Source organism: Numenius arquata, chromosome 12 (genome assembly GCF_964106895.1).
Source record: "Numenius arquata chromosome 12, bNumArq3.hap1.1, whole genome shotgun sequence".
Lineage (NCBI taxonomy): Eukaryota > Metazoa > Chordata > Aves > Charadriiformes > Scolopacidae > Numenius > Numenius arquata.
Window position 1 is genome coordinate 15,814,317 of NC_133587.1, and position 69,154 is coordinate 15,883,470.

Below are 69,154 nucleotides of genomic sequence, written 5' to 3' on the forward strand. Positions count from 1 at the left end.
AGCCGAGCTTTCAAACTTACTGCTGGGCTGATGGGAGAGATGGGGGTTTAATTTGGTTACAGAGGTTATAAACATCCACCAGAAGTGAAAATAGCTCTATCTCTTGGCCCCTAAAGGAGGATTTGTCCCTGGTCTCTGAGGGTGCCCTATCCCATGTCTGCTCCCAACCCATGGCCTCCACAGGAGTGACAGGGTTTGCTGGAGGAACCTTCTGTTCTCTCCGAGCAGGAAGTAGCCCCGCCGGGTCTGAAGGGCCAGTGATGTCAAATACTTAAAAAAAAAATATGAAAATAGTTCACGAGGTCACCTTTCTGCTCCTTTACCGGTCTGACAGGAGTCCCCGGACCCGCAGCGGGGGGTTCTGGGAGCTGTCCCCGGCCCGGCCGGTTTAGGGGTGTGTCAGCGGGGCATGGTCTCACCCAGGGCCACCCTCCCCGCCCCGTTACGGTTACGTGAGGGGTCGGAGCTGTAGGGGTCCGCACGGGATGAGCGGCGGGTCCCGAGAGCACCAGCCGGGGCAGGCCCTGAGGCGATGGGGGCGATGCCCCGTCCCCGCCCTGGGACAAGCGCTTCCGGGTCAGGGCGTGCACCGCACCGCCCTTCCTGCCCGCTGATTGGCCGAGCGGGCGGCGCATGCGCGCGGGTCCGTGACGGGGCGGAGAGACGGCGGCTCGAGATGGTGGGTGAGGCGGCGCCGGGGCCGGGGCTGGGGCCGGGGCCGGGGCCGGGGCCAGGCCTGTGTCGATGGGGAGCGGGCTGTGCCGCCCTTCGCCCGGCCCTCGGTGGGGTCTGCGGCCCTGGGAACGCCCGTGTGGGCGCTGCCGCCAGTGCCCGGCCCTCAGCAGGCGCTGGACGAGGCGGAGGGGAGCGGCCCGAGGGCTGAGGGGCCGCCGGCTTTCCCGTCTCTGGGGTCCTGCCGGTGTTTCACACGCCAGCGGCCCGCTCCGGAGACCCCTGCTTGGTGACGGAGGGGTTTCACCGGGAGGGCCGAGGCCGGCAGCGCGGGTCGGGGGCTTTTGCCCCGAATCGCGGCCCTGGGAAGCGTCTCGTTGCCACAAACCCTCCGTTAGTTCTGTCCGGTGCTGGAACAGGCCGGGTGACGGCGGCCGAAGGAGGAGAGCGTTTGTGTTTCTTGCTGCTGCCGGGTTACAATTCCTGCAGCTGAAAGCAGTCAGGGGAAAAGCAGCTCTAAGACAAATGGCTGTTTAGCGTTCTGTGGAACCTGGAGTCTGTTTATTTCCTTGTTAGTGGATTGGAGCTTGCTCCCTGTTCAAGTGTATTCTTGGCTAGCGCACATTCGTGACATTAGGGATCTAAATATGTGGAAAAAAATCTAAAGAAATAAATACTGACCTAAGTTGTACATGGAAAATTGAAATGGTCTAATAAGACATGCTTGTGAGGCAAACCTAGGAGTTGAACCTTTCTAGATGAAACCAGGAAGATAAAGGGATATATATATATTGTATATACAGCAAAGGTTACACAGAGCAAACTGGTGATGAGGAGTATTTATTCTTTTCAGAGTGCATCTGTCCTTCCCCATATACTGTCTCTTGTAGTTATGCAGCCCTGTATTTAGATAGTTTCTGTTTGCTTCATGAATTAAATACATAACTTTTTCTCAGTAATATTTTTGCTGGTCTGGTGAGTCGAACTGGCTCAGGGAGCTGTTGGACAAGCACCAGAGTGTGTGTGCAGCTCTGTGTGTGTGTGTGTGTGAGGGAGTAAGAACAGGAGGGACAAGAACTTCCCATGTCAACAGTAGTGAGCTGTTAGAGCAGATCACCCTGCCCTGTGAGTTAGAGTGTCTGTTTGTTGTTAGAAGAAATTAAAAATTGGTATTGTTCTGTATAGATGCTTCTTTGCGTCCAAATGGGCTTGTTGAGGTCCAGTGAAGAAAGTGTTTAACGACTCAGGGCTGAAATACTGCTAGTACAAAGTCAGGAAATCATTTCAGACTTAAGTGTGCCACCATATTTCTGCCAGCATTTGTACACTCTGTAGTTTGTTCTTCGTTTCACTTCCAGTGTCTTCCATTTGAAAACAGTCCAGCGTTCAGAAATAATCAAGAGCTTTGTTGAGAAGATTGAATTTTTCTATTCTGGATAAGGCAGAAAAACTCGGCTTCATAAAGACAAACTGAGGTGGTACCATCTCTTCGTGTTACTGCAAGCTGCTTACGCTGGCAGCACTCAGCAGAAAGTCTGCTGGTAGTTCCAAGGCTGAGGCCATGGTGTTTGGTCAGGACAAGCCCTTTTCCCCAGGAACAGGGCTTACAGCGTGGCTGTGCTCATTTGCTGTGGGGTGGAAATGGAGAGGGGGTTATTCACGATGCCCAAGACCATGCACGTTGCCTTGGCCACATGCCCCGTACGGGTCTCACCTTTCCTGAGTTCAGGCGATTCACGTCTTCCCTCCTAGATCGTTTCTGTGGGACTCTGAAGTGCAGGGTCTGGAAGATGCTGCGTGTCTCTGTTTCCTTTAATGGGAATAAGAAATGCCAAATATTTACCCAGTTGTGGAAAACAGCTCAGGTGCTGTTTTATGACCCTGTTAGAACAAACCCGTAGTTAAATTTTGATTAATGTCTTGTAGCAATGGAAGTTGTGCAGAAGGGTTGGAAAGCTCTTCTGAAGTTGATTTGATGGTGATTTTTACAGAGAAGCCAAAGGGGCTACTGCCTTGACCTTTAGTTTTCTTCTTTTTTTTTGCTTTTGCAAGCTGTAAATGATACGGTTTCTGTGGTTATAATCGCGGAGCTATCCCAGCATGAATCGTGATTATAAATAAATAACATTTATTCATTCTTTTTCCCTTTGCTTTTCTTATTTGTAATTCATTTGATAAAAGGGACGGGAGTCTTGCATCCAGAATATATCTTTTTTTTTTTTTTTTCATAAATTCCATGTATATTTTTCATACGTGATTTTTTCTTGACACCTAAATTGTAGCAGTCTGACTAAGCAGTCTTCTCTTGCAAGCCTACAGCGAGGAGCTGATGCGGGAGGGTTGGGAGAGGGAAAGATGAGAGGGGAGTAGTCCAAATTTCCACAACTTGTAATCACAGATAAGCGAAGAGTGAAGACAGATGGAAAACAACTGAAAAAATCGTGCAGAAAAGGTAGTACCAAGTAATACAGAGACTTTGCTGTATGGAACAGTGTAGGCAGTATCTGTTTGAATCATCTTTGTGCAGCTTTGTTTTCATACACGCTATTACAAAGCTTTGGGGGGAGGCAAATAGCAGCTGTAATCTTGTATTGACCTCTGCTTTCTCTGTTTGCAGGCTGAGGTGGAAGAAACACTGAAGCGTATTCAGAGCCAAAAAGGAGTGCAAGGAATCATTGTCGTTAATTCTGAAGGTGCTGTGTCAGTCTTGGTTTTTATGAGATATAACTTGTTCTAAACACGTGCTTTAAGGATCCCTAATTGTACTACTTGCATTTAGATTAGAGTCTGTCTTTAGCAAAGGCTTTTCTGTACCCAAAGCAGTTAGACAATTAGGCTACAAGAGAAAATTGGACTCCCTTTTCTGCAAGCTCGCTTTATTATTTTAGGAAATAAATTAAATAAAATAAATTACAAAAGCTTAGAAATATTTGAGTTTTGCCAGTGTTTGAGACTGTGTTCTGTCAAAGCCTGTATCAGTAGCACTAAAAGCTCTCGTGACATCTCAAACCTTGCTGCTGTGTGTGTCTGGGACGCTGCTGTCTTGGCAGACTCACGAAGCTTCTCAGCTGTCTCCTGCTTGTGGGCTCCTGAGACCCATAAGCTCCTTGTCCCTCTCTGGAGTTATTGGAGGGTCCAACAGAGCAGACTTGTTCAGAGCCCTCTGAACACATTGTGAGCAGCCCAACTTCTTAAAATTGTGTGATTATCAATTTGAATTGAACATTTCCTAGAAATAATCCTTAGAGAAGATGACAGATAGTGGCTGTATATGAATATATTGAAGAGGAGATCATTGCGTACTTGTGTGCAGTGTGTGTTCCTGCTCGCTGCTTATTCATGATAGTGAGTGATGGATTGTGCTCTCCAGACTGATGCTTTGCTCGTTTGAACACAGACCTGCAGCAGTTTTTCTGCCATGCCAGTATTTGGTAGCTGGCTGTTCTGACACGCGAGCTGAATTTCGGCTGGCTTTTTGTGGGAAAACATACCCAATGGGTGGCAGAAGTATGAGGGTGGGAAAGCTGTGGCCAAAGAGTGTCTGTGTGTCTGCCCTTTGGGCTGGTGCACAGGAGTTGAACCGGGGACCTCGCAGGACTCCATCAGCTCTTATGGCTAAACGTTGGAGCCTTGGCTTTGTCGCTGCGTGATGCAGCAGCTGATGTCCTCCCTCCCACCGATCCCAGCCTGGTTTACCTGGGTGTCATTTCACTGGGATGTTCAGGAGCCTTTCTGAAAGGAGAAGCTGCCCCCGGGCAGGAGAATGAAACCGAAACATTGGTATTTCCTCTCTTTCCCCCAGATATTTATTTTCTTTATTAATTATTTCTATTTATAAATCTCATAAATAAACAAACAAATGAAAAATGAAAGTAAAGCACTGATGGTGCTAGAGGTAAACAGTTCTTCTCGCCTACACCTGTGGTTCCGGGTCTGAGCCTCTCCACATCTTATTTCTGTTCGTGCTCTTCTTTTAAGTCTTTAAAAAGAATGCTACTAATCCCTGGTGCAGCAACAGCATCTGCTGGGGTTAGGTAACCAGCCCAGCGGGATCTGGTGATGCCCAAGGCGGAGTTAGTTGTGGAGTTTTGTCACTGTCCCTTGTTCCCTGCAGGTATCCCCATCAAGAGTACTATGGACAACTCCACCACCATTCAGTACGCGGGCCTCATGCACAGCTTCATCATGAAGGCCAGGAGCACCGTGCGAGACATTGATCCCCAGAACGACCTCACCTTCCTGCGGATCCGCTCCAAGAAAAACGAAATCATGGTTGCACCAGGTAAAAGTGAGCGGGTGGAAAGCAGCCATCGGGGAATCCAGCAGAATTCTTGTCTCGTGGGATTGACTCTCTGAGAGAAAAGTTCTGCCAGACACTTTTATTCGTATTGTATAATCTCATCTTTTCCAAGAAGCTGTTTTGCTTTCTTCAGAGTTGAAAGCTTTTTTCTTTGACCCAAGTTTGCTTTTTCATGTTTGAATGTGGGAAATCACTTTCCTCATTTCACGTTGATCAAAGTGGAAAGTGTTAAATAACGTTTGAGGCGTGTTGCAGCCTCTCACGCTCTGTGTTTCTCGGTACAAAACCACAAGAGTTGGAAGGGAGCATGTTTTGAGAGCAATTTCAGTTCAGCCCTGTAGATGAAGTGATAAAGCAAAACAGCCTAATAGATTTTCCAGTTCAGAGAAAAGTAATAGAACATATTGTAGCTGTAATCATGAGAGGCAGAATATAACAGCAGCGACCTTCTTTTCAGGAAACGTTTTCTCAGTCTCATTAAATTACGAAACGGGAAGCGAGGAGATGAGAACAGTTCATTAACATGGCAGGAACTCAGCTTTGCCTGGGCTCCGTGGGGGAATTCTGGTGCAGAGGAAGGGTTGCCGTTGGTGTGCTCTGCTCCGCAGGGCTGGTCAAGGCAGATGGGCTCGGGGGCTTGTGCCCAGGCAGCCTCTGCTTTCCAACTGAAGAATGAAAGGAGAGGAATAAGCATCACTCCAGAAAAAAGGAACTACAGCTGCTGCAGCCCAGCAGTCTGCCTGGGAGACAGGGAAATCCCTGCCCTGCACCGCCTGTTTGGATTCCATCATCGCACGTGCCATTTGCTGTTGTTTCTTGGGCAGAAGTGGAGTTAAATTCAGTTGGCTTGGGAGCATGCGGTTTCTAAAGCTGAGACCAAGAAACCGCGTGCAGTTCTGGGCTTGCCAGTTCAAGAAGGACAGGGGACAGCAAAGGGCTACAAAGATGATGAGGGGCCTGGAGCTTCTCTCTGATGAGGAAAAGCTGAGGGACTTGGGTCTTTTTAGTCTAGAGAAGAGAAGGCTGAGGGGGGATCGGATCAGTGCCTATAAATACTTAAAGGGTGGCTGTCAGGAGGATGGGGCCGGTCTTTTTTCAGGGGCGCCCAGTGACAGGACAAGAGGGAACGGGCACAAACTTGAACGTAGGAAGTTCCATCTAAACATGAGGAGGAACTTCTTTCCTGTGAGGGTGGCAGAGCCCTGGAAGAGGCTGCCCACAGAGGTGGTGGAGTCTCCTTCTCTGGAGACATTCAAAACCCACCTGGACACGTTCCTGTGGGACCTGCTCTGAGTGACCCTGCTCTGGCAGGGGGTTGGACTGGATGACCTCCAGAGGTCCCCTCTGGCCCCATAGCATTCTGTGATTCTGTGACTTTTTTTCTCACTGAGACTCATCAAAATAAGCCATCTGACGCGTCAAGCCCGTTTTGCTCATTGAGAACAAACGTCAGGCCTCTGTAGTTCCCACTGCGTATCGGTGAGATAGGAAACAATGTTGTAATTTACTGTTGCTGTGATCAAATACCAGCAATGAAAGAATAACTTATTTTTTGTATTTTTTTTTTCTCTCCAGATAAAGACTACTTCCTGATTGTCATCCAGAATCCAACTGAATGATTATGCTGACATGGTCTGGTTTTTCCCCTTTGCCCAACTGTTGTTTTTTTAATTTAATGGTAAAGAATAGAGCATTATTGTTAACTCTGCGGCGCCACTTCAATAATGTCTGGAAAAACAAAAGCAAGTGGTTTTGTTGTTTACAAACACAAAAAGTGGCTTTTTTTTTTTTTTGTATCACAAGTCATTTTGAGGAGAAGTTGGTGAATTAGAATCAGGCAGTAAAAAACGCAACAGATTTCTTTTAATAGTTAAGAAGATAATATAATAGAACTCTAATAATGTTCTAAAAAAAATTATTATTTGTATGTTTCCATGCTTCTGTCACCACTATTTGAGTTAAGCTTTTACACTATTACTTTGGAATGACTGTAAATATGAGACTTGCCTGTCCTCTGCTTCTGTCTTATCCCGTGGGTTTTACTTTGAAAAAGTCTGGCCGTATCGAATTAAAAAGTGTCATCAGTGACTGGGTTTGTGTCACGTGTTTTCCTTCTGAAGATTTTAATTATTCTCATACTTGATTGAGGTTTTCTTCAAAAAATAGACCCTCCCTAGGACTATTTCTACTCATTTCTTGCTTTCTCTAAAGAACGATTTAGTTGAAATGCACGTGCTATGGACTTGTAATTGCCTCGTACGATGGAGTATTTTCCTGTCGCTTCCTTTTTTTTGAGACATGTGGTGGCCAAGGAAGGCCATGGAAATGGCCGGTTGGACACTCTCTCTCTGTCACAGTTCAGTAGCCAATTTGATCCTTTAGTCATTTCCTTTAGTAATTTTTTACTGATGGCCACTAAGGACAAAAAAAGGTCCATCTGCTTCCTCCAAAATAATGAAGGGGTTATTTTTGTAGCCGTGAAAGAGCCTTGTAATTGCATAGGGAGCTCGAGAATTTGTGCAGAATGTCTGCATAGAAGATACTGCCACGTGTGTGACAGACGTGGCTTGGCCTGGTCCCGAAGGGTCTTAGCAATGTGTGGAACGTCCCAGCCCAGAGTTAGAAGTGATGCCTGTTGTTCTGTGCTGCATTTTCTTTGCGTTCTCGAGTATCTGGATTCAGGTGACTGCTACGGCAGGGAACAGTGCACCTGGAGCTGCCTCCTTCCTTCCCCAGGCTCGTTTGTCCCCTGGAGAAGGGGGGGTGGCAGGTACTGGATCTCCCTGCGTGTGCTTCAGCCTCCTCCCGCGCCTGGCCTCAAGCTGCTCGTGACAGAAGTGTGGCACCAGCCTGAAAAGGAATGTCTCCCCCAGTGCACCCAAGCAAAGAGGCACAGCCCACGAGCATGAAACGCGCTGTGCAATTAAAGAAAGAACCTTGATTGAGCAACTGCAGTTTTATTGGGGGATGCTGTGTCTTGTGCTGGTGAGGGGTCACTCCAACTAGTGTATCTGTTCGCAGAGGTGTTTAGCCCTGATTTTCCAAAATTACAAGCAGTAGTAGGAACATGTGATACTGTCCAGTTCTACACCGAGGAACAGAGTAAGAATTCATGGGTGATCCCAGCAGTTACGGTGCTGTTCCAGAGTCTGTAGTAAAATTGTCGGTGTTGATTTGGAGACTTCTGGATTTCAGAGCATGAAGCGATGCGGGGGATATGTGGTGACCCGTGTGTTCAGCCTTTGTCTTCTGTGCCTTTTCAGATTTGGGCATTAATTTACAGACTGTGTCTAATTTTTTAGGTAGAATTTATGGCCGTGAAGGTGAGAAATACTCATTGAGATCTGTGGTTGGTCCTGCAGCGTCTGGGTGAGGGTGCTTGACAGCATTGTGGGCATCTCGGCTGTCACCGTCACTCTCTGTTGGCTGTCACTCCATCAGGAACCATTTCTCCCAGCAGCGTGTGTCTGACCATGCTAAACCAGTGTGGCCCTGGGGTCACAATTTGTACCAAGAGGTGACTGATGTAAGCATGTTGTTCTCAGCCAGAGAAGTGTTTCCTTGGAGGTGGTGACCTCCTTGTGGCTTCCTGTAGTAGGCGGCAGTGTTACTCTTTTGTACAGTGTCCTGCATTCTTTTGGACACTTCCTTAAGGATAGTTGTCCTGCCAGTGGGTTTGTGTCATATCCAAGTTCAGGACAGAGAGTGGTGAGGTGGGGTGGGTTTTATTTTAAACAAGCTGGAATAAGTAACCGTATTGTAAAGCAAAGATCATGCCCATTTCCTGCATTGTGTTGAGACCAAAAACCTGCAGTGAAAGGATTGAGTTGCTGCAATATGCTGAGTGTTTGGGGGCTTGGAGGGGGTTTGCGGGTTGGTTTGGTTTGGTTTTTTTTTTAGCAGTCGAATATGGAATTTACTCAGGAATTTGAATAGAGGGCTCTTGAAGAAACTGGTTTTGGAGCCTGGAGGAGCTTGTCACATCCATCTGGTCAGGGCAGGGCCTTGCTTATGCCGTGTTAGTGCTGCCTTTACACCAGCAGCTTTACAACGTTCAAAGTTAATTCAAATTTTTTTTAAAAAAAGGGGAAGGGGTGGATGAAACTGAAGAACACCCACTTCCATTTAGATACTTACTATGGAGAAAAAGTGTCTTATTTGGATCAGGAGTCACAGAGATCTGAGTGGAAGCAATTCCTCTGCGTGCAAATTAGGGGAGGATTTCAGTTTTCCTGAGCTATCTTAAAGAGGGTTAAGATGAAATTCTACTTCTTGTGCTGTGTTTGCTGAGTCTGGGCCTAGTGATTCGTACAGTAAAATTATTGTCACATTAAGGAAAAATAGAAAAACAGACGTTATGGCTCCTGGCAGGGGAATGGAGGTGATAACGTGTTGACACTGCGAAAGCTAGGCTTTTAGAAACATCTTCCATGGATCTTAGAGCAGCTCTTTCCAGCTGTTCCAGCTTGTGTTTGCTCCAGCAGCTCTTCCTCTGCCTAAGATGGTTGAGCTCTGATGGCGCAGGGCTTCACCTACAGGGCGCTTATATTTGATCTTAACACTTTTATTATGTATAGCTACATCTGGAGGGGGTGACAGCCCGGCACGGACAGTTACACCCTACAGGCTGGCCTTGGGCAAGTGGAGCAGCTCCTGGAAGCAGTGGGATGGGGTGAGCAGGTCCTGGAGCTCTGACAAACGCCGCCGTGTCAGCAGGAGCCTGAGCATCAACAGGATTTCTGTTGACAAAAATACACTCCCTTCACCAGCAGGGCAGGATTCCTCCGGGGACATTTCCCTCTGGCACCAGGGTGTCTCAAGCATCCAGCAGTTCTTGTTGTTCACCCCAGAGGAACGCTGGGTGGCGTCAGGACAGCTTGCAGGGTTGATACAGCTGGTTCCTTCCATCTTCTTTAAACCTTTGACTGATCGGGGTTTTTTTGGATCTGAAGTCCACCTCCTTAAATAAGGAGTTTTGCCGATGACGTCAGGAAGAACGGGCAGGAGAGGTATCGGTGTGCGCAAGACTTTTCAGGAGATCTGAGAGGAAGAGGTGTATAAATCATTCTCTGCTGTATTAAAAGTAAAACTTCTTTGATCCGTGTCCCATTTTTGTAAATACATTAACGTGCTGAGAGGCTCCAGAGCTGCCGTGAACCAGCGTCTTCTCTCCCACTCCGGGTCTGTGAATAATCTTCCATGGAATTATGGCCCCAGTCCTGCACCGAGGTCTGCATGGATGGAATCGGGGATCAAATCACTAAATTAGAAAGAGTTCCTCCTGCCTTTTATCAAAAAGGAGTTAATGCTTTATAACAATAGTAATAAAAAATCCTTTGCTTGAGGATGCAGTCACTAAAGTTGGTGGGTTTGCCGTGTCTAATGCCACATTACTGCTTTTTTTTAGGTATTTTCTGATTGAAAGGACCTATATTGGGACATCTCTACATGTATCTTAATTATAAAAGTGAATCTGAAGAGTTTACCCTTCCTTACCAGTGTGTGTTTAATTAACTACAGCTACCACTGGATCAAGGAATATCCGTGATGTAAACCATGAAAGTAATTGTTTCCTTTCTTGGGTAAAGTACAAGAATTTGTTTGATTGTAGTTATGTGTATTTTTCTTCTAATCGGTGACACTTTTAATAATTGGAGCATTTTTTTTTTAAACGGGTGCATCTTTCACGTCTCTTTTTACCGAGGTTGTACTTAATCCTTTGACATGGTGTGTTCCCTCCTCTTTGGTGCCAGCTCCCCGGACACGATGCAGCGCTGCCCCGGTGGGATGCAGCCTCCCTTGCGGCATTCCTTGAGGAGGAATATTAAAGATGGCTCTTCGTGAAACCTTGACGTTCTGTTTGCGGTTTGGTTTTTTTTGATTCATTGACGGTAGCTCCAGAAATAGCCTGCCCTATTTGTAGTCACGCTGCAGTCTTTAAAATATTCAGCCTAGACGTGGCTGCTCCCAACGCAGCGGGGAAAACAAGAGACTCATTAGTGGAGGAATGATGGGGGTAGCGTTGGGAATGGCAAATACCCGATAATCTGGGCGAGATGAGTTCCTGTGTGGGTCTGTCACCTGTAGGAGCTCTCGGAGACGCTGTGGTGTGGGGGGCCTGGGCAGGTGTCTCCCCCCCAGTGATATCGGGGAGGGGTTTGAGCTGGGAGCTCCAGGAAAAGCCACTGAGGCACTGACACCCCCTGAGAACCCCAGCCCAAGGGCACTTCTGTCCTCAGACAGGGTCCTCTGCGAGCAGCGCTGGGAAGAAGCTTCGTTAGTGTGTGTGGGAATCATAGAATCATGGAATGGTTAGAGTTGGAAGGGACCTTAAAGATCGAGTTCCAACTCCCCTGCCATGGGCGGGGACACCTCCCACTAGAGCAGGTTGCTCAAAGGCCCCTCCAGCCTGGTCTTAAACACTTCCAGGGATGGGGCATCCACAACTTCCCTGGGCAACCTGTTCCAGTGCTTCACCACCCTCACAGTAAAGAACTTCCTCCTAATATCTAATCTATCTCCCCTCTTCCAATTTAAAACCATTACCCCTTGTCCTGTCACTACATTTCCTGACAAAGAGCCCCTCTCCAGCTCTCCTGTAGCTCCCTTCAGATATTGGAAGGCTGCTATGAGGTCTCCCCAGAGCCTTCTCTTCTCCACGGTGTGGAGAAGAGTGGTGAAGAGTGGGAAGAATGGTGGCCTTCCAGTGCCTAAAGGGGCTACAGGAGAGAGGGAGAGGGATGTTCATCAGGGAGGGAGCCATAGGAGGAGGGGGAAGGGTTTGACACTGAAAGAGGGGAGATTGAGCTGAGATCTGGGGAAGAAATTCTTTGCTGTGAGGGTGGTGAGAGCCTGGCCCAGGTTGCCCAGAGAAGCTGTGGCTGCCCTATCCCTGGAGGGGTTCAAAGCCAGGTTGGAGGGGGCTTGGAGCAACCTGGTGTGGTGGAAGGTGTCCCTGCCCAGGGCAGGGGGGGGACAAAGTGGTCTCCAAGGTCCGTCCTCCCCCGGACCGCTCCAGGACAAGGACCGGACCCGACAAACACCGCTCCCCCTTGCCCCGCCGCTGAGTGGGCGGAGCCCCCCCCAAGCCCCGCCCCCTCCGGGCGTGCTGCGCTGACGTCACTGCCCCGCTCCGCCGCAGCCCCAGCGCAGGCCGCGCCGCCAGACGGAGCCGCCGCCGGCACCAGCGACCCGGCCCGGCCGCCCCCGCCCGCCCGCCATGCCCTCGGACCGGCCCTTCAAGCAGCGCCGCACTTTCGGTGAGTCGCGCGGGGCGGGTGGGGGGGTCCCCGCTCCCCCGTCCCTCCCTCCGCTCCCCGCCGTGCTGACCTCCGGGGCGCCGTTCCCCCCGCGGCGGGGGGCTCGGGCGGGCTCCGCCGTGTGAGGGCGGGCGGCGGGCAGGGCCGGGCGACGGACGGACGGGGGACCGAGAGGCGGCGGTGCCGCAGCCGCCGCGCGGTGATGTCATCCCGGCCGGCAGCGCGGCGGGGCGCCCACCCGCGCCGGGGGCCGGCAGCCCCGGGGGGCCGGTGCGGGGCTCGGGCCGGGCGGAGGGGTGGCAGCCCCGGGGGGCTCCGGCCGAGCCCCACACCGGGGGGGCCGCGCTGGAGCCGGAAGGCGGGTTTGGAGCCCCCCCCCCGGCCCCGGCTGCGCGGGGGCGGTCTGTATATTTGTACTTTATATGGGGCGGGGTGGTTGTCCCTCGGGGGGGAAGGGGGGTGCCCTCTCAGGGAGCCCATGGGTTTTATCCAGCCCCGAATAACAAATCTGTCGGAGCGAGGGGGGCAGGTAGGGCAGGTGTCACCCCCCCGTGTCACCCCCCCGTGTCACCCCCTGTTTGTCCTTCCCAAAGAGCTGGGGTGACCACAGCGAGGGGCTCTGAGCGCAGGGCGAGGCTGGTAGCCAAGAGGCCAATGGCCGTGTTTCACTCCCGCCCAGGGATTGTTCCAGTCTTTACGCTTCTGACTGTCGGAGCACGGTGACATCGTCAGGAACTGCCTTCCCCACTCCCCGTCTCGTTAGTGGTAGAGGGGTTGTGGCTCCAAGAATTTGATGCAGCCCCCCTGATGGTTCCCTACACCCAGACCTTTGTCAAATGTAGGTGGTGGGAAAGCTGAAGTGACTCAAAGCTCAAGGAGGTCACCAGGGGAGGTACCACATTTGGTTGCCAGACCCGATCATGAAATCGGATGAACCATCAACTGCTGTCCCCTCTTGCCCTTTGCCAGCTGGCACTGGGAGAGGCGCCTCTTTCTGGCGGGTCACATCCCGAGGAGGACATCGGTTGAGCTTGACCGCCTGAATAATGCTGAAATCGGTGTATTCGTGCCAAACGAGGCCTGGGTTTGTGTCAGATACTGCCCAAAGGCAGGTGAGGGCCTGTTTCCTACTGGAGTTTGAAAATTGGAGCTTTTTTCCTCCTGAACTGCTGATCCAGCCCCTCGCTGCTCTCTTGGAAACTGTAAATATTTAGTAATTTATTGGCGCAACCCTTCCGGCCTTGAATGCCTATCCAGCCTGCTCCTGCCATGGCCACCGAGCCGAGGCACCGTGCACAAACAAGAACAACCTGAGGTGTGGGTGCCCTGGGATACTTTCTCGGCACCATCACTGCCTTCTCCGAAGCCACCTATTAAAAGCAGCGAACTCCCAAATCACACCCTTGGTAGCCACCTCCTGTTAAACTGGTGAGAATCGGCTTCTTAGGGTCGGGAGGAGCCTGGTTTGCCTTTGCAGATGGCTCAGCCTTTGCGCGAGCCAGAAGGAAAACAAAATCCCAAGCTCCAAGTAGTTGGGAGAAAGCGGGATGGGATTAAAATAGCCCGGGAGGGACGGAGAAGGGAGGGGGGAGCGGGGGGTTTTGGTGCTCCCTGTTTCTGTGTACTTTCTTCTGCCCTTTTGCTCTCTCTGCTGACTGGTCTGCGGAGCCTGGCTGGGAGGAGGAGGAGGAGGAGGCCTGGCAGCCCACGCAGCTGCTTTGTGTCAGGGCTGGGATCGCTGGGTTGGAGAAAGTAAATACAGCTTGTTTTCCTCTTTGGATCATTACACAAGGGGAGCGGGAAGCAATTGTTTACAAGGCAGTTGGAGAGGGCTGATGGAAAACATCGCCCGTGACACTGTGCCCTAGGAATGGCGGCGTTTTTAAGGGCTTCGAAACTTTATGGAAGTGGAACGGTTCCAAAAACAGGGAGAAAAGGCAGAGTCAGGACTATGCCTGTTTACAAAAGGTACCCTGGCTCTGGTGTCACGGCCAGGGGAAGAGTCTGCTTTTCTCCACGCATGTTTTCCCCCTTCTTGTATTATTGAGATTTGTTTTCCCATGACTTCCTTCTGCTTGTTCATCTGCTGGTGTCTGGGGTTCTATCCTGAACAAAATTTCAGGATTTCTCTCCGTTATTGTTGGGGACTTGAGAAAGGGACTGGCTGGGAAACGCTGGGGCTTTGAGCCCAGGTGTGTTGAGGGCAGTGAGTGGTGACTTCTCCCTGGATCCAATGTGCCATTCCTGGTGAGAGGGTGATGCTCCGTGACCTGGGCTGGTCCTTGGCACGTCTCTGGCCGAGCATCTTTGCTCTGGGTGCGCAGTAACCCCCTGCTTCCATGTGCCAGACCCGACAGCAGAGGCAGCTGCTTTCTGTGTGCTCACATCCATCGTAGGAGTCCAAAACAATTCCCAGAACAAAGCTGTGGTCTGTATGGAAGGAACAGGGTGTCCTGGCTGTAGCCAGAGCGTGTGGCCACCTGACAGCGGCACCCCTGTGCTTCCCATAAGGAGTGTGAGTCCTTGGGAGCATCGGGCAGCGCTTGCACCTCCCACCCTTCTTGGGGTGATGGTTGGAGTGGGCTGCTCTGCTCTGCAGGGCTGCCCAGAGGCTTCAGGCCTTGTTTGTGAGGCAGCCTGTGACCAGTGTGGTCACCGACATGGACCTTAACCCCCCACTGGTGGTCGGGCAGCTGAAAGTAGGGTGGCCTCGTGCCCCAGCATCCTGCTGACGTGGAGGCTCTTGGCAGTGGGACATGTACGCCTGTGTCCTACGGGTCAGCTGGAGCCCCTGGCGACGGGACAAATGTAGAGGTTTGACCTCAGCCTCTCTGTGCTGAGCGTTCCCATCCCAGGTTCGGTCCTCTGGGAGATCTGCCTTCAGTTCTGGGAAACTGCTCCTCTTTGGAGGAAAGATAAAGTCGGTGTGTGGGGCTGGATTCCCTCCCCTCTTGGCAGTGTCACCTTCTCTGGGGGCTCGTCTGATGTGAGCCAGGAGGGCTTGTACCAGCTGAAAGACCAACAGTGTCCCACACACTGTCCTGTGCTTCTGGTACTGCCTCCAGCTCTGGAGTCCTCAGCACAGGAAGGACATGGACCTGTTAAGAGTGGGGCCAGAGGAGGCCACGGAGATGCTGGGAGGGCTGGAGCCCCTCTGCTGTGAGGACAGGCTGAGAGAGTTGGGGGGGTTCAGCCTGGAGGAGAGAAGGCTCCGGGGAGACCTTAGAGCCCCTTCCAGTCCCTAAAGGGGCTCCGGGAGAGATGGGGAGGGACTCTTGATCAGGGAGGGGAGCCACAGGACAAGGGAGAATGGTTTTAAACTGGAAGAGGGGAGATTGAGACGAGATCTGGGGGAGAACTTCTTTGCCGTGAGGGCGCTGAGACCCTGGCCCAGGTTGCCCAGAGAAGCTGTGGCTGCCCCATCCCTGGAGGGGTTCAAGGCCAGGTTGGAGGGGGCTTTGAGCAACCTGATCTGGTGGGAGGTGTCCCTGCCCAGGGCAGGGGGTGGGACTGGATGGTCTTTAAGGTCCCTTCCAACCCAAACCATTCTGTGATTCTATGATTCTCATAACGGTTTTGCTTGTTGGTGGCTTGGAAAAGCATCTTGATCTTGATCTGAGGTTGGCTGGTGAGTCAGCTTGTCCTCATACTCGTGCTCCAGTGGTTGTGCTGGAAGAGATGGGATTCCTTGAAATGAGGCTGCTGTTCCGAGCTGATGCATAGCTGCCTGTGTCTGATTGTGTTAATTACCGAGGACATTCTGTGACATGATTTGTTTGGGGGGTTAATTGTCAGCACTGAAGAAAATATTGGTACAATAAGAACTGAGCAAACATCCAGAGCAAATGCCAGCCAGACATGTAGACCACAAATATTGATTTTTTTTTTTATTTTTTTTTTTTATTATTATTATCATGCTTTTAGAAAATAAAAGGTCCTGACTGGCAGCCAGGAATAATAAAACCTGTATGTCCTTTGTTTGTGACTTCATATTTTCGTCACTACGAAAACCTCAGATATCCCCTAGAGCCAGACGGGTGGAGAGTGAGGAACCCAGGAGCTGTAGGACTGGTGGACTCATGCTGCCTCTGACATCAAGTAGCCACGAGCCGCGGGCAAGTCATCTCCTGTGGCTCCCGTGTTCCTTCTGTGGTGGGTCCGGGTGGGGGGCAGGAATCACAGCCAGCAGAGTCACTCGGGAGGTGTTCCTATGTGTCACCCTGCCTGTGGGACGTTCTATGGTCGACCTGCAGCGTGTAAACACCCCCCATCCTGCGGTCCTGCAGTCGTTTGCTGCCCTTTTGTCTTCAGGAGGCAGTTTGGAAATAGGCCGTGAGAGAAAATGGAAGGAATAAATTCAGGACTCTCGCCTCTGGCTGGTCTCCCCAAACAGGCCCGGCAGATCTCTGCGTGTCCGGGCATGTTTGTGCACAAATAGCAGTGACCGGGGCCGTGCAAAGTCTCTGTGCACGTGTGTGGTGTTCGGCATTAAAACACAGCCCTCTCGGGGCTGCCAGCTCTTTGTTTGAGCAATTGGAAGTGTCCTGAGTAGTTCTGAGAAATCTGAGTGCGTTCCTGCCGTCTTGGAGGAGAAGACGGAAGAAAAGGTCAAAGAAAAGCCGGAGGGAAGCCCTTGCAGAGGACAACCTCTGGGGACGGCCCCCATGGAGGGAACTTGCTGTTCTCTTTCTGAGGCTAATGAAACTGTGATTAAATGTTGAGCATAAAAAAAAAAACACACCCCAGTTCCTTATCTGGAGCTGTGATGTAAACACTCCGTGTGCTGTCCAGATGCGGCACAGAGGGCACTGCCCGTTTGCCCCCCATGCTCAGGAGGTGTGGTGGGTTGGAAGCCCTGGTTTTGGCTGTTTGAATGGTTGAGGGCCCGTGCTGGCCCTTGCTGGCCCACAGCAGGGTGACGTGGTACTGTGCAACCGGAGAACGGGCATCCTGATGTTAATTTAGACTTCACAGTTGTCCTGTGGCTCCGCTTGGTCACGAGCTGAGCCCTTATCGTGGATTTGCCGGATACAAATACTCATTCCTGGAACCAGGCTCAAAATCATACTCAGTTAAATTTTGAAACTGCTAAAATATTAAGCTAGTTCCTGTTTGTCTTTTAAAATCCATTTTCAAGCTCTGCTCTGGAGCCAGGAAGATTGGGGACTTATGCAAATGCACGAGACTGCTGAGATCCCTCGGAAATCCCAGGGCTCCAGGCATCCAAAAATCCTCCCAGGTGTTACACATCCCATAATGAAGCTGTAAAAATGAAATGGAGAGTTGTGCAGACAGATCATCAATTGCTCCACGTCTGTGTTGGTAATTCCTTCCTGTGACAGCGGACCATCAGGCTCTACTGACACCGTGTTGCAGAGATGCGTTTTCTATCAGACATCAAGTTCAAAACAGTGTAGTTTTGGTCCCGAGTCATTCATCCTGTCCGGAGCCCCCTGGGATTTGCAGACAGAAGGAGGAGAGTGCAACCAAAGATGAGAGTCACTGCCAGGTTTCTGCAGCGCTGCTGTCCTGCCTGACCTGGGACTTAGACCCTCTCATGGTGGTGAGAACAACTGTCCCAGGACGTGGCTCTGTCCTCTTCTCCTCCAGTGGTCCTTCTGGCCTGAGAATGAGCTCTGCAGCGTTGGGCAGGGCCAGGTCAGCCCAGCTCTGGTGTGAGCTGTGACACATACACAGGGGTGTGTTTCTTGGTGGTTAGAGGTGTCTGGCCCCAGGGTGGTGTGATATTACCAAAATATTTATTGACGTTCATCTGGAATGACCTGCATAACTTGCCCGTGTCTCCAGCAGTTGCCAGCTCATCCCAGATGCATCCTGATTTAAAACCATGCAACTCCTCCTCTCCTTGCAGAAAATCTCTTGGAGAGAGGACCATATTCTAGCAGCACTCTGCCCAGGGACTGACCACAGCAGCTTCTTGAAGAAACATGTTCATTTTTGCATCTGCTTCAGGTCTGAGACAGATCCACCCCAGGCTGGCTGGTGGAGTGTCCTGGGGGTGGCAGTGAGGAAGCCACCAGGGATGTCTGCTTGATCCCTGGGATGTGGGACCATGGGGAGAGGCAGGAGCTCACGGCTGAATTTCTACTCTCTGCTTTGCCATCCACATGCAGCTCTTGCTCAGCTGTGGAGCTGTTGACCCGGTAGCACCTTGATGACATTTCCAGGTGGTATTTTTTTCTTGATGGTGTTTTCTGAGCAGCATTCCTGCCGGTGACAGGCAGCAGGGCCGGTCGTAGAGTCAATCCGCTGCCCCAGGGCAGCTCCGGCGCCTGGCCAGTGTTTGTCTAGTGTCTCCTGAAAAATGCTGTCCCTTACGCAACTGCGCTGTTGGAGAACTTCCCATGTGTTTTCCTTCTGTTCCGCCATCTGTATCTTTTGTCCAATTGAGCTCTTTTGCATCCAGGGCCGTCGTTCCCTCCCGTGTCTGCACAGCAGAGACCTGTCTCTCGTAGCCAGGGTTCCCGGGCACCGCTGATAAAACAGGTTAATGCTCGGAAAGTCCGGCTTAAAAATTTCTGCTGTTCTCCATAACTGTCATAATGATCTCATCCTGCATCGCCACGGGACACGGTGTGACATCTTTGGGAGAACAGCTTGGGAAGGACCTCTGTCAACAAAACAGCTGAGATTCTGGTGTTTTGGGCAATTTGCAGGCTTTGCTGTTGGTACTTAGTGGAAACAGCAGTTGGAGGAGAAATAGGCGATTTTCCTGGCATATGCAATGCTATAAAAATACCCCGCTCTTTCAATAGGCCCTCGCAGTGAGATTTTGCTAGGAATAACCAATAAAATGTGTGTGGTTTTTTGTCTTGCTGCCATCTGGAGCTCTCGCTTCCTGGCAGTGGGGAGAAGCCCAGCGTCCCCCCCTGGCAGATGTGTGGTGCCCACGGCTGGGAGGGGCGACGGTGTCCTTCCCTCTGCATCACAGCAGCCGGCTGCAGCCCCTCCGTCCCCTCCTGCTCGGAGCCCCCCAGCTGCTGGAGCCAGACGCGGTGTTTTGCTTCTCCCTGCAACAAGGAGGGGGAAAAATGTTGATATAGAATGGGTTGCCCTTGTGGCCAAGAAGGCCAATGGCATCCTGGGGTGCATCAGGAAGAGCGTGGCCAGCAGGTGGAAGGCTGGTGACCTCTACTCTGCCCTGGTGAGGTCCCATCTGGAGCACTGGGTCCAGTTCTGGGCTCCCCAGTTCAGGAAGGACACGAAACTGCTGGAGAGGGTACAGCAGAGGGCTACAAAGATGGTGAGAGGCCTGGAGCATCCCTCTTATGAGAAAAGGCTGAGGGACTTTGGTCTTTTTAGTCTAGAGAAGAGAAGGCTGAGGGGGGATCGGATCAGTGCCTATAAATACTTAAAGGGTGGATGTCAGGAGGATGGGGCTAGTCTTTTTTCAGTGGTGTCCAGTGACAGGACAAGAGGCAACAGGCACAAACTTGAACATGGGAAGTTCCATCTAAACATGAGGAGGAACTTCTTTCCTGTGAGGGTGGCAGAGCCCTGGAACAGGCTGTCCAGAGAAGTGGTGGAGTCTCCGTCTCTGGAGATGTTCAAACCCCACCTGGACACGTTCCTGTGGGACCTGCTCTGAGTGACCCTGCTCTGGCAGGGGGTTGGTATGGATGATCTCCAGAGGTCCCTTCCAACCCCATAGCATTCTGTGATTCTATGCTCCCAGGGAGCAAGAAGGGGTATCAGGTGTGTGGCTGCCCTTCCCCACGTGCAGCCTAGTGTTGGGTGCTCTGAGATCACCTACATTACTAGCCGTGATAACATGCAAAGGATGCAAATTTGCCTTTGGCGAGTTGCTTCTCAGACCCTTCTGATGATTCCCTGCATCGCTGGGGCTTCCCGTGCAAACAGTTCTGTGATCCTGCAGGGAAACACGTGATGTCCAGGAAATTCATCCACATGGCCATCTGATAGTCTGGAGAGAGCTGCAGGACAGGGTGGATGCTGAAGCCAGAAAAACTGGCCAGCCGTGAGGACACACAGCTTCTGTGGGCTCTGTTAGTACCCAGCACCTCTGAGCTGGCTGCAGTCAAGCTGCCTGAAGTCCTTGTGCTGGTGTTGCCCCCTCCTGCTATGGCTCTCCAGTCTTTCAGATGCTCTGTCCTGCTGAAGGTTGTACACCGCGAACACGTGGGAGCGGAGCTCTGCAGAAGAGGTGGGGACACGTCCTTCTGGCTGATGCTTGTGTTGAGTGCTGTGCCTTGGGTCCTTCTTGTCCCTGTGTCCTTCAGGGCTCCCAAAGAGGCACTGCTGTCCCAGCGTCATGTGCGATGCTGATTTCTGCCGAACTCCTTGCTGATTGGGACCTCGGGGGAAAACTGTCTGTATCACAAGGATAACTCTGGATGCCCTGGAGTGTTGGAAAGGGTGAAAATGAAACATGAGGAACTACAGCTTCAGCCATAAGCCCCAAAGCAAATATGCCCAAATTTTCCATTAAATCCAGATAATCTTGCTCTGTCTGGAGTCCTACAGAAGAAAGGTCTAGCAGTTCCTAGCAGAGGGATATTTTCCTCTCAGAGGTGACAGAAACGGTGCTCAAAAGCTTCTGTGGTCCAGTGATTTTGTAGTCTTGTGGCCTCTAGAGAAACTCCAGTCTCTTCCCAAAGCAGTATGTAGCCAATATAAGCAATAAGGTCTTATTAAATGGTTAGAGGAGAAACGCTTAACATTTGTGGGGAGAAAACACACTCAAACACATGTGCTTATCATGCCCTGTGTGATCCTGGTGGGTTGTGAGGAGCTGGGGCTGCCTGAAGCAGGTCAGGAGAGTTGGGCTTGAAGCTGGTGCTGCACCAGTGACAGCACATGTGACTGGGACGATGCGGTACCCACATCTTGTGTTTCTAGGCAGTTCTTAGTCATTGACCTTCACCCCCCAGCTTTACCTACTGTGACCCATGAAACTGCTTCCCCTGAGTGCTTCAGATGGGCCACTGAAGGCTGTGAAGCTCTTCCCAGGGTAATGATAACGTGAGGAGGAGCGTAGGTCTGTAGCATCCCAAGGGGAGCACACACAGAGCCATACCTGGCCCTGGGATGAATTCTTCCCCTCCTTTCTGCCGCTTTGAGCTGTGGAAAGCAGAGAGCCCCCTGGTAAAGGAGTGAGGGGGCACTGAAAGTCTCCTGCAAGCTCCAAGAGCATACAAGCTTTTACGTACTGCCTGTTGTGCGTGTCAGTAAACGTGAACTCTGGAGGAAAATGGGTTAGAAGGTGAGAACTGCAGAAAAAACCTTTTAATACGTGGGTCATCTCCTTGCTTAAGCTTTTCTTGCTGTTTCCACGACAGGTCTAGAAATACGTTCTGTCGGGCCAAGAGCTGTTGTAGCTACTGAGTAGATGTATGATAGAAGGAGTCCTCCTTGGCAAGGCCTGTCCCTTGGATGGAGGCACCGTGCCAGACTGAGTGCGCAACAGGAGGAAGGACATGGCTAAAACCCAGCCCCAGGTGGAGAACTGTCTCCTCAGGGGAAGCAGCCAGGAGACGCAAAGAGCCCCAGATTCCAGAGCCGAGACCCTAAAGCTGTGTTGCTGCCTGGTCATGAGCTGCAGGGGCTTAAGGTAGATTTAGGAATAGAGTTTTGTAATCCTTATGGTCTCATCTCTGGTTTCCATGTATGTTGCCCAGTTTTACCAGGCAGGTAAAATCCCAGCCTTGGGGGATGATTGGGGTGGTTGGAAGCCATGAAGGTTGATGGGTGAAGCTGACACCTGGCTGACCATCTCACTGCTGCAAAATGTTCAGAAAAGGCCAGAATTTGCATTTCTTTTGTCAGCTGTGGCTTGCAGGGCGGTTACCTCGTTTTTGCCTGAACTAGCACAGCCAGATGTTTCTAACTTTGTTGTTTTTCCTTCTTTCTTTCCAGCGGATCGTTGTAAAGAAGTACAGCAGATCCGAGAGCAACATCCAAACAAAATCCCGGTAAGTTACCCCTCTGGCTGTTCTGCGTTAGTCTTTGTTCTCAGGAGCCATGCCACTGGGCAGCCTCCACCAGCCAGCCACGGGGGCTACACCACTTTGCTCCCCAGAATCAATGCAGGACGCTCTCCACAAGCTTCCAGTGCCTTGTGCGTGCCAGCAGCTCAATAGCAGACCCCATTCTCAGCAGCGCAAAGTGCAGCCTTTCTCTTAAACTTCATGCCCGCCCTGGAGGCAGGGCACCGATTTGATCTCAGATCAACTTCCAAGCCAGCACAGCAGAAGACTCTGAAATGGCCTGTTGTTGGTGTGGTAGGTACCTGACTTCTCCTGCATAACCTGGTAAGGATTTCTCTGCCCCTGCCCAGAGAAAGATGTGTGAGATGATCTGTGCTGAAAGCAGAGAGGCTCTGTTAGGGTAGAATCATAGAATGGTTAGAGTTGGAAGGGACCTTAAAGACCATCCAGTTCCAACCCCTTTCACATGGGCAGGGACACCTCCCACCAGACCAGGTTGCTCAAAGCCCCCTCCAACCTGGCCTTGAACCCCTCCAGGGATGGGGCAGCCACAACTTCCCTGGGCAACCTGGGCCAGGGTCTCACCACCCTCACAGCAAAGAATTTCTTTCTAGTATCTAATCTAAATCTCCCCTCTTTCAGTTTAAAACCGTTCCCCCTCATCCTATCACTACATTTCCTGACAAAGAGTCCCTCTCCGGCTCTCCTGTAGGCTGCCTTCAGATATTGGAAGGCTGCTGTGAGGTCTCCCCGGAGCCTTCTCTTCTCCAGGCTGAACAACCCCAGCTCTCTCAGCCTGTCTTCATAGGGGAGGTGCTCCATCCCTCTGATCATCTTTGTGGCCCTCCATTGGACTCGTTCCAACAGGTCCATGTCTTTCCTGTGTTGAGGACTCCAAAACTGGACACAGTATTCCATGTGGGGTCAAATTCATACCGCAGCCCAACAGTCGCACCCGTTCTGTGCTTTCCCAGCATCTGCTGTTGACACGCGTAGGTGAGACTCCATGAATTGCCTCTGGTTCTTCCTGCCCATCTCAGATCTAATGCTCTTGCTCTTTGGCTGTGAGTATGTTTTTGATGTCCCTGCTGAGTATTTGCTTCTCTTCCCGAGAAGGTGGAGAACTTAGAGAAATAACATATACTGGGCTCGCTCGAGTTAGTATTTGCAACACTATTGCATGCATGACCAAAAAATGGGACATGTTCCTAGTCCAGCTCACTCTCGGTGTTGGATGAACATCAGCCTTGTCTTAAAATCGCATACAATCTCTCAGTATTTAGCCTTCAAGGCTTAATGTCTCAAGCTGCTCTTGGCACACACTAGTCCACTCCTGCCTTGCTCTTCTTTTGATTTTAGCACCACGTCTTCTAGCAAAAATAATTCTTTCTCTTTCTTCTCTCCTGCCACCGCCATGGTGTCCACGTGTCAGCCCCTCACAGCACACTGGATATCAGTATCATCTACACATTTATTGACTGCTGCTTTTAATGTGGTTTTTATGGCATTAGACTGGCTCTGTGTTTCTCCAGAGTTGTGGCAGAGCTAATTACAGTGCCTTAAGGCTCTAGCAATAAGGACAGGCTAGAAATCAGTTGTAGATAAAATTTACATACATGCATATATCAAGGGCCTGTACACAAATGTGGGAAATGAGCAGAAGGAGCCAGAACTATGCAAACTTTTGCTGGCGTTACTGAAACATGGTGGGAGAGCTCTTTGTGTTGGGGCCAAACACCACATGCCCCAGGAGAAGGCTTCTGCATCACTGGGACCTGGCTGCTGGTGTGGTTGTCTGGGGAGGCTCAGCCATGGTAGAGACTTGTCCCCTGCTCCAGTGACCGCTTTGCTGGGTGCATTATTGTCCTTGATGGTGTCCCGAGTGCCAGTGTTGTGAGAGGATGAGGGGCTTGGCTAAATGCTCGGCTGCTTTGCTCTCCTGGGCTGGCTGACACGGCAGGGGAGGACATGTTGAGCTGCAGGTTTTGCTGGAGCAGTAAAAAGAATCAGGAGGAGAGAGGGTGTTGAAGGCTGTGGGGGGTCCAGTGTTCATGTCACTGGTGTCTCTAAAGGCCTGGTCCCATCAGACCCTGGCACCGAGGCTGGTGCTGTCTCTTCTCCTTTACATAGCAAAGTTCCTGCAGGTCCCTATTGGTACTTTGGGTGCTTGGGCTGTGAGCAGAGCCCCGTGCTGTGGACCCCCAGCCATGGCGGGGGGGTGGCCGTAGGTCTGAGCAGTGTGGGCAGACCTGCTCTCAGAAGGGCTTGCTCTTGGGTGAAAGGCAGGAGAGGCTTGTGTTTGCCGAGTGATGACCTCCCTGGAGAGGCACCAAAGGGGCTTGAGCTCACCGGCCAGGGGCAGTTAGGGAGAAGGTGGCCCAGGTCATGCCGCTGTCGCGGGCAGAGGTGACAGCGAGCTGTGCTGCAGCTGCTGCCCTCTTCCTGCATCTCCAGTTTCCACCCAGAGCCCTCGGGCCAGTCCCTTTTTGCTTTGACAGAGGGCCAGGAGGATTTACAGAGTGCGTGGCCTGGCCTGGTGCCCAGGGAAAGGCTTTTCTCTCCTGTTTCCATCAGGGTACTTCCAGAGGAGGCTGGGGAAGGGGCTGTGTCACCTACTTCCAGGGGGACAGAGCTGGCGGTGTGTCCGTCTGCGCCCACCAGAGACAAAGCAGTAGATAACCTGGCCTCTGCCTGAGACGGGGAGTTCTCTGCTTGTGTTTGAAGGGAAATTGCATCCCAGGATGCCTCACAGGCACGTGTAACAAAGAGATGGGCAGGAGATAGGGGCTCCCCAGTGTTTCCCTCTCCATCTCGTGCCAGGGGCTCCTTTGCTGGCTCTGCATTCCCCGAAGCTGGCTGCACTTCCACGGTAAAAAGTGCTGAGCAGAGGAACACACAGCTCTTGCTGAGAAGGACATGTTGTGGTGGCAGCGAGGTGCTCCTCAGGCTTAGCTCTGCTGGGAAGGAGCCTCCAGCTCCTCTTGCAGACACCTACAGGGTGGCTCCTCCTCAGGCGGGCAGAGCCAGCAGAGAGCCTCCTGCCTTCTCACTGGGACCTCCTTCCACAGCCTCAGCAGATGCTTTAGAAATCATCTTCTGCCCCGTTAGAGGATAGACCGAGCTTATACTTGCCCTCCCCTGCTGTTGGACTCTCCTCCTGGAGCCCTTCTCCAGGAAGGTCTGAGCCTGTTGAGGAGCAACTGCTTTAAGGCAGCTCTGGTGAGCCCTGGAGACTCTAAAATCACCGGGGAGCAGCTTATGCTGGGCGGTGAATGGGAGGAAACCATTTCCCAAAGCACTGTAATGCTAAATCCGGCGAGGCTGGGGAGACATGGGCTGTGCTGCTGCGGAGGGTGGGCTGGGGGGGAGCCACCTCCCGGGCTGGTCGGGAGGGCTGAGGCTGTGTTTGGGGTGCACAGAGGCCTCTGTTAGATTATAATAAGGTGATAATAACATAATAGGTGATAAAAAGTTCACTTGCACACCCACAGAGGAGCACGGAGAGGTAATGGCAGGTGAGGGAGCCCAAATGATGGCCTGCCCCGGCACAATGGTGGATGGAAACCCAAATTATGGACATGGAGGAAGGGACAACCTTCTCTGGGCTCCTGCGAGGGCTGTGCTGGGGGGCTGCAGACCCAGTGTCCAGGGCTGACACAACTCAAGGTGGATCAACACCAGAGCACCTTTTGGATGGAGGGGGTTGGTTACTGAATATATTCCCAGTAGAAGACCTCCCCCCTGCTCAGCTGGAGGGGGACAGGATGAGACTGTTGGTGCTGTCTGCGTTCAAGGGAGTGCTCTGCTTTCTGGTCATCTCTGTGCCTGGCTATGGTATATGTATGTATGTGTTACATATATGCATTTGCGTGTGTGCCTCCGGGGAATATATCCTCAGCCTTGCTGCTGGTTAGACCTGGGGGCATGGAGCGCTGCCTTTGTCGGGCTGCCCAGATGCAGCCCCGTTCCCTACCAAAATCCCTTTCCACCTCTTCAGACTGGTCCCAGATAGAGGGTTGAGTCTATAAATGCTGCCTGAGCCCCCTCTGTGGTGAGGCTGGGACCCCAGGCTCTGCCCTGAGCCTTTCCACATGTGCCCAGCTCGTGTTATTGCTGCAGAGAGACCTGTGGTGGGTTCCCGCTGCAGGAGGTGGTGTCCCCAGGAGGAGGTGTCCCACGCTGAGGAACCCCCCCGGCCTCAGGCAGCAGCTTGGAAGAGGATACGGGAGCGGAGGTGGCTTTGTGCACAAGCCCTGTGGCCACAGGGGTGTAATATTAGCATTTGATCATGCATTTCCCTCCAGAGCGAGACAAGAACGTTTTGTCCATGGGCCACCTGTTCCCGCGGGTGGGGTACCCAAATAGCAGCTCCTGTTCTGGAAACACAAACTCCGGGAGCTCTTCTACGTGACAGCCCCTCTGTCTGCTCAGGGCACAAGGCAGCTGCTGCTTTAACAGCCAGGACATCCTTCTCAGCCCATTCTTGTATTAATCGAGTGGCTTTTCTTTGTGTGGTGGGACCGGCTGGTAAGTGGAGACCTCTGCCTCTGGTCCTGCTCGATGTAAGCGAGAATTGAGGTGTAGCCCAGGTGCATGTAAAGGTATATGCACGAACGGTAGCTGCGTATTTTGTGCAAACTACTGTTAGAAACTTGAGGTCCTGCTGTTGCCTCTCTGTTTCCCAGTGGCCAGAGCAGCACCCCAGTATGTTGCTGGTATGAGCGTCCAGTCCCTTGAGACTGTTCATCTCTCTGTTTGTTTTTTTTTTTTTTTTTTTTTTTTATTGGTTGGACTAGATGATCTTAAAGGGTCCCTTCCGACCTAGGTGATTCTGTGATTCCCTGTAGCCAAAATACTCCTCTCTCTGACTAGGACTCAAATTAAATACAGTAGGACGGTTCTGCTTGTCTTTGTCCTTCCCTGCCCTCCTCTTGGAGGCAGGAAGGGACATCAGCAGGTTGGTAAAGGGCATCCTGAGGCATGATTGAGATGAGATCTCAGGAAGAAATCCTTTATTCTGAGGGTGGTGAGACCCTGGCCCAGGTTGCCCAGAGAAGCTGTAGCTGCCCCATCCCTGGAGGGGTTCAAGGCCAGGTTGGATGGGGCTTGGAGCAGCCTGGTCTGGTGGGAGGTGTCCCTGCCCAGGGCAGGGGGTGGGACTGGATGATCTTTAAGGTCCCTTCCAACCCAAACCATTCTATGATTTAGTCTGTTGCAGGAAATGGTTCTTTTATCAGGTCCCCATCTTGTAAAAGGGGCCGAAGGAGCAATACCTGGCTTTCCGTCGTCTTTTTCTCTGGCACGCTTGCTCAGTACCAAGAGGAGACATGGCCAATGTGAGAATGCACTGGTGGACTCATGAGGGCCTTCATGTGCTGCTTGTCCGGCCCTTGGCCTCCTGGGTTCCTCTTGTGTGAGCTTGGTCCAGGATGGACTCTGATCCAGAGAGCTCTCACCGAGGCACCTCACAGCCCTCCTTCACCCAGGAACTGCCTGCAACATGGCTTGGCCCATCCTGGTGGGCCTTGAGATAAGCCCTGCGGTCTGGGGAGCTCATCAGACATTCCCAGAATCCCAAACAGAGCGTCTGATTTGGCTTTGGTGTAGCCAGGCAGCAGCAGAGGCTGGTGTGTCAACAAATGAGGAAGGGAAAGGCAAATCCACGTTCCTGGAGGTTCGCCTGATCCTTTTTGGCTCCACAGAGCCATCTTCTGGGGCTCCTGATCTCTGCACACTGCTCCACCCCTCCCCTGCCCACAGGCTGTTTGCAGTCTCCCCTGTATTTTTGGAAAAGACCTGGGAAAAAGATTTATGGGAACTCCTTGCCTTATAGTGAAAAAATAATGTTCAGTCTCAAGGGGGAGAGGAAGAGGAGGAGCTGACAAGTGTGCCAGTGTCTTTCCGTGGAGAAAACAACGAGGTCTTGGAGAGAGTGAGAGTATCACTGTAATGGGAACATGTGGAGCTTTATAAGTAATATCACTACTTATTTTAACTGCCACCACCTTGTTTCTTGGAATACAAATAGTACATTTCCAAGCTGATTTAGAGTGGCGGTTGTAGCTGTACGCGCCTTAACAGAAGGAAATCATTAATTATAACAGCAGGAAAATGGAACAGAAATCACTGTGTAGGTGTGGTGAGATCCTAAGCATGACCTTCTGCAGGGGAGGACAGGTCGGGCTGTCCCCGTGGTGGCACTGTGCTGGCGTGCCCTGGAAGCTCACCGCATTGTTCTGGTGGCACAAGGGAGGAGTGGCCGTGGGTTTCTTGATCCTCTTGGGAGTCAGCGTGTCTGAGCGTTAACGTGAGGAGCGGGGCTGGCGAAACCCAAGCTCCCCCTTTCTGAAGGAAGTGCCTCGGGGGTGGCTTTGCAGTGATTTCTAAAAACTGCTCATTTGGGAATATCTGCAGCTTTTCCTGAGCATGCGGGGTGACAGGGTGACGCTGGATGGCAGCAGCCCGGAGTTGTGGCACAAAAGGGAAGGGAAATATCTCTTGCTGTGCACCGTGAGCTCAGCCCTTAGCTCAGGTCAGCAAAACCTGTGGGTTTGGTCAGTCTGAAAGCGATGTTAAAATACACTTCGCTCCTCTTCCGGATCTCCTGCCTTTCAGGGGAGGCAGCTAAATCAATCCTCTAATGCCCACTGTTCCTCAGCCAGCCAGAGTGATTGGTGCTTTAGGTCTCTTGTCTGGGATGCTCTCCACCATCGGGCTCAGGCAGGCAGATGGCTTCTTGCTGAAGACCTGTCTGCAGCCAACCTGATGGTCACTGCCCTGTCTAACAGAATCACGGACTGGCAGGGGTTGGAAGGGACCTCTGGAGATCATCCAGTCCAACCCCCTGCCAGAGCAGGGCCACCCAGAGCAAGTTGCACAGGAACGTGTCCAGGCAGGTTTGAATGTCTCCAGAGAAGGAGACTCCACCACCTCTCTGGGCAGCCTGTTCCAGGGCTGTGCCATCCTCACAGGAAAGAAGTTCCTCCTCATGTTTAGATGGAACTTCCTAGGTTCCAGTTTGTGCCTGTTCCCTCTTCTCCTGTCACTGGGCACCACTGAAAAAAGACTTTTTTTTTTGTTTGCTTCACCCTCACAGGAAACAAAGTGGGCCCTTACCCCAACTTCTCCACTTGTGTTTAATTTGTGTTTGACAGCGGGGCACTGTAACCTGTGGCTGACTCTACCATTGACTTTCTCCCCAGGTGATCATTGAACGCTATAAAGGGGAGAAACAGCTGCCGGTGCTGGACAAGACCAAGTTTCTTGTCCCAGACCATGTCAACATGAGTGAATTGGTCAAAATAATCCGGTGAGTGGGGTGGCCCCGGCTGGCACGCTGTGAACCTGTCCTCACCCACAGGCCCTGAGGTGGGGTGAGGGTGAGGCAGCTGCTGAGGGTGGGATGGGGATGTGACAACCACAGCATCCTTGTGTTTTGGGACAGAATGCTGTGGGGTGTCGAGGCGGGGCAGGTTCTGAGCATCTGGTGAAGGACTGTGACCTCTCCCTCATAGGGACACTCCATGAGCTGATGAGGGGGACTCCAGTCTCCTCCTTCTATCCTTCAGCTCAGATGGAAGAGGCCCCTCTGCTTTGCCCTTGCCAGCAGCGCTGGGAGAAAGGGGCTTTGTGGAGTCCCATCTCAGGAGGCCTCGGAGCCCCGAGCAGCTCAGCTGGGCTCATGGACACCGTGTCCTCAGCCCGTGGGAGCAGGTCCCGCTGTATGGGCGTATGAGCAGTGTTGTTGGGGGAGGCAGACCTTGCTGTCACAGTGCCCACCCAAGCTGGGTTGATCCAGGTCCTTCTGCCCTTGTCCCCACAGGCGTCGCTTGCAGCTGAATCCCACCCAGGCTTTCTTCCTGCTGGTGAACCAGCACAGCATGGTGAGCGTGTCCACCCCCATCTCGGAGATCTACGAGCAGGAGAAGGACGAGGATGGCTTCCTCTACATGGTCTACGCTTCCCAGGAGACCTTTGGCTACTGAGGCCTGCTGAGAGGTGGCATGTAGAGACAGATGAACTGTGGTGCACGGGCCCCCGGCCTTGGAAGACAACACAACCAGAGGCTCATCAGAGGGGGGGCCGCGCTGCCTCCCTTTCTCTCCCTCCCTCCCCTTCCCACCACCCCGTCACCAAAGAGGCTTGTGGCGTGTGTTGGACTGGCACAACCCTTCACCTCCCTGTAGACCAGCCCCGCTCCCTTCCGCACCCACCCACCCACCCAGGGACGGACGGACGGACGGATGGATGCCCACACGCCCACCTGGGGGGCCTGGGCTCCCTGTCCCATCCCATCCCCATGGCCCCCTCCTTGGCTGCTCTCGCTGTGCTCTGTGTGCGTGTCCGTAGCCCGCTGCCAAGAGTGATCGGCCGGTGGTGGAGGGAGGAGAGGACGCTGTCGCCTCCGCTTTGGGCACGGGGAGAGCCGCCTCTCCTCCCCCGCGCAAAGAAGGGGCAGGAGGTCTGCAAAAGCAGCGAACCAATGTGACCGTTGCTCCCCAGTTTTAATTGATTTTAATTACACCCATATCAGATTCTTGGTGCTACTGAGTAGATGTAGGCGTCTCTATAGGACTGTGGATAATGTATATCCTTTAGATTTATTTTATTGGATTTTTTTTTTATTGTTTGGGTTTGGTTTTGTTTTTTTTTTTTTAGGGATAGATGGGAATGGGGAGAGGGGGTAATCTTTCCTGTATTCTGTAGGTCAATAAATCCGGCTTCGTTGCACTTTAAAGCATAGTAGATGTCAGAGTGGAATTTACTTTTAATTTATACAGGTTTGCCATGTATAGTGCTGCTCCTCGACAGTTGTACCTGGATCGTCTTTTGTTTATTTTTTTTTTTTAAATAAAATTGATTTCCCTTCTCTCTGTCTCCCCATTGCATGCAATTTTTCAGTCTCAGTGTGGCGAAGAGTTTGCTCAAGGAATGTACTGATTTATATTTGCTATGTTCTCATTCCTGTTTCTCGTGTACGATACCAAAAAAATGTATATGATAAAATCCCAACCAGTTTAATCTATACAAAGGTATATATATATAAATATATATATAAAATAAACATAAATTCAAGTTGTGCTTGTAGGAATGTTATGTTCCCATCTCACTTGTCTATGTTAATTTCCCTGGTGTCTGTCAAGCGAGAGCGCTGCGTGTTCCCCGTGTTTGCTGGTGTCTCACTGTGTGCCCCCCCGAGCCCCTGGGGCTGGGGGGCCGAGGCCAAGGTGGAAGCTGGTGGGTTCCGAGGACAGAGCACGGGATAGCGACGTGGGAAACACGGGTTTCCATGCCCCACCCGGGACATAGCGCTGGGTAAATCTCTCGTCCTGTGGCCACGTTTCTTCATCTGGAAATGAAAAAATTGAGGTGGAGGGCATTTGCAAAGTCTCTGCAACAGAGACCGTCTTCTACAGGAAGCTTTGAGGGGTGCAGGAGATATCTCCCTGAGCACTCAGATGAAGCTGTTTTCCGACCAAAGGCAGGGGCTGATGGCTGTTAGCGTTTCAGTGGGTTTCCCTGCCCCTCGCCTTGCTCTTCTCTGGGCTGCCCAGCAGAGAGGGTTTAGGTTCTGTTTGCTGGAGTTGCAGCTCATGGTCTTACATCCTGTGCCTGCAGGGGATCTTCTGCCCAGGACAGGAGCTGGTGACAGGGACAGACCCAGGAGAGCGCAGGCAGGCAGGTAAGCACCCAGCAGAGTGTAGGGGACAGCAGTTGCCCCACTGGGCAGGAGCAGCAATGGGGTTGCCCCTTGTTAAGCACCAACCTCATGATATTTACAACTTCTCTGGGCAACCTGGGCCAGGGTCTCACCACCCTTACAGCAAAGAAGTTCTTTCCCAGATCTCATCTCAATCTCCCCTCTTTGAGTGTCAAACCCTTCCCCCTTGTCCTATGGCTCCCCTCCCTGATCAAGAGTCCTTCCTCAGCTTTCCTGGAGCCCCTTTAGGGACTGGAAGGGGCTCTAAGGTCTCCCCGGGGCCTTCTCTTCTCCAGGTTGAACCCCCCCAACTCTCTCAGCCTGTCCTCACAGCAGAGGGGCTCCAACCCTCCCAGCATCTCCATGGCCTCTGGATCTCTCCTCCTACTGTTTTTCAGGCAGTTCTTTGCTGTTCTCCTTTCCTCCATTCTGCCCCTAGTTCCCCGTGACTTGCAAATAAGGGCAACAGCTGGAGCTTTTCCCCGTAGCCCCAGGGGCACATGACAGCCCTGCTCATTCTGAGGGGGTCTAGAGAACAAGTCATATGAGGAGAGGCTGAGGGAACTGGGCATGTTTAGTTTGGAGAAGAGGAGGCTGAGGGGAGACCTCATTGCCCTCTACAACTACCTGAAAGGGGGTTGTAGAGAGGTGAGTGTTGGCCTCTTCTCCCAAGGGAATAATGACAGAACCAGCAGGGGAAGTTTAGATTAGATATTAGGAAGAATTACTTTACTGAGAGTGGTCAGGCACTGGAACAGCCTGCCCAGGGAGGTGGTGGAGTCACCATCCCTGGAGGTATTTAAGAAACGTGTAGACATGGCACTTCAGGGCATGCTCTAGTGCCCGAGATTGTTTGTGTCTGTTTGGGGGGTTTGGTTTTTTTTTTGTTGTTTTTGTTTGTTTGTTTTTTGGTTTGGTTTGCTTTTTTTTTGTGGTTGGACTCAATGATCTCAAAGGTCCCTTCCAACCATGAAGATTCTGTGATTCACACACAGCCCTGTCTGTCCTGTACGTTCGGCTGGAGTCCGCACTGCCCTGGCTTCTCATACCTACAGGTTCTCAAAGGTCTCTGAATGGAAAGGTTGCCGTCTCGCCCCTTCCTCCCCATGTGGGAGGTGAAAGTGAACCCTTGCTTTGTCCCCTCTTTCTGCTCCCCTTTCCCTGGTGAAGTTCATGATGTGTTGTGTGTTTTGATACGAGCAACTGCTTGTGTGTGAGGGCCCTGCCTGAGCTTGGTATGGTCTAACGCCTCTGGGCATTGCTTGACTAGTGAATGAAGTTCACACCTGCCAGACTGGCTTAAAGGACTGACCAGAAATGACCCAGCTGGCCAACCTGACCCAGAGCTGAGCCGGGCAGATGTGGCAGAGCTGTGTGCAGGTGCTGGCTGATGCCAATGATGGGACCATCAGGGCAGGAGGAAGCAAAAGCTCCTCTGGGGACAGGGTAACCCAGATGAGCCTGGGACAAAGATGGATAGGGCAGGGTACCCAGCACAGACACAAATGCAATGCTGATCATTTTGTTCATGATGCAGAAGGGGGTGAACACCTGGAGATCAGCATGAAAGTTTTAGAGGGAACGTTCAGTCCCCTTTTATGCCAAAGGTCTTCAGAGCCAGCGCAGGGGGAACGGCCTGTCCCAGCAGAGCTGGGGGCTCCCTAGGAGCTGCCTTGGCTCAAATGCCACCACAAGGACAAGCTCCAGCCCTGCCCATGGACTGCCTTGACCCTCTTGGTGTCACCTGCACCTGCCCGTTGTTGTTTGGAATTGACGCTGGCTTTGCTCTGGGGCTTGGCCTTTGGGCTTCTCTTCTGGCTGGTCACCTCCTGACCCGTAAGAGCTGTTGTGTGATGAGACCGTCAGCAATGGAGGATGAGGAGGGGCGGGTGGCTCAAAGGCGCAGCAGGTGCTTTTCTCTCTTGTGCCATCTGGGCACCATCATGAAAGCCCGGAGGACCCTTGCGCTGGCAGAGGCATGGCTGTGCTCCATGGAGGTGGGCACCCCCCACTGCCTGGGCAGGCTGGAGCAGGCACCGTGGGGATGGTGTGGGGACGCCACTCTGGGCAGCTCGGGGGGCCGGGAGCTTGTCTCGCCCTCTCCCCCTGGGCCTGCAAGGCCAGGGGCTGGCAGAAGCCCTCCTGGGGTCCTGGAGCCCTCCTGCTCCATCCCAGCAGGGCTTGAGCTGCCCAGGCAGCTGCTGGCCCAGAGCTGTCGCGACAGCCCTTCCCGCCGGCGGGTGCCCGGCCTCTGGCGCAGATCAGTGCCCAGAGTCCTTGTGCCTTCCTGCGTTCAAGCCATTCTGGGTGTTCTCCCTGCAGGAATCTGACAGAATCACGGCCTGGCAGGGGTTGGAGGGGACCTTTGGAGATGATGCAGTCCAAGCCCCTGCCAGAGCAGGGTCACCCAGAGCAGGTTGCACAGGAACGTGTCCAGATGGGGTTTGAATGTCTCCAGAGACGGAGACTCCACCACCTCTGTGGGCAGCCTGTTCCAGGGCTCTGCCACCCTCACAGGAAAGAAGTTCCTCCTCATGTTTAGGTGGAACTTCTAACCAAGTTTATGCCTGTTGCCTCTTGTCCTGTCACTGGGCACCACTGAGAAAAGATCCATTCTTCTGACAGGCACCCTTTGAGTATTTATAGGCGTTGATCAGTCTTCACAGTGAAAAGGCCCAAGTCTCTCAGCCTTTCGTCATCAGATGTCGTAGTCCCCTCACCATCTTCGTAGCATTTTGCTGTACCCTGTGGTCATCTCCCCTCCTGCAGCCTGTCTCTTGCTAAGACCCCATTTTGCAGGGATTGTTAACTAGGGAGGTGAGAAGTCGCCAGCGTTGTGAGGGGTGTGGGAACATGATTTTTTGCTGCACTAGATGCCCGTACGGTGCAAGTTCTGTGTCTGGTTGAAAAGCTCTGGTTTTCATCCAAAGACTTCTGCATCCAAAGATCCCTGAACCTGACAGTGCTGGTGCTTGGCTGTTGGCGGGTTGGTTTCCTCTGCAAGGAGGTTTTTGATTAGCTTAGCAGAGAGCCTGCTGTTGCCCAGTCCTCATTAGCAGGGGGCCTGTTAATGTTGCCCACCTCCATCCCCTGCAACCGCCTCTTGGGAAGCGTTTCCAAATAGTGTGGGGTGGTATCTATGCCCGGGTGAAGGGGCAGGCTCCCTCTGCCATGGCAGTCAGGCTGTCAAGCTGCAAAAGACAGGAGAGGACAATTCTAGGCTGCTGCCTGGCTCTGTTTTTCACTTGTGACTTCTTTTCCACTTGGCACGAGGCTGGACTTTCAGACTGTCTCCTGTTCCAAAGACATTTTCTGGGGCTGTCAGACCAGAATCTGAGCCTGTGCCTCCTCTTCCCCTTTCCACGCTGGAGCCATGAGAGTTGAGCCCTACCAAAAGAGCAACGCCGAGCCCAAAGGGCAGCTGCACAGAGTAAGAGCGATGCAGGAGGGTGACAGCAGATTTGGAGGAAGTCCAAACCTGCTCCCAATCTCAGCCGGGAGAACGTGCTGAGCCACCCAGGAGGGCCACTTCTGATGCCAGTTCTAAGCCGTCCTTAGCCAGTACCGTGAATGTAAGGACCAAGGCAACTTCAACATTGGCCTCTGTATGAGAGCACATTCCTCAGCCTGGCCCTGCACTGCCCCCCAGACTGAATTGTGGAAAGTGTCTCTCAGAGCCACCAACACAGGAAGGGGAGGAGAGCTCTCCCGCGGAAAACGCCTTCCTCTCCATGGGCCCAAAGTCGTTCCACCATCCCATCCCTCCAGCGGGTCCCAAGCCCCCTGCCCAGACAGGAGCCCGGTGCAGAGCAGTGCGCCTAAAGCCTGTCAAAGGCAAGGCCCAGCAGCCCACATCAGACACGAGAGAGCACGTGGAAAAGCTTGTGGACGATATCCTGAGGAGGTGGGCTGCAAGAGAGGAGTAGAACCCGTGGGCAGCAAACATAGAGCCTCCACCCTTGTGCTGCAATGAAGAGTTGAGTCCCGAGTCCTTGCTTATGCCTGCCTTCCTTAGGCCGGGCCATGCTGTGGTGCCAACTTGCCTTGGAGGCATCAGAGGCGGCTGCCAGCAGGCTGGGTGTGGAGAAGGATCAAGCGATCCCAATGGAGATGGATGTGGAGGCAGAAGTGAAGGAGATGGAGGTGGACACAGACCCACCAGCAGCAGCACAGACACATGCTCCCCATCCACTGCCCACAGGGCGCCCCGGGCTGGTGCCGCAGGGATGCTTGCTAGGAGCAGCCGGGTGCTGCCCAGAGTCTGAGACGGTGCCTCTTCTGTCTGCCCATTTCCAGGCTGGAGCCATGAGAGCTGAGCCCTGCTGAAGGAGCAGCGCTGAGCCCAAAGGCCACCTGCACAGAGTAAGGAGCTTCTGGGCACTCAGGCAGGCGTGGGGGGCTGGGGTCTGTGCCTGGGCCAGACAGGGGCAGGGAGCAGGGCTGCTCACCCCTGCCCTCTCTGCTCTGGCAGATTCAGAAGACCTTGCCCCATTCCAAGCTGATGAAGGAGAAGAAGATGAGGAGCTTCCAGCTGCAGGCGCTGGCCAGGGACTCTTGGTGGGGGCTGGTGTCCAAGGAGCCACCCAGGTCCAGCCAGCTTCTACTGGGGACATGCCCAGGGGCCCCATTGCCCCACGGCTCTCCTCGGGTAGCAAGAAGGTCAGGGCTCCTGAGACTCCTGTCCCATGGGTCCTCTCTGCTGGCCAGGGCAGGACCAGAGCCAGGAGCCATCAACACTTCTTGCCGGGCTGAGCGGCTGCTGCAGCCACAAAGACCAACTTGCCCACCTTCACCCATGTGCTGCAATGAAGAATTGAGTCCCGAGTCCTTGCTTATGCCTGCCTTCCTTAGGCCAGGCCATGCTGTGGTGCCAACGTGCCCTGGAAGCATCAGAGGCGGCTGCCAGCAGGCTGGGTGTGGAGAAGGATCAAGCAATCCCAATGGAGATGGAAGTGGAGGCAGAAGTGGAGGAGATGGAGGTGGACACAGACCCACCAGCAGCAGCACAGACACATGCTCCCCGTCCACTGGCTGGTGCCACAGGGATGCTCACTGGGAGCAGCCGGGTGCTGCCTGGAGTCACACAGAATCACACAGAATCTTCTTGGTTGGAAGGGACCTTTGAGATCGAGTCCAACCAACAAAAAGAAACCCACAAAAAAAAAGAAAACACCAAACAGCAAAAACAAAACAAAAACAAAATAAACACCCACAACCACACACCACAGCCGCCCACAAACAGACACAAAGCAACAATCTCGGGCACTAGAGCATGCCCTGAACAGCCATGTCTACACATTTCTTAAATACCTCCAGGGATGGTGACTCCACCACCTCCCTGGGCAGGCTGTTCCAGTGCCTGACCACTCTCTCAGTAAAGTAATTCTTCCTAATATCTAATCTAAACCTCCCTTGCCAGAACTTCACACCATTTCCTCTGGTCCTGTCATTATTCCCTTGGGAGAAGAGGCCAACACTCACCTCTCTACAACCCCCTTTCAGGTAGTTGTAGAGGGCAATGAGGTCTCCCCTCAGCCTCCTCTTCTGCAAACTAAACATGCCCGGTTCCCTCAGCCTCTCCTCATTTGACTCTAGACCCCTCACCGGCTTGGTGGCTCTCCTCTGGACACGCTCCAGCAGCTCAATGTCCCTCCTGTAGCGAGGGGCTCAGAACTGAACACAGTACTCGAGGTGAGGCCTCACCAGCACCGAGTCTGAGCTGGTGCCTCCTCTGCCCCTTTCCAGGCTGGAGCCATGACAGCTGAGCCCTACCAAAAGAGCAGCACCGAGCCCAAAGGGCGGCTGCACAGAGTAAGAGCGATGCAGGAGGGTGACAGCAGATTTGGAGGAAGGCCCCATCACAGCCGGTCCGGGAAGGTGCCGAGCTGCACAGGAGGGTCAGTCCTGGTGCTGGATTTAAGTCATCCTTAGCCAGCACTTTGACCCTAAGGACCACGGCACCTTCCATAGTGGAGTCTGCATCAGAGCGGACCTTCAGCCTGGGCCTGCGCTGACCCCCAAAGCAAAACATGGAAAGAGTCTCACAAAGGCACCCACAACACAGGAAGGGAAGCAGAGCACTCCCGCTCAGGACACGTACCCAGGGGTCTACTTTCAAACTGCTGACAAACCCTTCTCGGGTTCCTCCTTTCTTTAGTGAACATCCAGAACATGTACGCCCATCCTTGTACCATGGAGAATTCAACGGCACAGAAAACCCAGAGACTCGATTGCCAGTAGAGGACAGGGTTTTAGTGCATTTCCAACTGTCGGGCTGCTTTGCCACTGCTGCAACGGCTTGAACTGTTGGCCCAACTATGGAATGAATAGGTATAATCTATATTCCACCATTGACTTATAAGAAAGGCCATCACTTGAAAATCTAGTCTTTCAAATCACCATTAACAGAAAAAACAGACACAAGTAGGAAAAATAATTATGCTTTGGTTGCACTCTAAGGAAGGGTATGGTTCAGGCCATGTGCAATTCCTAAGCATCAGATTATTTTCCACTTCCCCGATGTTGACTGGAACAGGATCAGTGGTTTCACAGCCAAACTGCTGACGCTGCGCAAGCCCCAGTGGCGGGTGAATCAGCCCGTGCGGTGGTGGATGGTCCCTTAGCGGCAGGAGGGTGTCCTGGTTCCGCTTCCAGACTGGCTGCAGCTTTATGTGGGAGCGATGGATTCAAGGCTATTTTTCCTCCACCTTTTCTGCTGAGAAACTTCAGCAATAACAAAAATGGTCCCTCCCACCAAGGAGATAGTTATCCTTTCTTTCGTGTACTTTTACCTGAACGGTGATTCCCTGGATTGAAGGGGTGCAGAGCTTCTTCCAGAGGTACTGGCTGTATTAGCTGTGCCTGGACCCGATTGTGTTTCAATCGTTTCTGAACCTGTAAAATATACTGGGTCACATTTTTATTTCCTGCTAGTAAAATTATATGAGTGGGTACATCGGCTCTGGGGACTTGTATCAGTCTTTCAAATAGTATTTCATAGGGAGACAGTTTCAGTTTTTGCTGAGGTTTTTGTTAAATACTCTTTAAGGCTGGAGGTACTTCTGGTGTCTGGTTAAGCAAATAAGCAAGAGATTCACCTCGTGGCACTGTCTCTCCTCATCCAAAATTCCTGATAAAAATAAATTTACTAAACACACATGGAAGAGCCAATGGACACGGATCCCCCAGCAGCACAGGCATGTGCTCCCCATCCACTGCCCACAGAGAGGGAGGGTCTCCTGCCACTGGGCTGGTGCTGGGGTGGGTGTCCCCGCTTCAAGGACATGGTGCCCCGTGCCCTCGTCCTGGCAGCACAACCGCCCCCACCGCGCTGCCCTCAGCCACCATCCGCTTTGGGATGGGAGCAGTTTCCTGGGGCCAGGACACCCAGTTCTCACCCGGAGCCCAGCCGGGCTCAGCGCTGGCGGCAGAGTCCCGCTCTCCCCTACGTGTCCCAGGGCTGTGGCCATCGAATGCTCCTCTTGGCCAAGCCCCAGCCGAAGCAGCTGCTACCGCTGAGCCGGCTCGGGAACCCCAGCTCTGCTCGGCGGGCGCTGCTCGTTAGCCAAAGGGCCGTGCCGCTTGCTTCTCTTCCAGGGCCAGCAGAGCTACGGGGAACAGTGGCGGCAAAATAGAGGAGCATCCTAGAGGAAGAGCTGTAAATAGTTGTTAAGAGTTGGGTTTTTGTTAATAGTTTTAGAGAATTGTTTTTTGTTAATAGTTTCCCAGAGTTGTTGTTATGAATGAATAGGCGGGAAGGGAAGGGCTGGGTTGTGGGTCTCAGTGGTTGGGAGCAGGGCAGAAGGGCTGTGGGGCGCGGGGCAGAAGGGTGCGGTTGTGCCCATTGCTGGGCACTGGCAGTTGCAGATGGAACACGGGCCATGGCAACGGGATACGCAGCAGGCATGGGGATGAGCCCCCTTAAAAGGGGAGCATCTTAATATCTACACACCCCCCAAATTAATAATCCCAACACTTAGACTTCCTTCCTGTCCTGTTGGGAAGAACCCAACCATCCCTGGAGAAGAGGAGGCTGAGGGGAGACCTTATTAATGCTTACGAGTATCTAAAGGGTGGTTTGAGGGAGGATGAAGCTGGACTCTTTTCAGTGGTTCCCAGTGACAGGAAGAAGGGCAACGGGCACAAGCTGGAACCTAGGAAGTTCCATTCAAATATGAGGAATAACTTCTTTCTGGTGAGGGTGCCAGAGCCCTGGAACAGGCTGCCCAGGGAGGTGGTGGAGTGCCCTTCTCTGGAGATCTTCAAGACCCACCTGGATGCAGTCCTGAGTGATGTGCTATAGGCAATCCTGCTTTGGCAGGGGAGTTGGACTAGATGATCTCTAGAAGGTCCCTTCCAACAATTCCGTGATTCCGTCGTGCCTGGCAGCCTCCACACCCCTCAGAAAAGTGTCTCTTCAGCTATTTCATGCAAGTTCACCTTCCATTTCATGGATAGCCCTTCCTGACAAGCGCCAGCCCCGTCTCCAGGCAGCACCTGCTGCGCCTTTGAGCCACCCGCCCCTCCTCATCCTCCATTGCTGACGGTCTCATCACACAACAGCTCTTACGGGTCAGGAGGTGACCAGCCAGAAGAGAAGCCCAAAGGCCAAGCCCCAGAGCAAAGCCAGCGTCAATTCCAAACAACAACGGGCAGGTGCAGGTGACACCAAGAGGGTCAAGGCAGTCCATGGGCAGGGCTGGAGCTTGTCCTTGCGGTGGCATTTGAGCCAAGGCAGCTCCGAGAGAGCCCCCAGCTCTGCTGGGACAGGCCATTCCCCCTGCGCTGTCTCTGAAGACCCTCGGTGGGACCCTTGGAGGCTGGGCAGCGCTGGGGCAGGGGAGCAGCCCTTGCCCATGGCCCGAGTCGTTAAAGAGGGCAGTAGCCGAGAGGCTTGTGGAGGGCGTCCTGAGGAGGTGTGTGGCTCCAGGGCCACAGGGTCCCCGGGCAGCTCTCCCGGGCAGAGAATGAAGTTTGTTCCCTGTCGTGGTTTGGGCTGGACCGGCCACTGAAACGAAGGACAGATGCTCTCCCCACTTCTCTATCACAGGAGGGGAGGGAGAGAGAGAGAGAGAAAGAGGTTTATGAGCTTAGGAAAAACGAAACTGCTTTATTGAAATATTAATAAGAAAATAATGAAATATGTACAATATGTATAAAACCATATCATGAGAACTGGCCCCGGTACCGAGCCCTGGGGAACACCACTTGTGACCGGCCACCAACTGGGTTTAACTCCATTCACCACCACTCTCGGGGCCCGACCTCCAGCCCATGCAGAGAGGCAGCATCGGAGCTGATGAGGTTAATCCCAGGCGTGATTATTGCTAATTGAAACATGAACTGCTCCGTATCGCAGGCTGTGGGCAGTGGGTCAAGCAAAGGCCTGAGCTCTCTCCGTCTCTCTGTCCATCCCTGCTGGGTCCCAGGACGTTTCCAGCCCTTCAGGCCCAGCAGCACTCAGCCGGTACCTCCACCGCCAGCCCCTCTCTCCCGGGCGTCCTTCTCCCCTGGCTGGCCAGACCAGAGCTCCCTCCTGGTCTCTGCAAGGTGGTCACCGTGAGAGAGGGAAGTGCTCGCTGCAAGCAGCTGGGTGTGCTCCTGAGCAGCTTGGCTGCCGCTGCGAGGAGCCAGCCCCTCGGACCCTCTTGGCAGTCACATCAGGACCAGAAAATGCCAGCAGCCCAACAGGGAAGAGGAGTAGAAAGGAAAAGGGGGTAAAACTGAGCCAAACCCAAGCATCTTTAGTGTGGCAGTTCCTTGCGTTTCTCCCTGACGGGCGAGGGTGCCTCTTTGCTTCCCAGAATCTCAGAAGAGTTGAGGTGGGAAGGGGCCGGTGGAGATGACCTCTCAAAGCTGGGCCAGCTGGCCCCAAACGGGCCTCCAGCAGCTCCGGTGGCCGGTGGGCAGCAGCGGTGGCTGGCGTTGCCATGGCAGTGATAGAACAGTATGAGGGTGCGGTGACGCAGTGATGTCACAATGCGGCAAGGCGATGATGCAACAATGCGGGACTGCTATATGTAGCCGCGGGCTGGGAGACCAGCAGAGGTGACCACAGCTGGGTGCCTCTGGAGCGAGAGGTGCAGACGCAGGGTCACAGCTCCAGGAGAGCTATTGGAAGGAGCCATGGAGCACGGCCTCAATGCTGGCGGCCGAAAGGAAAACGCGCTGCAGAGATCACGGGGAACGACGGGAGTGGTGAGCAGTGGGGCTGATGGAGAGGGCTCAGCCTGGGGGCCTGGGACACGGGGGTTGCTCTGGGGGACGTGGCCTTTTTGCAAGTACCGTGGAAGAGGCTTCCTGAGCTCTAGCGCCTGAGTGTCTCTCTCTTCCTAGCTGGGGCACATAAGACAGCACCTGGAAGAAGGAGCTCCTGGGCTGATGGACCCTGAGCTGCTGCTGGAGCTCCCACTTGACGTCAAGATCCCCGTGCCGCGCAGCTCCAAGCCAGTCTTCTGCAGGGCAAAGCTGGGGGAAAAGGTAAAGGCAGTGGAAAAGGGTAGAAAAGCTGTTTTACGAGGTCCCTGTCGTTCAGAGAAGTCTGAATTGGTCTAGACCTCGGAGGTTTGGAAATGCCACCCCGTGTGCGTGCGGAGCTGGGGAGTGCCTTTGTCCCTGCTGCTCTCTCCCGCCCCGTTCACGCTCGGCAACATCTCTCTTACAGCTTCAACGGCCCTCGGGCTTTTATGATCTGGGAGACCCCCACTGTCGCCTGCTGCGGGCAGAGTACAACAGCCTGCACGACCCTTACCTTCAGGAATTCCACAGCCGCAGAGACAACACCGAGAGGCTGAGGAAGCAGGGCCTCATCACAAGGGATGGCGGGGTAGGTTTGGATGTCGCGGGGCTGATAAAAGGGGTCCCCCGAGCGCAGAGGGAGGGTGGGCAGAGGGAGCTGCTCCCCCGGGCTGGGCTGGGGCTGCTGCGGAGAAGGCCGTTCTGGCTGGCTTGACAGTTCTTGGGGGGGTTCTCCCCTCCTCTCTCCGTAGGTGGTTTGCACGCTGAAAGAATTTAATGAGTACAGGCAGTACTTGACCAGGCTGAAGCTGCAGGCTGAGCAGGCGGTCAGGCAAGAAGAGGTAGGCACAGCGGAGCGTTACTGGCCACCGGTCAGCGATGGGATGCCGAGAGCTGGGGCTTTCCTGGGGCTTGGGTCTTTTTAGTCTGGAGAAGACCGAGGGGGGATCTGATCAATGCCCATACTCAAAGGGTGGGTGTCAGGAGGATGGGGCCAGTCTTGTTTCAGTGGTACCCAGTGACAGGACTAGAGGGAACGGGCACAAGCTTGAACCTAGGAAGTTCCATCTAAACATGAGGAGGACCTTCTTTCCTGTGAGGGTGGCAGACCCTTGGAAGAGGCTGCCCACAGAGGTGGTGGAGTCTCCGTCTCTGGAGACATCCAAACCCATCTGGACACTTTCCTGTGCAACCTGCTCTGGGTGACCCTGCTCTGGCAGGGGCTTGGACTGGATCATCTCCAGAGGTCCCTTTCAGCCCCGTAGCATTCTGTGATTGATCGCAGGGTGCTGGGGCTGGCACGGGCAGGAAGGTGCTGTGCAGCCAGGCAGAGACCCGAGGGAAGCCTTTTCTCTTCTGCCCTCGTCGCAGGGCTGAAGTGGGTCCCTGGCCTGAGCCCGCGTGAAGCCTCGTCACGCAGGGCTGTGAGCGCTTGTCCAGGCAACAGCGAGCCACAACCCGGTGTCTCCTTTTCAGGAGAGGCTTTGGCAACACCTGGCCAGACTGAAGGATGCCCACAAAACGCAGGGAGCCATCAACCCTTCTTTCCGGGCCGAGCAGCCGCTGCAGCCTCAAAGACCAACTTGCCCACCTCCACCCAATAGCAGAATCGCGGCGAAAGCGGGACGATGCAGGAGGCTGACAGCGGAATTGGAGAGAGGCCAAAGCTGCTCCCCATCATCATCACAGCCGGGACAGGAAGGTGCCCAGCTGCCCAGGAGAGTCAGTCCTCGTGCTGACTCTAAGACACCCGGAGCCAGCACTTCCACTCTGAGGACAACGGCACCTTCTGTAGTGCACACTGTATCAGAGAGGATCCGTCAGCCTGGGGCTGTGCTGACGCCCAAACCAAAACATGGAAAGAGCGTCACAAAAGGACCCATAACTCAGGACGGGGAGGAGAGCTCTCCCGCTGAGGACGCCTTCCCCTCCACAGGCCCGCAGCCCTCCCTCCAGCCCGTCCCTCTGGCGGGTCCCAAGGCCCCTGCCCAGACAGGAGCCCGGCGCAGAGTAGTGCGCCTAAAGCCTGTCAAAGGCAAGACCCAGCAGCCCGCCTCAGACATACATGAGCATGTGGAAAAACTTGTGGACGATGTCCTGAGGAGGTGGCAATTAAGAGAAGTATAGAGCCTGTGGGCAGGAAATAGAGACCTTGCTCCTCCCTTGTGGTGGAATAAAGAGTTTACTCCCAAGTCCTTGCGTGTGCCTGCCTTCCTTCCGGCCAGGCCATGCTGTGCCTGGGCATTTTGCCTGCAGTATTTTCCCTCCTCTTCCTCCCTCCTGCAGCCTCGGCCAGGCCAAGACGCAGCTTTTGTCTCGTGGAGAAAGCTTTGCGGCCGGGCTGTCGGAGGGGCTGCTCCAGCTCTGTTAAGCCTGGGGTTTGGAGGTCTCTGTGCTGAGGTCCTTATACGAGGGTATAAAGTACGAGGGGATGCGATACGGGACCTGATGCCCCGAGGGGATGTGTATAAGAGTATCAAGAAGGGCTTCTGCAGGTATGTCAACCAGGAAAGGAAGGTTAAAGAAACGTGACGATCGAGACTGGCAAACTGGTAGCAACAGACCAGGAGAAGGCTGAGGTTCTCAACAACTTTTTTGCCTTCCCCTCTCCTCACACCTCCTGAGTTGAAGGACCGCAAGACGGGGACCTGGGGGACAAAGTCCCTCCCTCTGTAAGCGAAGACAAGGGTCGTGACCACCTGGGGGACCTGATGAGACGCATCCCAGAGTCCTGAGGGAATTGGCTGCTGTAGTTGCCAAGCCACTCTCCATGATGTTTGAAAAGTCAGGGCAGTGAGGTGAAGTCCCCGGTGACTGGAAGAAGGGGGACATCACACCCATTTTTAAAAAGGGTAGAAGGGAGGACCCTGGGAACTACCGACCTGTCAGCCTCCCCTCTGTGCCTGGGAAGATCATGGAGCAGATCCTCCTGGAAGCCGTGCTAAGGCACATGGAGGACAGGGAGGTGATTCAGGACAGCCAGCAGGGCTTTACTAAGCCATAATCTGGCCGTGCTCGTTCATTGAACGTGACCAGACCCAAAGTGCATCGCGCTGTTGGGCGTTGGTGACAGCTCCATACATTGAAGGCGACCAGAGCTCTGGTGCCCAATTGGGCGTCACTCAGAATCGAAGCCCGGCCGCCCCCGGCCCCTCTGATCTCTGAGGAGAAGCTGGAACACGAGGGTCTTTATTTCCTGCCCAATGCCTTGACCCTTTCCCGCCCCAGGGGGCAGCCGCCCAAGGGCCGGGGGATCTGCTCCTCTTCTGGCTGCGCCCCGAGGCCCGTTTGCTGCCGGCTGCAGGGAGCTGTAAATCCTCCAGCGGGGCTCACGGCGGGGTCCTGCCTGCCTCCTGGGCTGGCGCAGGACAATTAGTGTGGAGGCATAAGGGGAACAGCAGCTGGGAGAGAAGGGGAGGCTTCTAAGCCCCAGCAGAGTTTTCCCAGAGTTTTCGCCTTTACAACCTGCTGGAGAAGATCAACGTGGAAGAAAGTCCTGGGCCCAGCACAGGGCTTGGAGCAACCCCTCTGTGTAGGGCTGGGCACATTTTCTGCATTCCTTGTCCAGTGAAACAGGTCCCCTTCTTGCTCTCTCGTCTCGGGGGACGCTCAGCCCAGGATTGAGCAGCTCTCTGCCCTTTGGCAGGACTCGGAGAAAGCCCACCTTCTTCAGCCTTCCTCAGCCACCCCCCATGCCAGCCCCTGGGTCCGAGCAGCCCGTGCAGAGCAGGGTCAGGAGAACTGCAACTTGTGAAGCAAAGCTCCTGCTGCGCTGGGGGGATGAGCCTGGTACCCCTGGCTCTGCGTCGGAGTCGGGGCTCTGGCCGTCTCTCAGCCGTTCGCCGGCCAGGGCTGCTGCGGTGGGGTTATGGTTGGAGAAAACCCATGACAGTTTATTGTCATTGAGACAATTATTCTACCATGCGATGACCCCTCCCAACCCGCAAAGGGGAATCGAGGAAAACAAGGAAAAACATGGGTTGAAATTTAAGTAGATTTAATAGAATAAGACTAAATAATTAATATTAATAGAATCATAGAATCATCTAGGTTGGAAAAGACCCGTGGGATCATCGAGTCCAACCATCTACCCTACTCTACAAAGTTCTTCCCTACACCATATCCCCCAACACCACATCTAAGCGACTCTTAAACTCATCCAAGGATGGTGACTCAACCACCTCCCTGGGCAGCCTGTTCCAGTGTCGGATCATTCTTACTGTGAAGAATTTCTTCCTAATGTCCAGTCTAAACCTACCCTGTTGCAGCTTGAAGCCATTCCCTCTTGTTCTATCGCTATTTGCTTGTGAGAAGAGACCAGCACCAACCTCTCTACAACGTCCTTTCAAGTAGTTATAGAGAGTGACGAGGTCACTCCTCAGTCTCCTCTTCCTCAAACTAAACAGTCCCAGCTCCCTCAATCGTTCTTCGTACGACTTATTCTCCAGGCCCTTCACCAGCTTCGTTGCCCTCCTCTGTACCTGCTCCAGCACCTCGATATCTCTCTGGTATCGAGGTGCCCAAATCTGGACACAGTACTCCAGGTGTGGCCTCACCAGTGCTGAGTACGGGGGGACAATCACCTCCCTACTTCTGCTGGTCACACTATTTCTAATACAAGCCAGGATGCCATTGGCTCTCTTGGCCACCTGGGCACACTGCTGGCTCATATTCAGCCGCTCGTCAATTAGAACCCCCAAGTCCTTTTCCGCCAGGCAGCTTTCCAGCCACACTTCCCCAAGCCTGTACCAACGCATGGGGTTGTTGTGGCCCAAGTGCAGGACTTGGCACTTGGTCTTGTTGAAGCTCATACCATTAATGTTGGCCCATCGATCCAACCTATCTAAGTCTCTCTGTAGAGCCTCCCTGTCCTCATGCAGATCAACACTCCCGCTTAACTTGGTGTCATCTGCGAACTTACAGGTGATACACTCTATGTCATTATCAAGATCGTCAATGAAGATGTTGAACAGAAATGGTCCCGACCGGGGAGCCCCGGGGAACTCCACTTGTGACCGGCCACCAGCTGGATTTAACTCCATTGAGCACCACTCTTTGGGACCGTCCAGACAGCCAGTGCTTGATCCAGCAGATAGTATGCTCTCCCAGGTTTGAAGGGGGATGGGGATGAAACCAGGATTACTAAAGAGGAGCCTGGAAGCAGATTACCAGTGCTGGTGGGTAAAAGCGCTAGCAAGGTCTTGTGGCCTGTTGTCTCAGTAGAGGTGGGGGATGGTAACCCATGTGGTGATGACTTCAGGGATAGTGATAGGCTGGCAACCACAGAAGGGTCTGAGCATGGTCAGGGGGGTGTTGGGGCTCGGCCCCCCATAAAAGTGGCAGGAAAATAACCCCAATCTGATACCAAAGGCAGATTTTATGAAGTTTATAAATGGTTAAACTGTAGAGAATCTTCTTTTGGAGAAGAAATGTAGGTATTTTAGCAACCATCCCAAATGCTTCCAAGGACTTAGTAAGATAAGAAAGGATGTATGTGGCCCAGAGAACATCCAGCCCCAGCCCGGTGGTGGGAGATCCTCCCTCCCTGTGGGCAGTGGATGGGGACCACGTGCCTGTGCTGCTGGGGAAACCGAGTCCATTGGCTCTTCCACCTCCTCGTCCACCTCCATCGCTTCATTTTCAATGACTACGACCTCCATCTCTTCAGTTGTCCCCACGTCCACCCTGCTGGCAGCCGCCTCCCCAGCCCCCAGGGCAAGGTGACAATACCTAAGCCCAAAGGCTAGAAGAAAAGTGCATTGGTCGCGCCCTTGCCAGCTGAGAGGGTCCGTGGGACGGGAGTCCCAGCAACCCTGATGCTCTCACTGCCTGGGGAGAGCCGTGGGGAATGGGGCCCCTGGGCACATCCCCAGCAGGAGCTGGCTGGACCTGGGTGGCTCCTTGGACACCAGCACCCACCAAGAGTCCCTGGCCAGCGCCTGCAGCTGGAGGCTCCTCATCTTTTTCTCCTTCGCTAATTTGGCAGTTGGCAAGGTCTTCTGGATCTGCCGGAGCAGAGAGGGCAGGGGTGAGCAGCCCTGCTCCCTGCTCCCTGCCCCGCGGGGCCCAGACCCCAGCGCCCCCCACTCAGACCCTGGCCCCACGCCTGCCTGAGAACCCAGAAGCTCCTTACTCTATGAAGCCATCCTTTGGGCTCGGTGCTGCTCCCTGGGGGGGGCTCGGATCTGCCAGCTCCAGCCTGGAAAGGGGCAGAGGAGGCACCGTCTCAGGCTCCGGGCAGCACCCGGCTGCTCCCGGCGAGCATCCCTGCGGCACCAGCCCGGGGCACCCTGGGATCCCCCGGGGATGTGTCCCCCCGCGCAGGGATGCTCCATCCCAGCAGGGCATGAGCTGCCCAGGAGGGCTTCTGCCAGCCCCTGGCCTTGCAGGGCTGGGGGGAGAGGGCGAGCCAAGCTCCCGGTCCCGCAAGCTCCCCAGTGCGGGGTCCCCACCCCACGCGATCCCCGCGGTGCCTGCTTGGGCAGTGGGGGGTGCCCACCACCATGCAGCAGGACCGTACCTCTGCCAGCAGGATCGACCTCTTCCTCGGGGCCTTCGTGATGCCAGATGGCAACAGGCAGGTGGGAAGTAGGTGCTGGGATCAGGCGGGAAGGGAAGGGCTGGGTTGTGGGTCTCAGTGGTTGGGAGCAGGGCAGAAGGGCTGTGGGGCGCGGGGCAGAAGGGTGCGGTTGTGCCCATTGCTGGGCACTGGCAGTTGCAGATGGAACACGGGCCATGGCAACGGGATACGCAGCAGGCATGGGGATGAGCCCCCTTAAAAGGGGAGCATCTTAATATCTACACACCCCCCAAATTAATAATCCCAACACTTAGACTTCCTTCCTGTCCTGTTGGGAAGAACCCAACCATCCCTGGAGAAGAGGAGGCTGAGGGGAGACCTTATTAATGCTTACGAGTATCTAAAGGGTGGTTTGAGGGAGGATGAAGCTGGACTCTTTTCAGTGGTTCCCAGTGACAGGAAGAAGGGCAACGGGCACAAGCTGGAACCTAGGAAGTTCCATTCAAATATGAGGAATAACTTCTTTCTGGTGAGGGTGCCAGAGCCCTGGAACAGGCTGCCCAGGGAGGTGGTGGAGTGCCCTTCTCTGGAGATCTTCAAGACCCACCTGGATGCAGTCCTGAGTGATGTGCTATAGGCAATCCTGCTTTGGCAGGGGAGTTGGACTAGATGATCTCTAGAAGGTCCCTTCCAACAATTCCGTGATTCCGTCGTGCCTGGCAGCCTCCACACCCCTCAGAAAAGTGTCTCTTCAGCTATTTCATGCAAGTTCACCTTCCATTTCATGGATAGCCCTTCCTGACAAGCGCCAGCCCCGTCTCCAGGCAGCACCTGCTGCGCCTTTGAGCCACCCGCCCCTCCTCATCCTCCATTGCTGACGGTCTCATCACACAACAGCTCTTACGGGTCAGGAGGTGACCAGCCAGAAGAGAAGCCCAAAGGCCAAGCCCCAGAGCAAAGCCAGCGTCAATTCCAAACAACAACGGGCAGGTGCAGGTGACACCAAGAGGGTCAAGGCAGTCCATGGGCAGGGCTGGAGCTTGTCCTTGCGGTGGCATTTGAGCCAAGGCAGCTCCGAGAGAGCCCCCAGCTCTGCTGGGACAGGCCATTCCCCCTGCGCTGTCTCTGAAGACCCTCGGTGGGACCCTTGGAGGCTGGGCAGCGCTGGGGCAGGGGAGCAGCCCTTGCCCATGGCCCGAGTCGTTAAAGAGGGCAGTAGCCGAGAGGCTTGTGGAGGGCGTCCTGAGGAGGTGTGTGGCTCCAGGGCCACAGGGTCCCCGGGCAGCTCTCCCGGGCAGAGAATGAAGTTTGTTCCCTGTCGTGGTTTGGGCTGGACCGGCCACTGAAACGAAGGACAGATGCTCTCCCCACTTCTCTATCACAGGAGGGGAGGGAGAGAGAGAGAGAGAAAGAGGTTTATGAGCTTAGGAAAAACGAAACTGCTTTATTGAAATATTAATAAGAAAATAATGAAATATGTACAATATGTATAAAACCATATCATGAGAACTGGCCCCGGTACCGAGCCCTGGGGAACACCACTTGTGACCGGCCACCAACTGGGTTTAACTCCATTCACCACCACTCTCGGGGCCCGGCCTCCAGCCCATGCAGAGAGGCAGCATCGGAGCTGATGAGGTTAATCCCAGGCGTGATTATTGCTAATTGAAACATGAACTGCTCCGTATCGCAGGCTGTGGGCAGTGGGTCAAGCAAAGGCCTGAGCTCTCTCCGTCTCTCTGTCCATCCCTGCTGGGTCCCAGGACGTTTCCAGCCCTTCAGGCCCAGCAGCACTCAGCCGGTACCTCCACCGCCAGCCCCTCTCTCCCGGGCGTCCTTCTCCCCTGGCTGGCCAGACCAGAGCTCCCTCCTGGTCTCTGCAAGGTGGTCACCGTGAGAGAGGGAAGTGCTCGCTGCAAGCAGCTGGGTGTGCTCCTGAGCAGCTTGGCTGCCGCTGCGAGGAGCCAGCCCCTCGGACCCTCTTGGCAGTCACATCAGGACCAGAAAATGCCAGCAGCCCAACAGGGAAGAGGAGTAGAAAGGAAAAGGGGGTAAAACTGAGCCAAACCCAAGCATCTTTAGTGTGGCAGTTCCTTGCGTTTCTCCCTGACGGGCGAGGGTGCCTCTTTGCTTCCCAGAATCTCAGAAGAGTTGAGGTGGGAAGGGGCCGGTGGAGATGACCTCTCAAAGCTGGGCCAGCTGGCCCCAAACGGGCCTCCAGCAGCTCCGGTGGCCGGTGGGCAGCAGCGGTGGCTGGCGTTGCCATGGCAGTGATAGAACAGTATGAGGGTGCGGTGACGCAGTGATGTCACAATGCGGCAAGGCGATGATGCAACAATGCGGGACTGCTATATGTAGCCGCGGGCTGGGAGACCAGCAGAGGTGACCACAGCTGGGTGCCTCTGGAGCGAGAGGTGCAGACGCAGGGTCACAGCTCCAGGAGAGCTATTGGAAGGAGCCATGGAGCACGGCCTCAATGCTGGCGGCCGAAAGGAAAACGCGCTGCAGAGATCACGGGGAACGACGGGAGTGGTGAGCAGTGGGGCTGATGGAGAGGGCTCAGCCTGGGGGCCTGGGACACGGGGGTTGCTCTGGGGGACGTGGCCTTTTTGCAAGTACCGTGGAAGAGGCTTCCTGAGCTCTAGCGCCTGAGTGTCTCTCTCTTCCTAGCTGGGGCACATAAGACAGCACCTGGAAGAAGGAGCTCCTGGGCTGATGGACCCTGAGCTGCTGCTGGAGCTCCCACTTGACGTCAAGATCCCCGTGCCGCGCAGCTCCAAGCCAGTCTTCTGCAGGGCAAAGCTGGGGGAAAAGGTAAAGGCAGTGGAAAAGGGTAGAAAAGCTGTTTTACGAGGTCCCTGTCGTTCAGAGAAGTCTGAATTGGTCTAGACCTCGGAGGTTTGGAAATGCCACCCCGTGTGCGTGCGGAGCTGGGGAGTGCCTTTGTCCCTGCTGCTCTCTCCCGCCCCGTTCACGCTCGGCAACATCTCTCTTACAGCTTCAACGGCCCTCGGGCTTTTATGATCTGGGAGACCCCCACTGTCGCCTGCTGCGGGCAGAGTACAACAGCCTGCACGACCCTTACCTTCAGGAATTCCACAGCCGCAGAGACAACACCGAGAGGCTGAGGAAGCAGGGCCTCATCACAAGGGATGGCGGGGTAGGTTTGGATGTCACGGGGCTGATAAAAGGGGTCCCCCGAGCGCAGAGGGAGGGTGGGCAGAGGGAGCTGCTCCCCCGGGCTGGGCTGGGGCTGCTGCGGAGAAGGCCGTTCTGGCTGGCTTGACAGTTCTTGGGGGGGTTCTCCCCTCCTCTCTCCGTAGGTGGTTTGCACGCTGAAAGAATTTAATGAGTACAGGCAGTACTTGACCAGGCTGAAGCTGCAGGCTGAGCAGGCGGTCAGGCAAGAAGAGGTAGGCACAGCGGAGCGTTACTGGCCACCGGTCAGCGATGGGATGCCGAGAGCTGGGGCTTTCCTGGGGCTTGGGTCTTTTTAGTCTGGAGAAGACCGAGGGGGGATCTGATCAATGCCCATACTCAAAGGGTGGGTGTCAGGAGGATGGGGCCAGTCTTGTTTCAGTGGTGCCCAGTGACAGGACTAGAGGGAACGGGCACAAGCTTGAACCTAGGAAGTTCCATCTAAACACGAGGAGGACCTTCTTTCCTGTGAGGGTGGCAGACCCTTGGAAGAGGCTGCCCACAGAGGTGGCGGAGTCTCCGTCTCTGGAGACATCCAAACCCATCTGGACACTTTCCTGTGCAACCTGCTCTGGGTGACCCTGCTCTGGCAGGGGCTTGGACTGGATCATCTCCAGAGGTCCCTTTCAGCCCCGTAGCATTCTGTGATTGATCGCAGGGTGCTGGGGCTGGCACGGGCAGGAAGGTGCTGTGCAGCCAGGCAGAGACCCGAGGGAAGCCTTTTCTCTTCTGCCCTCGTCGCAGGGCTGAAGTGGGTCCCTGGCCTGAGCCCGCGTGAAGCCTCGTCACGCAGGGCTGTGAGCGCTTGTCCAGGCAACAGCGAGCCACAACCCGGTGTCTCCTTTTCAGGAGAGGCTTTGGCAACACCTGGCCAGACTGAAGGATGCCCACAAAACGCAGGGAGCCATCAACCCTTCTTTCCGGGCCGAGCAGCCGCTGCAGCCTCAAAGACCAACTTGCCCACCTCCACCCAATAGCAGAATCGCGGCGAAAGCGGGACGATGCAGGAGGCTGACAGCGGAATTGGAGAGAGGCCAAAGCTGCTCCCCATCATCATCACAGCCGGGACAGGAAGGTGCCCAGCTGCCCAGGAGAGTCAGTCCTCGTGCTGACTCTAAGACACCCGGAGCCAGCACTTCCACTCTGAGGACAACGGCACCTTCTGTAGTGCACACTGTATCAGAGAGGATCCGTCAGCCTGGGGCTGTGCTGACGCCCAAACCAAAACATGGAAAGAGCGTCACAAAAGGACCCATAACTCAGGACGGGGAGGAGAGCTCTCCCGCTGAGGACGCCTTCCCCTCCACAGGCCCGCAGCCCTCCCTCCAGCCCGTCCCTCTGGCGGGTCCCAAGGCCCCTGCCCAGACAGGAGCCCGGCGCAGAGTAGTGCGCCTAAAGCCTGTCAAAGGCAAGACCCAGCAGCCCGCCTCAGACATACATGAGCATGTGGAAAAACTTGTGGACGATGTCCTGAGGAGGTGGCAATTAAGAGAAGTATAGAGCCTGTGGGCAGGAAATAGAGACCTTGCTCCTCCCTTGTGGTGGAATAAAGAGTTTACTCCCAAGTCCTTGCGTGTGCCTGCCTTCCTTCCGGCCAGGCCATGCTGTGCCTGGGCATTTTGCCTGCAGTATTTTCCCTCCTCTTCCTCCCTCCTGCAGCCTCGGCCAGGCCAAGACGCAGCTTTTGTCTCGTGGAGAAAGCTTTGCGGCCGGGCTGTCGGAGGGGCTGCTCCAGCTCTGTTAAGCCTGGGGTTTGGAGGTCTCTGTGCTGAGGTCCTTATACGAGGGTATAAAGTACGAGGGGATGCGATACGGGACCTGATGCCCCGAGGGGATGTGTATAAGAGTATCAAGAAGGGCTTCTGCAGGTATGTCAACCAGGAAAGGAAGGTTAAAGAAACGTGACGATCGAGACTGGCAAACTGGTAGCAACAGACCAGGAGAAGGCTGAGGTTCTCAACAACTTTTTTGCCTTCCCCTCTCCTCACACCTCCTGAGTTGAAGGACCGCAAGACGGGGACCTGGGGGACAAAGTCCCTCCCTCTGTAAGCGAAGACAAGGGTCGTGACCACCTGGGGGACCTGATGAGACGCATCCCAGAGTCCTGAGGGAATTGGCTGCTGTAGTTGCCAAGCCACTCTCCATGATGTTTGAAAAGTCAGGGCAGTGAGGTGAAGTCCCCGGTGACTGGAAGAAGGGGGACATCACACCCATTTTTAAAAAGGGTAGAAGGGAGGACCCTGGGAACTACCGACCTGTCAGCCTCCCCTCTGTGCCTGGGAAGATCATGGAGCAGATCCTCCTGGAAGCCGTGCTAAGGCACATGGAGGACAGGGAGGTGATTCAGGACAGCCAGCAGGGCTTTACTAAGCCATAATCTGGCCGTGCTCGTTCATTGAACGTGACCAGACCCAAAGTGCATCGCGCTGTTGGGCGTTGGTGACAGCTCCATACATTGAAGGCGACCAGAGCTCTGGTGCCCAATTGGGCGTCACTCAGAATCGAAGCCCGGCCGCCCCCGGCCCCTCTGATCTCTGAGGAGAAGCTGGAACACGAGGGTCTTTATTTCCTGCCCAATGCCTTGACCCTTTCCCGCCCCAGGGGGCAGCCGCCCAAGGGCCGGGGGATCTGCTCCTCTTCTGGCTGCGCCCCGAGGCCCGTTTGCTGCCGGCTGCAGGGAGCTGTAAATCCTCCAGCGGGGCTCACGGCGGGGTCCTGCCTGCCTCCTGGGCTGGCGCAGGACAATTAGTGTGGAGGCATAAGGGGAACAGCAGCTGGGAGAGAAGGGGAGGCTTCTAAGCCCCAGCAGAGTTTTCCCAGAGTTTTCGCCTTTACAACCTGCTGGAGAAGATCAACGTGGAAGAAAGTCCTGGGCCCAGCACAGGGCTTGGAGCAACCCCTCTGTGTAGGGCTGGGCACATTTTCTGCATTCCTTGTCCAGTGAAACAGGTCCCCTTCTTGCTCTCTCGTCTCGGGGGACGCTCAGCCCAGGATTGAGCAGCTCTCTGCCCTTTGGCAGGACTCGGAGAAAGCCCACCTTCTTCAGCCTTCCTCAGCCACCCCCCATGCCAGCCCCTGGGTCCGAGCAGCCCGTGCAGAGCAGGGTCAGGAGAACTGCAACTTGTGAAGCAAAGCTCCTGCTGCGCTGGGGGGATGAGCCTGGTACCCCTGGCTCTGCGTCGGAGTCGGGGCTCTGGCCGTCTCTCAGCCGTTCGCCGGCCAGGGCTGCTGCGGTGGGGTTATGGTTGGAGAAAACCCATGACAGTTTATTGTCATTGAGACAATTATTCTACCATGCGATGACCCCTCCCAACCCGCAAAGGGGAATCGAGGAAAACAAGGAAAAACATGGGTTGAAATTTAAGTAGATTTAATAGAATAAGACTAAATAATTAATATTAATAGAATCATAGAATCATCTAGGTTGGAAAAGACCCGTGGGATCATCGAGTCCAACCATCTACCCTACTCTACAAAGTTCTTCCCTACACCATATCCCCCAACACCACATCTAAGCGACTCTTAAACTCATCCAAGGATGGTGACTCAACCACCTCCCTGGGCAGCCTGTTCCAGTGTCGGATCATTCTTACTGTGAAGAATTTCTTCCTAATGTCCAGTCTAAACCTACCCTGTTGCAGCTTGAAGCCATTCCCTCTTGTTCTATCGCTATTTGCTTGTGAGAAGAGACCAGCACCAACCTCTCTACAACGTCCTTTCAAGTAGTTATAGAGAGTGACGAGGTCACTCCTCAGTCTCCTCTTCCTCAAACTAAACAGTCCCAGCTCCCTCAATCGTTCTTCGTACGACTTATTCTCCAGGCCCTTCACCAGCTTCGTTGCCCTCCTCTGTACCTGCTCCAGCACCTCGATATCTCTCTGGTATCGAGGTGCCCAAATCTGGACACAGTACTCCAGGTGTGGCCTCACCAGTGCTGAGTACGGGGGGACAATCACCTCCCTACTTCTGCTGGTCACACTATTTCTAATACAAGCCAGGATGCCATTGGCTCTCTTGGCCACCTGGGCACACTGCTGGCTCATATTCAGCCGCTCGTCAATTAGAACCCCCAAGTCCTTTTCCGCCAGGCAGCTTTCCAGCCACACTTCCCCAAGCCTGTACCAACGCATGGGGTTGTTGTGGCCCAAGTGCAGGACTTGGCACTTGGTCTTGTTGAAGCTCATACCATTAATGTTGGCCCATCGATCCAACCTATCTAAGTCTCTCTGTAGAGCCTCCCTGTCCTCATGCAGATCAACACTCCCGCTTAACTTGGTGTCATCTGCGAACTTACAGGTGATACACTCTATGTCATTATCAAGATCGTCAATGAAGATGTTGAACAGAAATGGTCCCGACCGGGGAGCCCCGGGGAACTCCACTTGTGACCGGCCACCAGCTGGATTTAACTCCATTGAGCACCACTCTTTGGGACCGTCCAGACAGCCAGTGCTTGATCCAGCAGATAGTATGCTCTCCCAGGTTTGAAGGGGGATGGGGATGAAACCAGGATTACTAAAGAGGAGCCTGGAAGCAGATTACCAGTGCTGGTGGGTAAAAGCGCTAGCAAGGTCTTGTGGCCTGTTGTCTCAGTAGAGGTGGGGGATGGTAACCCATGTGGTGATGACTTCAGGGATAGTGATAGGCTGGCAACCACAGAAGGGTCTGAGCATGGTCAGGGGGGTGTTGGGGCTCGGCCCCCCATAAAAGTGGCAGGAAAATAACCCCAATCTGATACCAAAGGCAGATTTTATGAAGTTTATAAATGGTTAAACTGTAGAGAATCTTCTTTTGGAGAAGAAATGTAGGTATTTTAGCAACCATCCCAAATGCTTCCAAGGACTTAGTAAGATAAGAAAGGATGTATGTGGCCCAGAGAACATCCAGCCCCAGCCCGGTGGCGGGAGATCCTCCCTCCCTGTGGGCAGTGGATGGGGACCACGTGCCTGTGCTGCTGGGGAAACCGAGTCCATTGGCTCTTCCACCTCCTCGTCCACCTCCATCGCTTCATTTTCAATGACTACGACCTCCATCTCTTCAGTTGTCCCCACGTCCACCCTGCTGGCAGCCGCCTCCCCAGCCCCCAGGGCAAGGTGACAATACCTAAGCCCAAAGGCTAGAAGAAAAGTGCATTGGTCGCGCCCTTGCCAGCTGAGAGGGTCCGTGGGACGGGAGTCCCAGCAACCCTGATGCTCTCACTGCCTGGGGAGAGCCGTGGGGAATGGGGCCCCTGGGCACATCCCCAGCAGGAGCTGGCTGGACCTGGGTGGCTCCTTGGACACCAGCACCCACCAAGAGTCCCTGGCCAGCGCCTGCAGCTGGAGGCTCCTCATCTTTTTCTCCTTCGCTAATTTGGCAGTTGGCAAGGTCTTCTGGATCTGCCGGAGCAGAGAGGGCAGGGGTGAGCAGCCCTGCTCCCTGCTCCCTGCCCCGCGGGGCCCAGACCCCAGCGCCCCCCACTCAGACCCTGGCCCCACGCCTGCCTGAGAACCCAGAAGCTCCTTACTCTATGAAGCCATCCTTTGGGCTCGGTGCTGCTCCCTGGGGGGGGCTCGGATCTGCCAGCTCCAGCCTGGAAAGGGGCAGAGGAGGCACCGTCTCAGGCTCCGGGCAGCACCCGGCTGCTCCCGGCGAGCATCCCTGCGGCACCAGCCCGGGGCACCCTGGGATCCCCCGGGGATGTGTCCCCCCGCGCAGGGATGCTCCATCCCAGCAGGGCATGAGCTGCCCAGGAGGGCTTCTGCCAGCCCCTGGCCTTGCAGGGCTGGGGGGAGAGGGCGAGCCAAGCTCCCGGTCCCGCAAGCTCCCCAGTGCGGGGTCCCCACCCCACGCGATCCCCGCGGTGCCTGCTTGGGCAGTGGGGGGTGCCCACCACCATGCAGCAGGACCGTACCTCTGCCAGCAGGATCGACCTCTTCCTCGGGGCCTTCGTGATGCCAGATGGCAACAGGCAGGTGGGAAGTAGGTGCTGGGATCAGGCGGGAAGGGAAGGGCTGGGTTGTGGGTCTCAGTGGTTGGGAGCAGGGCAGAAGGGCTGTGGGGCGCGGGGCAGAAGGGTGCGGTTGTGCCCATTGCTGGGCACTGGCAGTTGCAGATGGAACACGGGCCATGGCAACGGGATACGCAGCAGGCATGGGGATGAGCCCCCTTAAAAGGGGAGCATCTTAATATCTACACACCCCCCAAATTAATAATCCCAACACTTAGACTTCCTTCCTGTCCTGTTGGGAAGAACCCAACCATCCCTGGAGAAGAGGAGGCTGAGGGGAGACCTTATTAATGCTTACGAGTATCTAAAGGGTGGTTTGAGGGAGGATGAAGCTGGACTCTTTTCAGTGGTTCCCAGTGACAGGAAGAAGGGCAACGGGCACAAGCTGGAACCTAGGAAGTTCCATTCAAATATGAGGAATAACTTCTTTCTGGTGAGGGTGCCAGAGCCCTGGAACAGGCTGCCCAGGGAGGTGGTGGAGTGCCCTTCTCTGGAGATCTTCAAGACCCACCTGGATGCAGTCCTGAGTGATGTGCTATAGGCAATCCTGCTTTGGCAGGGGAGTTGGACTAGATGATCTCTAGAAGGTCCCTTCCAACAATTCCGTGATTCCGTCGTGCCTGGCAGCCTCCACACCCCTCAGAAAAGTGTCTCTTCAGCTATTTCATGCAAGTTCACCTTCCATTTCATGGATAGCCCTTCCTGACAAGCGCCAGCCCCGTCTCCAGGCAGCACCTGCTGCGCCTTTGAGCCACCCGCCCCTCCTCATCCTCCATTGCTGACGGTCTCATCACACAACAGCTCTTACGGGTCAGGAGGTGACCAGCCAGAAGAGAAGCCCAAAGGCCAAGCCCCAGAGCAAAGCCAGCGTCAATTCCAAACAACAACGGGCAGGTGCAGGTGACACCAAGAGGGTCAAGGCAGTCCATGGGCAGGGCTGGAGCTTGTCCTTGCGGTGGCATTTGAGCCAAGGCAGCTCCGAGAGAGCCCCCAGCTCTGCTGGGACAGGCCATTCCCCCTGCGCTGTCTCTGAAGACCCTCGGTGGGACCCTTGGAGGCTGGGCAGCGCTGGGGCAGGGGAGCAGCCCTTGCCCATGGCCCGAGTCGTTAAAGAGGGCAGTAGCCGAGAGGCTTGTGGAGGGCGTCCTGAGGAGGTGTGTGGCTCCAGGGCCACAGGGTCCCCGGGCAGCTCTCCCGGGCAGAGAATGAAGTTTGTTCCCTGTCGTGGTTTGGGCTGGACCGGCCACTGAAACGAAGGACAGATGCTCTCCCCACTTCTCTATCACAGGAGGGGAGGGAGAGAGAGAGAGAGAAAGAGGTTTATGAGCTTAGGAAAAACGAAACTGCTTTATTGAAATATTAATAAGAAAATAATGAAATATGTACAATATGTATAAAACCATATCATGAGAACTGGCCCCGGTACCGAGCCCTGGGGAACACCACTTGTGACCGGCCACCAACTGGGTTTAACTCCATTCACCACCACTCTCGGGGCCCGGCCTCCAGCCCATGCAGAGAGGCAGCATCGGAGCTGATGAGGTTAATCCCAGGCGTGATTATTGCTAATTGAAACATGAACTGCTCCGTATCGCAGGCTGTGGGCAGTGGGTCAAGCAAAGGCCTGAGCTCTCTCCGTCTCTCTGTCCATCCCTGCTGGGTCCCAGGACGTTTCCAGCCCTTCAGGCCCAGCAGCACTCAGCCGGTACCTCCACCGCCAGCCCCTCTCTCCCGGGCGTCCTTCTCCCCTGGCTGGCCAGACCAGAGCTCCCTCCTGGTCTCTGCAAGGTGGTCACCGTGAGAGAGGGAAGTGCTCGCTGCAAGCAGCTGGGTGTGCTCCTGAGCAGCTTGGCTGCCGCTGCGAGGAGCCAGCCCCTCGGACCCTCTTGGCAGTCACATCAGGACCAGAAAATGCCAGCAGCCCAACAGGGAAGAGGAGTAGAAAGGAAAAGGGGGTAAAACTGAGCCAAACCCAAGCATCTTTAGTGTGGCAGTTCCTTGCGTTTCTCCCTGACGGGCGAGGGTGCCTCTTTGCTTCCCAGAATCTCAGAAGAGTTGAGGTGGGAAGGGGCCGGTGGAGATGACCTCTCAAAGCTGGGCCAGCTGGCCCCAAACGGGCCTCCAGCAGCTCCGGTGGCCGGTGGGCAGCAGCGGTGGCTGGCGTTGCCATGGCAGTGATAGAACAGTATGAGGGTGCGGTGACGCAGTGATGTCACAATGCGGCAAGGCGATGATGCAACAATGCGGGACTGCTATATGTAGCCGCGGGCTGGGAGACCAGCAGAGGTGACCACAGCTGGGTGCCTCTGGAGCGAGAGGTGCAGACGCAGGGTCACAGCTCCAGGAGAGCTATTGGAAGGAGCCATGGAGCACGGCCTCAATGCTGGCGGCCGAAAGGAAAACGCGCTGCAGAGATCACGGGGAACGACGGGAGTGGTGAGCAGTGGGGCTGATGGAGAGGGCTCAGCCTGGGGGCCTGGGACACGGGGGTTGCTCTGGGGGACGTGGCCTTTTTGCAAGTACCGTGGAAGAGGCTTCCTGAGCTCTAGCGCCTGAGTGTCTCTCTCTTCCTAGCTGGGGCACATAAGACAGCACCTGGAAGAAGGAGCTCCTGGGCTGATGGACCCTGAGCTGCTGCTGGAGCTCCCACTTGACGTCAAGATCCCCGTGCCGCGCAGCTCCAAGCCAGTCTTCTGCAGGGCAAAGCTGGGGGAAAAGGTAAAGGCAGTGGAAAAGGGTAGAAAAGCTGTTTTACGAGGTCCCTGTCGTTCAGAGAAGTCTGAATTGGTCTAGACCTCGGAGGTTTGGAAATGCCACCCCGTGTGCGTGCGGAGCTGGGGAGTGCCTTTGTCCCTGCTGCTCTCTCCCGCCCCGTTCACGCTCGGCAACATCTCTCTTACAGCTTCAACGGCCCTCGGGCTTTTATGATCTGGGAGACCCCCACTGTCGCCTGCTGCGGGCAGAGTACAACAGCCTGCACGACCCTTACCTTCAGGAATTCCACAGCCGCAGAGACAACACCGAGAGGCTGAGGAAGCAGGGCCTCATCACAAGGGATGGCGGGGTAGGTTTGGATGTCACGGGGCTGATAAAAGGGGTCCCCCGAGCGCAGAGGGAGGGTGGGCAGAGGGAGCTGCTCCCCCGGGCTGGGCTGGGGCTGCTGCGGAGAAGGCCGTTCTGGCTGGCTTGACAGTTCTTGGGGGGGTTCTCCCCTCCTCTCTCCGTAGGTGGTTTGCACGCTGAAAGAATTTAATGAGTACAGGCAGTACTTGACCAGGCTGAAGCTGCAGGCTGAGCAGGCGGTCAGGCAAGAAGAGGTAGGCACAGCGGAGCGTTACTGGCCACCGGTCAGCGATGGGATGCCGAGAGCTGGGGCTTTCCTGGGGCTTGGGTCTTTTTAGTCTGGAGAAGACCGAGGGGGGATCTGATCAATGCCCATACTCAAAGGGTGGGTGTCAGGAGGATGGGGCCAGTCTTGTTTCAGTGGTGCCCAGTGACAGGACTAGAGGGAACGGGCACAAGCTTGAACCTAGGAAGTTCCATCTAAACACGAGGAGGACCTTCTTTCCTGTGAGGGTGGCAGACCCTTGGAAGAGGCTGCCCACAGAGGTGGCGGAGTCTCCGTCTCTGGAGACATCCAAACCCATCTGGACACTTTCCTGTGCAACCTGCTCTGGGTGACCCTGCTCTGGCAGGGGCTTGGACTGGATCATCTCCAGAGGTCCCTTTCAGCCCCGTAGCATTCTGTGATTGATCGCAGGGTGCTGGGGCTGGCACGGGCAGGAAGGTGCTGTGCAGCCAGGCAGAGACCCGAGGGAAGCCTTTTCTCTTCTGCCCTCGTCGCAGGGCTGAAGTGGGTCCCTGGCCTGAGCCCGCGTGAAGCCTCGTCACGCAGGGCTGTGAGCGCTTGTCCAGGCAACAGCGAGCCACAACCCGGTGTCTCCTTTTCAGGAGAGGCTTTGGCAACACCTGGCCAGACTGAAGGATGCCCACAAAACGCAGGGAGCCATCAACCCTTCTTTCCGGGCCGAGCAGCCGCTGCAGCCTCAAAGACCAACTTGCCCACCTCCACCCAATAGCAGAATCGCGGCGAAAGCGGGACGATGCAGGAGGCTGACAGCGGAATTGGAGAGAGGCCAAAGCTGCTCCCCATCATCGTCACAGCCGGGACAGGAAGGTGCCCAGCTGCCCAGGAGAGTCAGTCCTCGTGCTGACTCTAAGACACCCGGAGCCAGCACTTCCACTCTGAGGACAACGGCACCTTCTGTAGTGCACACTGTATCAGAGAGGATCCGTCAGCCTGGGGCTGTGCTGACGCCCAAACCAAAACATGGAAAGAGCGTCACAAAAGGACCCATAACTCAGGACGGGGAGGAGAGCTCTCCCGCTGAGGACGCCTTCCCCTCCACAGGCCCGCAGCCCTCCCTCCAGCCCGTCCCTCTGGCGGGTCCCAAGGCCCCTGCCCAGACAGGAGCCCGGCGCAGAGTAGTGCGCCTAAAGCCTGTCAAAGGCAAGACCCAGCAGCCCGCCTCAGACATACATGAGCATGTGGAAAAACTTGTGGACGATGTCCTGAGGAGGTGGCAATTAAGAGAAGTATAGAGCCTGTGGGCAGGAAATAGAGACCTTGCTCCTCCCTTGTGGTGGAATAAAGAGTTTACTCCCAAGTCCTTGCGTGTGCCTGCCTTCCTTCCGGCCAGGCCATGCTGTGCCTGGGCATTTTGCCTGCAGTATTTTCCCTCCTCTTCCTCCCTCCTGCAGCCTCGGCCAGGCCAAGACGCAGCTTTTGTCTCGTGGAGAAAGCTTTGCGGCCGGGCTGTCGGAGGGGCTGCTCCAGCTCTGTTAAGCCTGGGGTTTGGAGGTCTCTGTGCTGAGGTCCTTATACGAGGGTATAAAGTACGAGGGGATGCGATACGGGACCTGATGCCCCGAGGGGATGTGTATAAGAGTATCAAGAAGGGCTTCTGCAGGTATGTCAACCAGGAAAGGAAGGTTAAAGAAACGTGACGATCGAGACTGGCAAACTGGTAGCAACAGACCAGGAGAAGGCTGAGGTTCTCAACAACTTTTTTGCCTTCCCCTCTCCTCACACCTCCTGAGTTGAAGGACCGCAAGACGGGGACCTGGGGGACAAAGTCCCTCCCTCTGTAAGCGAAGACAAGGGTCGTGACCACCTGGGGGACCTGATGAGACGCATCCCAGAGTCCTGAGGGAATTGGCTGCTGTAGTTGCCAAGCCACTCTCCATGATGTTTGAAAAGTCAGGGCAGTGAGGTGAAGTCCCCGGTGACTGGAAGAAGGGGGACATCACACCCATTTTTAAAAAGGGTAGAAGGGAGGACCCTGGGAACTACCGACCTGTCAGCCTCCCCTCTGTGCCTGGGAAGATCATGGAGCAGATCCTCCTGGAAGCCGTGCTAAGGCACATGGAGGACAGGGAGGTGATTCAGGACAGCCAGCAGGGCTTTACTAAGCCATAATCTGGCCGTGCTCGTTCATTGAACGTGACCAGACCCAAAGTGCATCGCGCTGTTGGGCGTTGGTGACAGCTCCATACATTGAAGGCGACCAGAGCTCTGGTGCCCAATTGGGCGTCACTCAGAATCGAAGCCCGGCCGCCCCCGGCCCCTCTGATCTCTGAGGAGAAGCTGGAACACGAGGGTCTTTATTTCCTGCCCAATGCCTTGACCCTTTCCCGCCCCAGGGGGCAGCCGCCCAAGGGCCGGGGGATCTGCTCCTCTTCTGGCTGCGCCCCGAGGCCCGTTTGCTGCCGGCTGCAGGGAGCTGTAAATCCTCCAGCGGGGCTCACGGCGGGGTCCTGCCTGCCTCCTGGGCTGGCGCAGGACAATTAGTGTGGAGGCATAAGGGGAACAGCAGCTGGGAGAGAAGGGGAGGCTTCTAAGCCCCAGCAGAGTTTTCCCAGAGTTTTCGCCTTTACAACCTGCTGGAGAAGATCAACGTGGAAGAAAGTCCTGGGCCCAGCACAGGGCTTGGAGCAACCCCTCTGTGTAGGGCTGGGCACATTTTCTGCATTCCTTGTCCAGTGAAACAGGTCCCCTTCTTGCTCTCTCGTCTCGGGGGACGCTCAGCCCAGGATTGAGCAGCTCTCTGCCCTTTGGCAGGACTCGGAGAAAGCCCACCTTCTTCAGCCTTCCTCAGCCACCCCCCATGCCAGCCCCTGGGTCCGAGCAGCCCGTGCAGAGCAGGGTCAGGAGAACTGCAACTTGTGAAGCAAAGCTCCTGCTGCGCTGGGGGGATGAGCCTGGTACCCCTGGCTCTGCGTCGGAGTCGGGGCTCTGGCCGTCTCTCAGCCGTTCGCCGGCCAGGGCTGCTGCGGTGGGGTTATGGTTGGAGAAAACCCATGACAGTTTATTGTCATTGAGACAATTATTCTACCATGCGATGACCCCTCCCAACCCGCAAAGGGGAATCGAGGAAAACAAGGAAAAACATGGGTTGAAATTTAAGTAGATTTAATAGAATAAGACTAAATAATTAATATTAATAGAATCATAGAATCATCTAGGTTGGAAAAGACCCGTGGGATCATCGAGTCCAACCATCTACCCTACTCTACAAAGTTCTTCCCTACACCATATCCCCCAACACCACATCTAAGCGACTCTTAAACTCATCCAAGGATGGTGACTCAACCACCTCCCTGGGCAGCCTGTTCCAGTGTCGGATCATTCTTACTGTGAAGAATTTCTTCCTAATGTCCAGTCTAAACCTACCCTGTTGCAGCTTGAAGCCATTCCCTCTTGTTCTATCGCTATTTGCTTGTGAGAAGAGACCAGCACCAACCTCTCTACAACGTCCTTTCAAGTAGTTATAGAGAGTGACGAGGTCACTCCTCAGTCTCCTCTTCCTCAAACTAAACAGTCCCAGCTCCCTCAATCGTTCTTCGTACGACTTATTCTCCAGGCCCTTCACCAGCTTCGTTGCCCTCCTCTGTACCTGCTCCAGCACCTCGATATCTCTCTGGTATCGAGGTGCCCAAATCTGGACACAGTACTCCAGGTGTGGCCTCACCAGTGCTGAGTACGGGGGGACAATCACCTCCCTACTTCTGCTGGTCACACTATTTCTAATACAAGCCAGGATGCCATTGGCTCTCTTGGCCACCTGGGCACACTGCTGGCTCATATTCAGCCGCTCGTCAATTAGAACCCCCAAGTCCTTTTCCGCCAGGCAGCTTTCCAGCCACACTTCCCCAAGCCTGTACCAACGCATGGGGTTGTTGTGGCCCAAGTGCAGGACTTGGCACTTGGTCTTGTTGAAGCTCATACCATTAATGTTGGCCCATCGATCCAACCTATCTAAGTCTCTCTGTAGAGCCTCCCTGTCCTCATGCAGATCAACACTCCCGCTTAACTTGGTGTCATCTGCGAACTTACAGGTGATACACTCTATGTCATTATCAAGATCGTCAATGAAGATGTTGAACAGAAATGGTCCCGACCGGGGAGCCCCGGGGAACTCCACTTGTGACCGGCCACCAGCTGGATTTAACTCCATTGAGCACCACTCTTTGGGACCGTCCAGACAGCCAGTGCTTGATCCAGCAGATAGTATGCTCTCCCAGGTTTGAAGGGGGATGGGGATGAAACCAGGATTACTAAAGAGGAGCCTGGAAGCAGATTACCAGTGCTGGTGGGTAAAAGCGCTAGCAAGGTCTTGTGGCCTGTTGTCTCAGTAGAGGTGGGGGATGGTAACCCATGTGGTGATGACTTCAGGGATAGTGATAGGCTGGCAACCACAGAAGGGTCTGAGCATGGTCAGGGGGGTGTTGGGGCTCGGCCCCCCATAAAAGTGGCAGGAAAATAACCCCAATCTGATACCAAAGGCAGATTTTATGAAGTTTATAAATGGTTAAACTGTAGAGAATCTTCTTTTGGAGAAGAAATGTAGGTATTTTAGCAACCATCCCAAATGCTTCCAAGGACTTAGTAAGATAAGAAAGGATGTATGTGGCCCAGAGAACATCCAGCCCCAGCCCGGTGGTGGGAGATCCTCCCTCCCTGTGGGCAGTGGATGGGGACCACGTGCCTGTGCTGCTGGGGAAACCGAGTCCATTGGCTCTTCCACCTCCTCGTCCACCTCCATCGCTTCATTTTCAATGACTACGACCTCCATCTCTTCAGTTGTCCCCACGTCCACCCTGCTGGCAGCCGCCTCCCCAGCCCCCAGGGCAAGGTGACAATACCTAAGCCCAAAGGCTAGAAGAAAAGTGCATTGGTCGCGCCCTTGCCAGCTGAGAGGGTCCGTGGGACGGGAGTCCCAGCAACCCTGATGCTCTCACTGCCTGGGGAGAGCCGTGGGGAATGGGGCCCCTGGGCACATCCCCAGCAGGAGCTGGCTGGACCTGGGTGGCTCCTTGGACACCAGCACCCACCAAGAGTCCCTGGCCAGCGCCTGCAGCTGGAGGCTCCTCATCTTTTTCTCCTTCGCTAATTTGGCAGTTGGCAAGGTCTTCTGGATCTGCCGGAGCAGAGAGGGCAGGGGTGAGCAGCCCTGCTCCCTGCTCCCTGCCCCGCGGGGCCCAGACCCCAGCGCCCCCCACTCAGACCCTGGCCCCACGCCTGCCTGAGAACCCAGAAGCTCCTTACTCTATGAAGCCATCCTTTGGGCTCGGTGCTGCTCCCTGGGGGGGGCTCGGATCTGCCAGCTCCAGCCTGGAAAGGGGCAGAGGAGGCACCGTCTCAGGCTCCGGGCAGCACCCGGCTGCTCCCGGCGAGCATCCCTGCGGCACCAGCCCGGGGCACCCTGGGATCCCCCGGGGATGTGTCCCCCCGCGCAGGGATGCTCCATCCCAGCAGGGCATGAGCTGCCCAGGAGGGCTTCTGCCAGCCCCTGGCCTTGCAGGGCTGGGGGGAGAGGGCGAGCCAAGCTCCCGGTCCCGCAAGCTCCCCAGTGCGGGGTCCCCACCCCACGCGATCCCCGCGGTGCCTGCTTGGGCAGTGGGGGGTGCCCACCACCATGCAGCAGGACCGTACCTCTGCCAGCAGGATCGACCTCTTCCTCGGGGCCTTCGTGATGCCAGATGGCAACAGGCAGGTGGGAAGTAGGTGCTGGGATCAGGCGGGAAGGGAAGGGCTGGGTTGTGGGTCTCAGTGGTTGGGAGCAGGGCAGAAGGGCTGTGGGGCGCGGGGCAGAAGGGTGCGGTTGTGCCCATTGCTGGGCACTGGCAGTTGCAGATGGAACACGGGCCATGGCAACGGGATACGCAGCAGGCATGGGGATGAGCCCCCTTAAAAGGGGAGCATCTTAATATCTACACACCCCCCAAATTAATAATCCCAACACTTAGACTTCCTTCCTGTCCTGTTGGGAAGAACCCAACCATCCCTGGAGAAGAGGAGGCTGAGGGGAGACCTTATTAATGCTTACGAGTATCTAAAGGGTGGTTTGAGGGAGGATGAAGCTGGACTCTTTTCAGTGGTTCCCAGTGACAGGAAGAAGGGCAACGGGCACAAGCTGGAACCTAGGAAGTTCCATTCAAATATGAGGAATAACTTCTTTCTGGTGAGGGTGCCAGAGCCCTGGAACAGGCTGCCCAGGGAGGTGGTGGAGTGCCCTTCTCTGGAGATCTTCAAGACCCACCTGGATGCAGTCCTGAGTGATGTGCTATAGGCAATCCTGCTTTGGCAGGGGAGTTGGACTAGATGATCTCTAGAAGGTCCCTTCCAACAATTCCGTGATTCCGTCGTGCCTGGCAGCCTCCACACCCCTCAGAAAAGTGTCTCTTCAGCTATTTCATGCAAGTTCACCTTCCATTTCATGGATAGCCCTTCCTGACAAGCGCCAGCCCCGTCTCCAGGCAGCACCTGCTGCGCCTTTGAGCCACCCGCCCCTCCTCATCCTCCATTGCTGACGGTCTCATCACACAACAGCTCTTACGGGTCAGGAGGTGACCAGCCAGAAGAGAAGCCCAAAGGCCAAGCCCCAGAGCAAAGCCAGCGTCAATTCCAAACAACAACGGGCAGGTGCAGGTGACACCAAGAGGGTCAAGGCAGTCCATGGGCAGGGCTGGAGCTTGTCCTTGCGGTGGCATTTGAGCCAAGGCAGCTCCGAGAGAGCCCCCAGCTCTGCTGGGACAGGCCATTCCCCCTGCGCTGTCTCTGAAGACCCTCGGTGGGACCCTTGGAGGCTGGGCAGCGCTGGGGCAGGGGAGCAGCCCTTGCCCATGGCCCGAGTCGTTAAAGAGGGCAGTAGCCGAGAGGCTTGTGGAGGGCGTCCTGAGGAGGTGTGTGGCTCCAGGGCCACAGGGTCCCCGGGCAGCTCTCCCGGGCAGAGAATGAAGTTTGTTCCCTGTCGTGGTTTGGGCTGGACCGGCCACTGAAACGAAGGACAGATGCTCTCCCCACTTCTCTATCACAGGAGGGGAGGGAGAGAGAGAGAGAGAAAGAGGTTTATGAGCTTAGGAAAAACGAAACTGCTTTATTGAAATATTAATAAGAAAATAATGAAATATGTACAATATGTATAAAACCATATCATGAGAACTGGCCCCGGTACCGAGCCCTGGGGAACACCACTTGTGACCGGCCACCAACTGGGTTTAACTCCATTCACCACCACTCTCGGGGCCCGGCCTCCAGCCCATGCAGAGAGGCAGCATCGGAGCTGATGAGGTTAATCCCAGGCGTGATTATTGCTAATTGAAACATGAACTGCTCCGTATCGCAGGCTGTGGGCAGTGGGTCAAGCAAAGGCCTGAGCTCTCTCCGTCTCTCTGTCCATCCCTGCTGGGTCCCAGGACGTTTCCAGCCCTTCAGGCCCAGCAGCACTCAGCCGGTACCTCCACCGCCAGCCCCTCTCTCCCGGGCGTCCTTCTCCCCTGGCTGGCCAGACCAGAGCTCCCTCCTGGTCTCTGCAAGGTGGTCACCGTGAGAGAGGGAAGTGCTCGCTGCAAGCAGCTGGGTGTGCTCCTGAGCAGCTTGGCTGCCGCTGCGAGGAGCCAGCCCCTCGGACCCTCTTGGCAGTCACATCAGGACCAGAAAATGCCAGCAGCCCAACAGGGAAGAGGAGTAGAAAGGAAAAGGGGGTAAAACTGAGCCAAACCCAAGCATCTTTAGTGTGGCAGTTCCTTGCGTTTCTCCCTGACGGGCGAGGGTGCCTCTTTGCTTCCCAGAATCTCAGAAGAGTTGAGGTGGGAAGGGGCCGGTGGAGATGACCTCTCAAAGCTGGGCCAGCTGGCCCCAAACGGGCCTCCAGCAGCTCCGGTGGCCGGTGGGCAGCAGCGGTGGCTGGCGTTGCCATGGCAGTGATAGAACAGTATGAGGGTGCGGTGACGCAGTGATGTCACAATGC

General features: G+C 54.7%; 2 protein-coding genes across 2 annotated transcripts; both read left to right on the forward strand.

Moving 5' to 3' along the window:
* Window positions 1-637: 637 nt before the first annotated feature.
* On the forward strand, window positions 638-7,063 carry DYNLRB1 (dynein light chain roadblock-type 1). Its single transcript, XM_074157299.1, has 4 exons — window positions 638-679; window positions 3,290-3,365; window positions 4,787-4,954; window positions 6,548-7,063. The coding sequence occupies exons 1-4, from the start codon at window positions 677-679 to the stop codon at window positions 6,589-6,591; spliced, it is 291 nt and encodes a 96-aa protein (XP_074013400.1). The 5' UTR covers window positions 638-676; the 3' UTR covers window positions 6,592-7,063.
* A 5,039-nt stretch (window positions 7,064-12,102) lies between these two features.
* MAP1LC3A (microtubule associated protein 1 light chain 3 alpha) lies at window positions 12,103-31,294 on the forward strand. The gene is made up of 4 exons (XM_074157138.1): window positions 12,103-12,231; window positions 22,129-22,184; window positions 29,402-29,508; window positions 30,022-31,294. The coding sequence occupies exons 1-4, from the start codon at window positions 12,192-12,194 to the stop codon at window positions 30,182-30,184; spliced, it is 366 nt and encodes a 121-aa protein (XP_074013239.1). The 5' UTR covers window positions 12,103-12,191; the 3' UTR covers window positions 30,185-31,294.
* The last annotated feature ends 37,860 nt before the right edge of the window (window positions 31,295-69,154 follow it).

Coding starts and splice junctions, on each gene's coding strand:
- MAP1LC3A (XM_074157138.1), top strand. CDS start 12,192: ATGCCCTCGGACCGGCCCTTCAAGCAGCGCCGCACTTTCG. Junction 22,185..29,401: donor AACATCCAAACAAAATCCCG/GTAAGTTACCCC, acceptor CTTTCTCCCCAG/GTGATCATTGAACGCTATAA. Junction 29,509..30,021: donor GAATTGGTCAAAATAATCCG/GTGAGTGGGGTG, acceptor TTGTCCCCACAG/GCGTCGCTTGCAGCTGAATC.
- DYNLRB1 (XM_074157299.1), top strand. Junction 3,366..4,786: donor CATTGTCGTTAATTCTGAAG/GTGCTGTGTCAG, acceptor TGTTCCCTGCAG/GTATCCCCATCAAGAGTACT. Junction 4,955..6,547: donor CGAAATCATGGTTGCACCAG/GTAAAAGTGAGC, acceptor TTTTCTCTCCAG/ATAAAGACTACTTCCTGATT.